Source organism: Brassica napus, chromosome C1 (assembly GCF_020379485.1).
Source record: "Brassica napus cultivar Da-Ae chromosome C1, Da-Ae, whole genome shotgun sequence".
NCBI lineage: Eukaryota > Viridiplantae > Streptophyta > Magnoliopsida > Brassicales > Brassicaceae > Brassica > Brassica napus.
The window spans coordinates 39,715,984-39,788,072 of NC_063444.1; the positions used below are offsets into that span (position 1 = coordinate 39,715,984).

The 72,089-nt window shown below is 35.3% G+C and overlaps 6 protein-coding genes and 1 pseudogene across 7 annotated transcripts in view; 2 read left to right on the plus strand and 5 right to left on the minus strand.

Annotated features, from left to right (window-relative positions):
* Positions 1-14,901: 14,901 nt before the first annotated feature.
* LOC106398827 lies at positions 14,902-18,617 on the minus strand. Its single transcript, XM_013839330.2, has 8 exons — positions 18,586-18,617; positions 16,834-18,496; positions 16,607-16,739; positions 16,327-16,453; positions 16,114-16,224; positions 15,845-16,041; positions 15,612-15,676; positions 14,902-15,501 (listed from the first exon to the last, which is right to left on the minus strand). Exons 1-8 carry the CDS (start codon positions 18,615-18,617, stop codon positions 14,902-14,904), a joined length of 2,928 nt encoding a protein of 975 aa, XP_013694784.2.
* A 3,258-nt stretch (positions 18,618-21,875) lies between these two features.
* On the minus strand, positions 21,876-22,746 carry LOC106399350 (protein NDR1-like). Its single transcript, XM_013839827.3, has one exon. It carries the CDS (start codon positions 22,642-22,644, stop codon positions 22,006-22,008), a length of 639 nt encoding a protein of 212 aa, XP_013695281.2. The 5' UTR covers positions 22,645-22,746; the 3' UTR covers positions 21,876-22,005.
* A 1,040-nt stretch (positions 22,747-23,786) lies between these two features.
* Positions 23,787-26,894, plus strand: LOC106400310 (COBRA-like protein 10). Its single transcript, XM_013840682.3, has 3 exons — positions 23,787-24,613; positions 24,834-25,312; positions 25,768-26,894. The coding sequence occupies exons 1-3, from the start codon at positions 24,016-24,018 to the stop codon at positions 26,704-26,706; spliced, it is 2,016 nt and encodes a 671-aa protein (XP_013696136.2). The 5' UTR covers positions 23,787-24,015; the 3' UTR covers positions 26,707-26,894.
* Positions 26,895-26,961: 67 nt separating this feature from the next.
* LOC106399611 lies at positions 26,962-27,995 on the plus strand (annotated as a pseudogene).
* A 138-nt stretch (positions 27,996-28,133) lies between these two features.
* Positions 28,134-31,058, minus strand: LOC106400575 (vascular-related unknown protein 3-like). The gene is made up of 3 exons (XM_013840920.3): positions 28,966-31,058; positions 28,766-28,828; positions 28,134-28,677 (listed from the first exon to the last, which is right to left on the minus strand). Exons 1-3 carry the CDS (start codon positions 29,182-29,184, stop codon positions 28,567-28,569), a joined length of 393 nt encoding a protein of 130 aa, XP_013696374.2. The 5' UTR covers positions 29,185-31,058; the 3' UTR covers positions 28,134-28,566.
* Positions 31,059-42,143: 11,085 nt separating this feature from the next.
* Positions 42,144-44,092, minus strand: LOC106400241 (probable serine/threonine-protein kinase PBL23). The gene is made up of 5 exons (XM_013840618.3): positions 43,582-44,092; positions 43,336-43,517; positions 43,072-43,261; positions 42,599-42,993; positions 42,144-42,518 (listed from the first exon to the last, which is right to left on the minus strand). The coding sequence occupies exons 1-5, from the start codon at positions 43,715-43,717 to the stop codon at positions 42,264-42,266; spliced, it is 1,158 nt and encodes a 385-aa protein (XP_013696072.1). The 5' UTR covers positions 43,718-44,092; the 3' UTR covers positions 42,144-42,263.
* Positions 44,093-70,184: 26,092 nt separating this feature from the next.
* LOC106399893 (nardilysin-like) overlaps positions 70,185-72,089 on the minus strand; it is a 4,235-nt gene continuing 2,330 nt past the window's right edge. For both annotated transcript variants that reach the window (XM_013840337.3, XM_048744485.1), the window contains 7 exons: positions 71,963-72,089; positions 71,669-71,845; positions 71,362-71,565; positions 71,153-71,262; positions 70,751-71,072; positions 70,532-70,673; positions 70,185-70,453 (listed from right to left, as the gene is read on the minus strand). The exon at positions 71,963-72,089 is cut by the window's right edge and continues 23 nt beyond it. In XM_013840337.3, coding sequence (XP_013695791.2) covers positions 70,790-71,072; positions 71,153-71,262; positions 71,362-71,565; positions 71,669-71,845; positions 71,963-72,089 — 901 coding nt within the window. In that variant the 3' untranslated portion in view covers positions 70,185-70,453; positions 70,532-70,673; positions 70,751-70,789. The remainder of the gene's footprint in view (positions 70,454-70,531; positions 70,674-70,750; positions 71,073-71,152; positions 71,263-71,361; positions 71,566-71,668; positions 71,846-71,962) is intronic.

Here is a 72,089-nt window from a genome sequence, read left to right on the forward strand (position 1 = left end):
AATGTAATAAGAATAAAGAAATGGGAATCTTAAAGTCAACGAGGAATGAGTCACCAAGTAATTACTAATTTTCGGAGGGTTGGTATGTGGTTGGCTTGTTCAAGTATTGTATTTAGTATTTGGACTTAGAATTTGATAAAGCAAGTATTTACAATATCAAGTACTCAGACATAAAAGTTAATACTTACAAACTATTTGACCCGACTTGTTATTTGTCAAAATCAAGTACTTGTTTTTAAATTACTTATTACTTGCAAATAACTAAAATAAAAATACAGCTTCTTACAAGAATAATAATATGAATTTGTTATCTTTTTATTAATGAACTTTATTTTATCAAATCTAATACTCTTATCAGTTTTTAGTTACAATATCGAGTAAAAGATAAATATTTTAAACAGATAATAATTTTTTAACGGATAAAAATAATTTTTTAGAACAAACATCGATCAATATATAACAAGTAAGTAACGAGAAAGTGAATGATATAAAAATACTTGATGCTTAACTTACAATTGCAAATAATAATATTTATCAGCTTATTACCCAATTTGATAATGTCGAATACTTGATTTTTCAAGGAGTAACGAGGGAAATAACTAGGCATGAGCACTTTACCCGATACCCAAAGCCGCATTCGAAGCCGACCCGAAAAACCCGAATCGAAATCCGAACCGAAGTAGCAAAATACTCGAATGGGTATTGAGTTAGGAGAGATTGGATATCTGAATCCTAACGGGTAATACCTGAACCCGAATGGATATCCGAACATATGTATACTTTTTTTTTTGTCGACGCTCATCTTCTAAGATCAAGTGGTAGTCGGGTTTGAGTCGTTCCGAAGAGACGCTCTGTCCAGCTGAGTCTGGTCTATATGGAAAAAAGAGAACACCGCTACATCTTGCCTCATTGGCGAGAGAATCTGCACGAGAATTTCTTGCCCTCGGTATACGGCCGATACTGAACTCCAAGAAGCAGGCTCGTAGAAGTCAGAATGAAACTAACTCGGAGGCAAAGGCCGGGCAGTCCGTAGGGTTAGCAATCATGTCCACCGGGTCGGAACAGTTTGTTTCGATATGAATCACACTGTACTGTTACTCTCGTAAACATGACATCACCCATATGAGTCATTCCATTTCTGCAATGGAGGGATGATAGGCTTTTCCTGCAACCTTGTAGTCCAAATCTTTCGACTCCCATTTGATCCTTGTAGAACCACCCTAAGCCACTAACCGTGCTATTATCGATCCATGATGCATCGATTTGGCAGGTCGGACATTGGGGGTCCACAGGAAGAGTCGAAACCAACGACAGAGTAGGATGTTGCTCCTCTTCTTCTCCCTCCTCAAGTAAATTCGCTTTCCTCCAACATTCAGCTTCAAGGGAAGCTAGCTGGAGGGTATCCAATGGGGAGATATCCTTACCTTTGAAAAATTTATCATTGTGAACCTTCCAAATGTACCATAAGATCCATGGAAAAGTCTCAATAAGTGGTTTTATAGAGGCCACGTTTCTCTTCTTCCAAAAAAGGAAGTTCATGTTTTGATAAACAGAGGTACTCGGGAAGTAACCCGGAAGGGACATATAGTCCAATAAAGCCTACACCTGGAGAGCCATGGGGAATTCAAAGAGGAGGTGATTAATGGTTTTCTCAGGGTCACCACATCTAGGACAGCTCCTATCTGTGCCCAAGTGTCTATAGGCAAGTCTTTCGGCTGTAGCAATACATCCTGTCAAAGCTTGTCACATAAAGTGTTTCATATTCCCAGGAGTGGGGATACTCCACACATGGCTCTGTAAACCAGTGATACTCGGTTGTACAATCTGGACTTTGTCATCACACAATTTAGTCTTCTATAAACGTTGATATCCTGATTTTACTGAGTAAACGCCCGACTTTGTAAAGTTCCACGCGTACCCATCCATAGACCACATATTACATGATCGTAGTTTGAGTATTAATGGGATATCCTCAGGATGAAAGTAGTCTAGTAACAGGTTAGTATCCTAATACCTTGTATCACGCTTAGTGAAGGAGTGGACAAGGAGTTTTGGGTGTCTATGAGTAATTCGATCAGACGGTCTCGGCGGGCGAGCCTCAATGTCTGGGATCCAAGGCTTGGACCAAGCACATGTGTTTTGTCCTGCTCCAATAGTCTTTCGTAGGCCCGATTTGAGGAGTGGTTTTGCTGCCATAATACTATGCCAGCCATATGAGGGTGAGTATACCTTCCGATCTTCCAAGGGGCTTGATCGATTATAGTACCGTCCTCTGAAGACTCGGGCAAGCAGAGAGTTTGAAAACTGGAGCAATCTCCAAAGTTGTTTTGCTAATAGGGCAATATTAAAGTCATGTAAGTCCAAGAAGCCAAGTCCACCTTGATCATGTGGAATGCATATCTTGTCCCATGCAATCCAGTGTAACCCTCAGTTGTTTTGGCTCGAGCTCCACCAAAAGTTTGAGATATCACTCTTTAGTTTCTCCACAATGCCTTGTGGAAGCAAGTATCACGACATAGTGTATGTCGGCACAGCTTGCGCCACATATTTTATTTGAACCTCTTTATCCCCTTTCGAGAGTAATCTAGCCGACCACAAGGTGACACATCCATTGAGACGGTCTTGTACGTAAGAGAAAACTTTCATCTTAGAGCCACAAATTTGCTCCGCGAGTCTGAGGTATTTACCTATCCCACCTTCAGTAGTAATCCCAAGAACACCCTTAATATTCTGCTTTATGTTTTGGTCGACCTTATTTCCAAAAATGATGGAGGATTTAGTCGCATTTAGTTGCTGTCCCGAAGCTTTTCCATATGAGTCCAAGATGTCTTAAATTTCCTTGCACTGTCTCACTTCTGCTTTACAGAAAACAGGCTGTCGTCCGCAAAGAGAAAGTGAGATATCCAGGGGCTGCCCCGAGCGACACATAGTCCTAAGATGCGCTTCTCATCCTCTGCTCCTTTAAGGAGGGAGATCAGAGCTTCAGTGCACAAAATGAAAAGGAACGGGGATAATGGGTCTCCATGCCTCAAACCTCTCGTGGGTATAATTTGACCCCTTGGTTCTCCATTAATGATCACTTGATAGGAGACTGATGTAACACAGAACATAAGAAGATCAACCAAATTTTCTGCAAAACCCAAACGTAGCATCAAGGTCCGGATAAAACTCCATTCCACCCTGTCGTACGCTTTGCTCATGTCCGTCTTGATGGCCTCCATTCCGGAGGGCGTGGAAGTTCTCTTGCGCAAGTAAAATATTATTTGTGATCAACCGTCGTGCCACAAAGGCATATTGAGTCTCTGAAATCAGTTCAGGGAGAACTCTCTTGAGTCTTTTAGATAGCAGTTTCGATATGATCTTGTAACTAATGTTACAGAGGCTAATAGGTCTGAACTCCGGCATTTCTCTCGGTCTTTCCTTACAGAGGCTAATAGGTCTGAACTCCGTTACTTCGAACATATGTATACTTAACCTTATATTTATAGTCTACTTCTCTCATTTTATTCAAAATATTTATAACGATGCTACACATAGTTTAAGATCAGATAATATACATATAACTACGGCACTACAAGAAATATGTACATTGTTAGCGCTGGTAATATGCTATATTAGATGTTTGATAGCGAAATCATAAATGCTATGTATACGGCAGCCATCATAAGTATCCCAACTACGATAGCGTTTTTCTGTGATGCTACAATATGTGCGTATAGATAGCATTAAATAGGTCCTATTATTACCTTAACTACAGCACGGACTTATTTATGTTACAAAATATCTACGATACATACTTCATGCCATGCTAGGGCCTTCTACAATAGCAAACGAATATTTTAATAAGTGCTACTGATAAGTGCTATACGAGAACTTGTTATTGCTTTGAAATATGTTATGATACTTTAGTTCGGAAGAAATTTTAAATGCTATGATTTGAGATTATAACTGTTTTTTTTTTGCCATTATAGCTTTATTTGAGAGCTATGATTTGGTTAGTTTTGACATTTTCTTTTCAAAATGGAACCGTTGTGGGAACCGTTGTGGGAACCGAAATTTGCACTGTCGATTTCCGTTTAAATTAGGAAAGTAGGAGAACCCTAGTTTCCCAGAGGTCCCGAATATCTGCTAAGACCACACACTAAGCAATCTGAACACGAGATAACAACGATAAATTATATGAAATCGTAAAAAGAGAGCAAAGAGAAGTCTTATTCCGAATTTGCGTATGAGCGTTTACAACAAGGTATAAGACTGGGCTCGAGAGCTGTCGGTGAGATTCCTAGTTATAACAACCCTAAGACGGCTAAACCTAATTGAGTCGCAGCTCGAATAACAAAAACGGAAAGTTGCCTAATTGCCCTAAGTGCTAAGTTTTCTCTGAGAAAGTCCCTTTCATGCCTCTCCCCTAGGACTCCTTATATACTGGCTCCTAGGTCGGTTTACGCTTTTCCTCTTCTGCCCTTAAGCCGTCATAGCATAAAAATGGAGATATTCTATTTTTTCTATCTTCGTAATTATCTTCAAAATTTCGTATTTATCCGCGGAAACTTGACATTTATCTTTCCTTGCGAACCAAGCGTAAACCGTCACACAGTTTACGGGATGTTGGTTAAGAAATCGTAAGTTGGGCCTCGAGTCATGTCTTAGGTCCCTTTGGGCCGTCTTCTGACTCGAATCGTTTATTACGGCTTCTTTCGATAAAAAACGAACTTTCCGCAGTTTTTACCGTAAAGTTTGATCGATGACTTAGAATGGCGTGAAACATGAAATGGGTTCGCTACGGTCTTCGGGAGATAGCATCGAAGGATAGACGAGAATGCATGGACTAATGTCGTATCGACGTTTTGGAAGAGCTCGGTCGCTATGTAGCGACTGAGCTTGGCTCGAGTTCGGTCGCTACGTAGCGACCGAGCGGAACACGCGTTCGGTCGTTGCGTAGCGACTTTTTTCGAGCTCTTGTTTGATGTCTCGTGTTTCCTTCGCAAAGCTTTTCGTTAAGAAAGAATCTATTTCGAAAAAGTATTTGTCAAAGAAAGTTCTCATTTTCTTCTTCGGACGTTTTGAATGTTAACTTCGTCGTAACCATTTTTGACCCTAACAGTTAGCCCCCCAGCTCGTTAGAGTCGAGACTCTAGCGCGCGGTTTGATGATTTTGGCAAAGTTAGGCGTATTGGACGAAGTTTACTTTAAACTCCGCGGAAGAAAATTCTTGAGAAAGTATATATTAAAAAAATATAAAACTCCGAGCCCATACTTCTATAAGTAGTGAGCTCTTGTCATTCATTTGCTTCACACCTTCCCTTCTTCAAACCTCCAAAACCTCTCTAGCTCCAAATATTTTGCCTTCAACATGTCTTCTTCCCGCGGTGACAAGAGAAGTTTCGATGTTGAGATGGGCGAGGCCACCTCTCCGGCTCCGATTCCGACTTCTCCGGTCAAAGCGCCGGCTTGAATGTTAACTTCGTCGGACGTTCTCATTTTCTTCTTCTTCGGACGTTTTGTCAAAGAAAGTTCTCATTTTCTTCTTCGGACGTTTTGAATGTTAACTTCGTCGTAACCATTTTTGACCCCAACAGTTAGCCCCCCAGCTCGTTAGAGTCGAGACTCTAGCGCGCGGTTTGATGATTTTGGCAAAGTTAGGCGTATTGGACGAAGTTTACTTTAAACTCCGCGGAAGAAAATTCTTGAGAAAGTATATATTAAAAATATATAAAACTCCGAGCCCATACTTCTATAAGTAGTGAGCTCTTGTCATTCATTTGCTTCACACCTTCCCTTCTTCAAACCTCCAAAACCTCTCTAGCTCCAAATCTTTTGCCTTCAACATGTCTTCTTCCCGCGGTGACAAGAGAAGTTTCGATGTTGAGATGGGCGAGGCCACCTCTCCGGCTCCGATTCCGACGTCTCCGGTCAAAGCGCCGGCTTGCGTTGCTGACCATCTCTCCTTTCAAGAGAGACTAGTTCGTCGCCACGCCGAGAAGGAACAGGTTCGAGCTGGCGCCGAGTTCCCATCCTCTTCTGCACTGGCCATTGCTCCGGGTCACGGGACCGAGGTCGTAACTCTGCGAGGCGCGGGAACTCTCGCAGGCTCGGGCGTTCCGGATGCTTCGGCTCTACCTGCCGGATCGTCCACGACTCCGATTCTCGTCGAGGATAAGGAGAGGGCTGCTGACTCTATGCCTCCTCCTCCGGCCAAGAAAGAGATCGTTCTAGCGCTGCGCGCTCCTAGTGTTGTTCCGGTTGCTCAGCCTAAGGGCCGGAAGAGGAAGTTTACGAAGGGCGGTGACGGGGAATCTTCGCAGCAGGGAGGCTCGAGCATAGCGTCGGGGCTTCGCGGAAAGGTTTGTTGCTCACTTAATCTCTTGATTGTTATATATTTTTCTAAAAGACAAGAAATCCCTAAATTTCTTCTCGTTTTGCAGTTCGTGTCGTTGATCGATGGAATGATCAGCGAGTGCGGTTCTGAAACCAGTCGTCTTGACGGAGAGTTGTTGGAGCTGCAGGGTAGATGGTCTGAAACCGAGGCCATGTTGACGGCTGTCAAGGATTCTCACTCCGTGAAAGTGTCGAAACTCGAGGTCGCGATAAGGGAACTCGAGAGGGACCTCGGGAAGACGGCGAGTTCACTGCTTAAGGAGAAGAAAGCCAGGAAGGCAAAATCTTTGGAGGTGCGTCAGCTTCAGCGTCAGATCGAGGGTGATGCAGGATTGGCGAGCCGCGGGATCCGAGAGGCCACAGATGCTCTTCGTTCTGAGTTTCAGGCTCGCTTGGCGAAGATCTCTGCCTTTCTGGGGTCCCTCGAGTGCATCCGGAACAGGGATTTAGCCTTGGCGACAATTGAGGGAGGGGTGGCCGTGGTTCAGTCGTTCCAGAGTGAGACTCCTCCGACCTTAGAGGACGAAGAGGCCCGACTGTCCGGCTGCAAGGGAGATTTGGCAGTCGTGGATGGAGATTTCAATCTCATCCTAGCTGACCTGAAATCCACGTGTTTTCTTCCGACGTGTTCAGAAGGCCCAGAGGGGAAAGATCCGGTGCTCGGAGAAAGCGGAGGTGATGCGGTTCCGGGCTTGGACGAAGCGACGGGTGAAGAGGGGGCGTGAGTTCTGAGGATGACTTTGGTTAGATCTCTTGCGAGATAATTTTTTTATGTTTGATGTTTCGGCCTTAAATGGCCTTATTTCATATTTCGGGACTAGCCGTATGTTGCTTTGAATCCCTGCCGCTCTGTGACTTTCTTTTTATGACAAGATGACCGAGTTGCATTTTTCATAAGTTTACGTATGGCGTGGAAGGAGGGTGATGAGTTGTCGTCTCATATCCTTCTTCGATGTGAAATGTTTTGTTCGAGATCCGTTTCGAGAGTTTTTCCGCGAGATATAGACTTCGCGGGATATCTTAAGATGTCGAATATAAACATAGAGGCATGGTTTTGGGATCTCGTATCTTTTGGATATCATGCCTTGAGATGTTAGAGACCAGTGCGCTGGGTTTAGGGCAAGACCTAGGTTTACTTTCGATTTTAAGATTTTATGCGGTGACTAGCCGGCTATCGATTTATCTGTCGCGATTTTAACCTGATTCGTACCGATTTAAAGTCCACGATAGGTTCTCGGCTTACATGACTTGTTAGATATGAATCGAGCATCTCTCCGGAGACAATTTTTAAGCCAACCGGAAGTGCTGGACCAAAACTTCGGGTTTCTTTTATAGCGCTATTATCCTTGTGTCGGATGTACGAGAGTCATCTTCGTGAGATGGCTATGTCTATTTAGGACATTCGAGAGTTCGATGTGATCAGCACCGGACTTGGCGGCAGATGCCGTCGTTTGGAGTTTTTGCGCAAAATATGTGTTAAAATGTTCATTTTCGTCATTTGGAAGAAGTAACTCTCGAGGCATCTCTTGCGACATCTCGCGATGCCAAAGGCTGCTTCTCCCTAACGGCTGATTTATTTCCGAATATCGAAAATGTTTTGCGGATAAAGAATAATTTGCTTGGTTAAGATATGTCGGAGACATCGAAGGCATGGTCGGATGTTTTTGAATTTGAGAGTATACGAGTATACGTATCCACTCCCCCCCCCCCTTTTTAATGAGGGGTGACAGCTGAATTTGTCTTTCGACAAACTGCCTACGTATTCCTTATGGAGATCAAGCCGTCTCGTAGTTCGGTCATTGCGAGCTGGTTTGTTTAGTGATAGTATTTTTTGAGATTCATCGCGTTCCAGGTCCTTGGAATTTTTATGCCTTGCGTGTTGGCTATTTCGTAGGAGCCCAGTCGGATGACTTTTTCGATTTTATAGGGCCCTTCCTAGTTTGCTCCAAGTTTTCCCGCGTTTCGTTCAGCGGTGTTTTGGAAGACTTTGCGAAAGACCAGATCTCCTTGATTAAATCTGTGATTCCGTACGTTGGAATTATAGTACTTTGCGGCTGCGTGTTGGTAATTTTGTATTCGGATGAGCGCTCGATCTCGGCGCTCGTTAAAGAGATCGAGATCATCCAGGAGCATGGTGTTATTGAGCTCTTCTCGTTCGGGAAGTAATCTTCTTCGAACACCGGAGAACTTTACTTCTGCGGGAATCATGCATTCCGTTCCGTACACCAGAGCGAAAGGGGTTTCTCCCGTTGCTCGCCTCGGGGTGGTACGTTGGGACCAGAGGACTCCCTCGAGTTCGTCGGCCCACCTGCCTTTTTTGGCCTCTAAGCGTTTCTTCAGTCCGTCGAGAATGATTTTATTAATTGGTTCAGCTATTGGAAAGCGTTTTCGCATTCTTCCAACCATTCGAATTTTTTATTTCCCCGTAAGACATCGTAGAAGGGCAGGCACTTGTCCATTGATCGTGAAATAAATCGGTTAAGTGCCGCGACCCTACCAGTTAGCCTTTGGACTTCCCGCTTATTCTTCGGTGAAGCCATCTCGATCAGTGCGTTGATCTGTTTTGGATTAGCTTTGATGCCGCGGAATGTGACTAGGTAGCCAAGGAATTCCCCTGATGCCACGGCAAACCTGCATTTTGTCGGGTTGAGCTTCATGTTATGGGAATTTAACTGCGCGAAACATTCCTCGAGATGTGATACGTGATCCTTTGCTTGGAGGGATTTGACGAGCATGTCGTCGATATAAACCTCCATCGTTTTACCGAGTTTTTTGGAGAACATACGGTTCAGGAGTCGTTGGTAAGTTGCGCCAGCGTTTTTGAGGCCGAAGGGCATTACCCTGTAGCAATAGGTTCCGCGATCGGTAATGAACGCAGTCTTCTCGCGATCGTCTGGGTTCATCATAAATTGATTGTAACCTGAGAAGGTGTCCATGAAAGACAGAAGTTCGTTGCCCGCCGTTGCTTCTACTAATCGATCGATGTGTGGCAGAGGGAAACTATCTTTTGGACAGGCCTTGTTTAGGTCGGTAAAATCCACGAAAACTCGCCATTTCACGTTTTATTTTTTGACTACCACAGGGTTAGCGAGCCAGTCTGGATACCTCACTTCCGTTATTGACTCGACTTTAAGCAATTTTTCGACCTCGTCGTTTACCGTGGAAGCCCGTTCGGGTCCTATCTTCCATCTTTTTTGTTTGACGAGTTTGAAGGTCGGATTGATATTTAATTCGTGACACATTATGTTAATGTCGATCCCTGGCATATCTTCCGCGGCCCATGCAAAAGTATTGAGGTTATTTTTTAGACATGCTATGAGCTCTGTCCTCAAAGGCTCGCGGAGATTGCCTCCGATCTCGACGCATCATTCCGGAAATGCTTCGTCGAGACAGACTGTGACCACATGTTCGCAAGTTGGTTCGCGTTTTTCCTCTAGGGCCGTGATGTTACGAGACTGCCAGAAGAGTTCCGCTGATCTTGACTTCGCGAATCCTTGTTGGAGATCTTTTTCTCCGCTTTTCTAGGAGTGGTCTCGAGGTCTGGTCTTTTTCGTTTTTGTTCTGCGGCGTAACACACCTGTGATACTCTTGAGTTTCCCCATATTACTTCGACTCCGTTAGGGGTTGGGAATTTGAGGCAAAGATGGTATGTTGATGGGATGGCACGCATGGTGTTCAACCATGGCGTTCCCATGATAACGTTGCAAGAAGCGGGACGGTCAACGACTAGAAACTCTGTGACTCTTGTGACGGTGTCGGCTTTGACTGCGAGATTAATCGACCCGTAAGCCATGGTTGTTTCTCCCGAAAGTCCCAGTAGTGGGCTAGGGTATTTCACGATTTTGGATTGATCTATCTCCATTTTCTCGAGAGTATCCTTGAAGATGATATTGGCCAAACTTCCGGTGTCATTTAGCACCCTAGCGACGTCGATATCTCGGATCGCCAGCTCGATAACAAGGAAATCGTTTCGAGGTTTGGCTGGATCGACCGTTGCTCCCCCCTTGAACGAGATGACGTTCGCGCACGTCGAGTCTTGCATATCGTTCCTGATCGTTGAGTGGCTTTTGCAGGTTAGATTGATCCGTAGAGCCCCCTCATTCTAGCGCCAAACTGTGGGAACCGAAATTCGCACTGTCGATTTCCGTTTAAATTAGGAAAGTAGGAGAACCCTAGTTTTCCAGAGGTCCCGGATATCTGCAAATACCACACGCTAAGCAATCAGAACACGAGATAACAACGATAAATTATATGAAATTGGAAAAAGAGAGCAAAGAGAAGTCTTATTCTGAATTTGCATATGAGCGTTTACAACAAGGTATAAGCCTGGGCTCGAGAGCTGTCGGTGAGATTCCTAGTTCTAACAACCCTAAGACGGCTAAACCTAATTGAGTCGCAGCTCGAATAACAAAAACGGAAAGTTGCCTAATTGCCCTAAGTGCTAAGTTTGCTCTGAGAAAGTCCCTTTCATGCCTCTTGCCTAGGACTCCTTATATACTGGCTCCTAGGTCTGTTTACGCTTTTCCTCTTCTGCCCTTAAGCCGTCATAGCATAAAAATGGAGATATTCTATTTTTTTCTAATTTTCGTAATTATCTTCAAAATTTCGTATTTATCCGTGGAAACTTGACATTTATCTTTTCTTGCGAACCAAGCGTAAACCGTCATGCGGCTTACGGGCTGTTGGTTAAGAAATCGTAAGTTGGGCCTCAAGTCATGTCTTAGGTCCCTTTGGGCCGTCTTCTGACTCGAAGCGTTTATTACGGCTTCTTTCGATAAAGAATGAACTTTCCGCGGTTTTTACCGTAAAGTTTGATCGATGACTTACAATGGCGGGAAACATGAAATGGGTTCGCTACAGTCTTCGGGAGATGGCATCGAAGGATAGACGAGAATGCATTGACTAATGTCGTATCGACGTTTTGGAAGAGCTCGGTTGCTACGTAGCGACCGAGCGGAACGGACGCTCGGTCGCTATGTAGCGACCGAGCTTGGCTCGAGTTCGGTCGCTACGTAGCGACCAAGCGGAACACGCGTTCGGTCGTTGCGTAGCGACTTTTTTCGAGCTCTTGTCCGATGTCTCGTGTTTCCTTTGCAAAGTTTTTCGTAAGAAAGAATCTATTTCGAAAGAGTATTTGTCGAAGAAAGTTCTCATTTTCTTCTTCGGACGTTTTGAATGTTAACTTCGTCGTAACCGTTTTTGACCCCAACAACCGTCATAACACAAACATAACCATTCATATATTAAGTAGCAAATACATAAGTCATTAGACATAAAGGATAACAGATTCAGTTTGCAAACACACCGCAAATTCATAAGAAAAAAGACAGTACATAAGTTAATTACCTAGCTTAAAACTAGCTAGCTAAGTCTGGACCAAAGTTCTTTATTCCCCTGCAGGCTGCAACAAATAAAACTCTCATCAGTTAAGCAATTAAATATGCAAGTTCAAAACACAAAGCACAACACTTACAGCAGTTTAAAATATGACCAACTTATAAACTGGCCATGCGATGGATGAACCATATGCATCTTTCAAACACTCAATTTCATCTGATTTCCTCCAAACTTCTGCATCATCTACGATCACTGCATCTACCCATACTCTAGCTGCATTCGGACCCATGCGTACAAAGTGGACCATTTGATCTGGGTCTGTTGAATGCACTCTTCCTTCAGTAACAACTTGTTTCCTCCCACCAATATCCATTAGTTTGCACTTCTGATTCAGTTTTGTAGCTTGATATTAACATAACCAGATGATTGAAAAAAATAAACCAACAAATATTACCTGATTAGTTGTTGGAGATTTCTTAGTAGGAGTTGAAGTTTTAGCTCGTGTTGCAACTTTTTTAACACTTGTTGCAGTATAAGACTTCGAACCCACAGATGCAACTTTTTTGTCTGTTTCTCTTACGGTTCCTACTGAAGATGCTATGTTAGCAGTACTAGATTTGTTGTCTTTTTGCTTACGGTGGGTTGTCAAAGACAACTTTCCGAGCAGGCCATGATATAAAAGAGTGTAAGCAATCCTCAAGGTATGCCAGATCCATAGTAGGCCTCCATAAATATGTCCCTTCTTCATGTACGACATCGAGAAAGACTTTAACTGCTTTAGGTCCGAGAGAAAGTCCATTAACCAATGCCTTTGCTTCTTGTGTCTGCCAACGGCCTTCACCAACAACAACATCATCATCAGACAAATCCAGTAGTTTGCATTTGTTGAGCGAATTGGTTCTCGACCCCTGACAAACACATTCAGAAAACAATCTCATAAAAGGCCAACAAATCATTACATGAATAAGTATGAGAATGCAAAAGAAACCCCTTTACCATTGGTGTAATCTCTTCTGGTTCAAGCCCCAGACCTATTTCAACACATTTATTCTTAGGCCATGCAATAATATGACCAACAGCTTCCTGAATTGTGCACATGTTACTAGCAGGTCTCCAGAGGAATGCTTCAGGTTCAGTAGCAGCATCAACCAAGACTTTAACATCCTTAGGGCCTAACCGATTGTCATTGACTATATCATCTGGGTCAAAAGGAAGTATACGTCCCTCACCAACGTTTCCATCTTCGTCAGCCCAATCAATAAGAAGACACTTTTTTGTGATCTCTTTTTCACACTTTGTTAAATGGTTAAGATGTAAAACAGTTAGAGTATAAAATAGTAAATAAACATTGATCTAATATATATGACTTACTCTTGCAGCAGAGTTTTCACCCACTTCATTGTCTTCTCTCTGTAAGAAAAACCCAACACATCTTATTCTTATTATGTTATTACCTCTTATCTCAATGTATTAACGGATAAGTGTCTTACCATGTTTTTCACTTTGGCAAGTTCAGTCTGTAACTCAATAACCTTTTCCTGGAGATGAATTTGTTTCTCTTGCATTTCAGAAATAGACTTGTGTTTCATATTGAAGCAAGCTATTTTCGTCTTCATTATATTTCGGCCCATTGCTCTCATGCGACCAGGATTATCAGGTCCTAACAGTTGGATTAGTGTATCTTTATCTTCATTTTTACCAGATGAATGTTTACGATCATTAACAATCTCAGCTGCCTTTTGCTGTACATAAACAAAAAATTAAACATTAGAAGTTTGTTTCTTAGGAGTACCATACCATATGATTGTTTAAACTCACAATCTTCTCAGCTGCATTGGTGTTAATAGGAGTTCCATCTTTTCTGGTACGTGACTTCACCCAGACTTTAAGCCTCGACACTTCAGATGGGTCTTCAGAACTATTTTTCTATGGAAAAAATATATGTCAATATCCTTGTCTACACAATAAATATGAAACAACAAGTAGATAGTATATATGCTTACCATCTCTTCTGCTAGTCTAACCATTCCTTTTCGACTACAAGTGTGAGGAATCTGTTTGCGTCTTCTCTCCTTGTAGCTATCACTCAGAACCTAGCATATGGTTGTTAATACGTAATCTATTTTGTAACTCATGATCTTAGTTAATTCGAAAAGCATACCTTGAATTCTTGGCTAGTTTTCTCCTTAACAAATTTGCGCCACTCAGTTGGAGAAACATTCTTAGGTCTCAGATTCATCCTTTGTTGGTTATTATCAGCTTCATTAATTTGGGTAACTAGGCATAACTTGGATGATCTCCATAAACCTCCCATCTGCCTTAGAACTGCAACCCTTTGGTACTCCTCATCAACTTCAAACCTTGCATGCACTCACATATTAAGCATATCAGTAATCGGTATCTTGATTAAATTCATAAAAAGACTTGTAACATTGTATAGAAACTGTCACCTGGACTAATTTCCACAGCACTGTCTTCACTTCCTCAGTGAGTTTTCTCCAATTCTCAAGTGTGACAGACACATGCTCCCTGACCAATGAACCTAAATATGAGGACAACTTGACTGAACCAGGACCATAAGCTTCTCCCATGAAGGTGAAATCCATATGAACTCTTGTATTTGGATCTTTAGCTAGGTCTCGCATCATTGTTGGTCCACGCTTTCTCTTACGCGACCTGGAAACTTCATGCTCCTGAGTTGTTAGTTCGACCTCACCTTCAGGCTCTTCAACATTATGTTGCTCTTGTTCCCGCTCTTGTACTTCCTCTTCTTCCTCCTCTTGTTCCATCTCTTCTTCTTCCTCTTCTTCTTGCTCTTGTTCATGTTCAACATGTTCCTGCTCTTGTTCTTGGTCAACATGTTCCTGAAGTTGCTCTTGTTCCTGCTCTGTTTCACCTGCTTGTAGAGTACAGACGAACTCAACTTTGTCATCTATTTTTTTTTCTAGGTTTCCTCCCGCGTCTATTGTTCTTTGGACGTTCCATCTCAATTTACATGAAACAAAATATGGAAGAAAGAGTTAACACCATACACAACATTACAAACACAAACAAAGAGACAAGGATCAAGCTAACATCACAGACACACACAAAGAGACAAAGACCAAGCTAAGAACACAAACATTTCACACATCACAGACACACACAAAGGCAACAACCAAATATAATAGTTAATAAGGATACGCTTCACCCATATATGCCTTCACAATCAGTTCTGGCATTCTCAGCTTCATCAATGTCAGCATCCATGTCAATATTTGATGGCAATAGCCCAATGTCTGCAGTTCCCTCTTGAATATCCTCCTTACTATATCTTCTAGACGGACCTTTCATAACAATATACCAATTTGACGACTCATCTTCCCTAGAGTAAAAGATTTGCTTCGCTTGAGATGCTAGTATGTACGGGTCACTTGCAAAGGAGGCTTGACTATGATTCTTGTTAACAAGTGTAAAACCATCTTCAATCTTCACTCCATTACCTTTAACGGCCCATTGACACCGGAAAAGAGGAACGTAAAAGATATTATAATCCACCAAAATGATGCCAGTTACTCTGCCGTAGTAAGATACCAAATCTACCACCTGTGATGTATCTGTGGCACTAGATCTACAAACAGCTGTAGCCTCATAATAAACCCCACTGTTCTGACTTTTCCTATCAACTAAAGTCGTATGAAATCTCAGCCCATTAACTATGAATCCCGTATATGACCTAGCTGAACATCGTAGACCATAAGCTATCCACTTAAGTGTTTCATCATGTTCTGTAGAATCAAGAGGCACCTGATAAAGTAAAAACAAGTCAAACACCAATAGAGTTTCATAAGAAGAGAGTTTGAATACAATCAGTACCTGTTCTTTTAGCCAACTTGCAAAATTCTTTGTATGCATACTCCATAAAGTTGAGGCATCTCGCAAGCATCTTCCATCTGTGTCTTGCAAATATTGGAGATGTTGACTATAAATTGAAAACAAACAAATCACTTAACTGAACACACCAATATGAACAAGTTAATGAAAGAGTAATAAGATTCTTACTCTACATAAAGTTCGACTAGAGCCATGTTTTGGATGATAGCAAGATGTGCAATTTTCATTTATGTTTCACTAAGAGTAACTGACGTGCCTGTGGATATTAGACGACCCTCTAAGATAGAATTGTTGTCATACTCCATGTTTCTATCTACTTTCTCTTGAACATTTGTTGTCTTCTTCAAAAATTCATTACAGAACCTGATACATTCCTCAGCTAGATAGGACTCAGCAATGCATCCCTCCGGTCTTGCAGGATTCCTTACAAAGTCTTTAAGGACTTTCATGTACCTGAAACAAATGTCACTGTATATCAGTGTTGCAAAAGAATAACTAAATGTAAATTAGTCATATCTATCGTACCTTTCAAATGGGTACATCCATCTAAAGTGGACTGGACCACCAAGTCGGGCTTCTCTTCCGAGATGGACAGTCAAATGGAGCATGATATCAAAGAAGCTTGGAGGAAAGAATCTTTCAAACAATCACAAAGTCTCAACAATGTCGGCTTCAATAATCAAAAGCTTCTCCCTGTCAATCACTCTCTGACACAACAAATTGAAGAATGCGCATAACCTAAAAACTGCAAGCCTCGGTCCTTTTGGTAACAACCCTTTAAGTGCAATGGGCAGAAGTTGCTGCATTAACACATGGTAGTCATGTGATTTCAACCCTGTGAGTTTACAGTCCTCTAATGAGACACCTGTTGATATGTTTGAATAATATCCATCTGGCCCTTTGAAGTCAAACAGACGCCTGCAAAAGATCTTCTTCTCTGTCTTGGACAAAGACCACGGTGCTGGAGGAAGATATGTGTGTTTACCCTAGATTTTAGGGTGCAACTCCGGCCTAATACCAAGCTCCTCAAGATCTTTACGAGCTGCAAGACCATCCTTTGATTTCTCACAGTGCAATAACGTTGACACTAAACTGGCAGCAACATTTCTCTCCACATGCATTACATCTAAGTTGTGCCTCACTGGAAGTTCCTACTCATAACAAGTGAAACAAAACAAAAAAAAAAATTTAAACAAAAGACAGTCGCAATAGAAACCATTTAAGCAAATGAGATAAGCATATTACCTCCCAATAAGGTAGCTTGAAGAAGATTGACCTCTTCTTCCATCTAGATAACTCATCTTCATCTACTTGTATTTCTTCATCTTCCTCTTCCTCCGATTCACTCGATAAACCCTCATTATCAGAGCCTAAATTAACAGAACATTGAATCCTTTTCCTCTTACTTGCAGATCCTTTGAAATTTCCAAAATCATTCTTGAAATTTCTTAGATGTAGAGAAATGTCACGTCCAGTTAGTATTCTTCCCCTTCTTCCTTGTTCAGCTTTGCCATCAAACCATTTCTTCTTTCCCCAGAAACTATGAGTTGGTGGCAGACCCTTTCTATGGCACATGTAGACATGTTTTTTGCTGAACTTTAGCCACATGCTATCAGTGTTTTTCCCACATAACGGACACCCCATTTTACCTTTTACTTTGCAGCCGGCAAGATTCCCATAAGCTGGAAAATCACTGATTGTCCAGAGCAGCATCGCCCTAAGAGTAAATGTTGATCGAGTCAGAGCGTCGTATGTTATCTCTCCAATGCTCCACAGACTGTTCAGATCGTCAATGAGGGGTTCTAAGTACACATCTATACTATTACCAGGCTGCTGTGGATCAGGAATCAACAATGAAAGCATGATGTTCTCCTTCTTCATGCATAAGTCTGGTGGCAAGTTGTAGTTTACCACCAAAACAGGCCAGCAACTGTATATCGAATTCTTCATGTTGAATGGATTGAATCCATCTGTTGAAAGTCCAAGCCTGAGGTTCCTTTCTTCAGCTGCAAATGTAGGGTATTTAGCATTCATCTGATCCCAGGTCACTGAATCAACAGGGTGACGAAGCTTTCCATCACTGCTTTTGTTGCTAAAGTGCCACCGTAAGTCCTTGGCGGTTTTCTCAGACCGGAACATCCTCTTCAGTCTTGGTATTATGGGAAAGTAACGTAAGACTTTCTGTGGGACGCCTTTCTTCTTCTCACCAGTATGAATGTTAGTCTTCCATCTTGAAGCCTTACATTTTGGACACTTCTCAAGCTTCTTGAACCTCTTTCTGAATAGGCAGCAGTCATTAACACATGCATGGATCTTCTCATAACCCATGTCAAAGGATTTCAAAAATTTCTTCACATCATACAGTGAAGAGTGGAGAACATTTTCCTCTGGTAACATCTCCGACAATGTCTCTAGCAGATCATTGAAGCTCTTTTCAGACCACCCATTATGAGTCTTCAATCTAAATAATGAGACAATTGCAGATAGCTTACTATGGTTGACACAGCTCGGATACAAGGGTGTTTCAGCATCAGCTAGCTTTGCCAAGAACTCGTCTTCTTTCTTGTCGTCTCCCTCTGCCTTCTCAGATAAATCCCCCGTGTCAGCTAACTCTTCATCAAAACACTCAGCAACTCTGTATAACCCAAATATCTCATCATTCCATTCACTTGCTCTGCTTTCACCTGCAACCCCTGAGTTGAGTTCACCGTGTAGATACCAATCAGCCCGCATCTTATAACCCTCCTCCATTCCCCTGGTAACTAGATGGTCTAGTACTACACTTCCCGAGTGACGATCAATATTTCGGCAGTCAATGCAAGGACATACAATCATATCAATCACTCCCAGAGCTGAAGCAACATCACGTACAAACTTTGAAGCCCCTGTCTCATATGAAGGATCAACCCTATGATACACAATCGAAAGCAAAATGTAAAAACAAGTTAAGTATCTAGACAGCAACTAAAACGTAACAAATATGATTAAATACATTACCTGCTTAGATGCACCCATGCTTTGTCAATCATTATGTGTTCGAACCTAAATTTAAACCTTTAGTAACATAAAGACTTTGTTAAGGTGTCCTCAGATTCAGAGCACATAACACGTAATTTGTATACAGATCCAAACAGGAATCAGTACAATTCATAGTACTCTACAAACAACACAACGAAGTCAATCACAATACAAAACAAAAACGAAGACTGGAGAGGAAATTTATTCTAACAAATCGAATCCCTAAACTGTTAATCCAAATCTACAACCGTAGGATAATGTTGTTATCAATCGAACTCGAAGCAAACAAGAAATCAAAGCAACCAAAAAATAGGAGCAAGAGAACAACTATTCGATACGATTTGAGCTCAATTCGACAGAGATGTCGAAATGTGAACCTCTGATACCTTCGAGATGGAGAGGCGGAGTTGAATCAAAGAGTTGTGGCGACTTGGAGAACGGCGGAGATGATTTCTTAGGCAAATGGAGATGACATTTTAGTGTTCAATAGAGAAAGGGGGGGAACTAAGAGAGAAGAGAGGGAAACCATGAATAGAGAGAGAGAGAGAGAGAGGGAAATGTGATTAGATTAGGGATTTTCACTAAGTGTGTCGCGAAAAAGCTAATTTTAGTTTTCCGCTTATATAATAGCGTTTATGCAATGCTATTTTATAATAATAAAATTTTGGAGTCATCTACTACGGCAGTTCGGTAAAACGAGCTATTACAATGTGCTATCAATAGCAACTTTTTTTGTAGTGCGGATTGCTACTCAATTGAAAAACATGTCAAGCTTCTTGTTTTGTGCATTAACAAAAGTTGTATCCAAAATTTCAAAACAATAACCAAATTAGTGTCTTTTTAGACTTAAATCTTATCTCCAAACATAGTAATCATTTGATCTATTAAGAATTTTTTAAAAATCAATTAAGTTAAAGGACAATTCTCTCAAATAGCTCTTTTTAAGTTTTTGTCACAAAAATAGACCTCAAAAACTAAAATGACCAAAATAACATTTTTTATTTTGAAAATTTTAATTTTATTTTTATTTTTTTAAATTTGAAATCCTATCCCTAAAATCTCACTCCTCAACTCTAAACCCTAAACCATAAATCCTAAACCTTAATCCCTAAACCCTAAATCCCACCCCTTAACTCTGAACCCTAATGTCTAGATTAATTAACCCTAGGGTATAAGTGTATATTTACTTCTTTTGATAAAACATTTAAGTTTATTTTGGTCGTTTTTATTTTTAATGTCTATATTTGTGACAAAAAAAATTTTAGGTCTATCCTAGAGAATTTTTCTATGTTAAATGTATATTTTTAAATACAAAAAAGTTTAAATTATGAAGATTTGATTTTTTTCTTTCAAAATCTAAAATCCGAACCCGATCCAAAATAACCGAACCCGAATTAAAAATACCTGAACCTGACCCGAAATATAGAAATACCCAAAACAGGTTCTATATCCCTATACCGAAATATCCGATCCAATCCGAACGGGTATCCGAACGTCTATCCTAGAAATAACATGTATAAGCCAAGCAAAAAAGAATCATGGGCAACTAATTTTAAATCTTAAGTGGACCAAGATTTTGAGACTTAAAAACTCATAGTAATGTTGTTTTTAAAAAATTTGAACGAATAAGAAGTCCAAACAAGCCGAGTAGTTTTTTTCTTTTTTTTAATGGTATTTGATTTGTACTTGTAAGTTTTCAGTTTAGTGCACTTGGTACCTGGCTTGATCGTTGCAAGTACACGATTTTACGAGATAAGTAGAAGACGAGTAGCGGTTTATCTTATCGAAAATCGGTGCCTACCATTAAAAACAACGAAAATGGAAAATCATCTATCAGAGTTAACAAATAGCAATGAAGACGAGGAAACTAATTAAAACACACAAAAATTAAAACATAAACTTCAAGATTCACAGTAGCCTCTTATCTGAACCTTCTTGTTTCTTCAAAACATAAACTTGTACTTCAACTGCGTCTTCAAAGGGCCGAACCATGAGGCAAAACCACCCGAAAACGCCTGGTTGACATACTTTAGAGCATCTTTATTCCTAAAGTTTCTTATTTTATTTTTTATTTTTTATTTTTATTTTTTTCTGATTAAAAAAAAATTAAAAAGCGAATTAATCGCGGACCGTCACGTGTCGGTGGGACCTGCAAACAGTGCAAAAAACACACAGCACACATGTCTTATTTTGCACACTTAACATACGTTTTTTTTTTCTGAAACGTGGTTCTCCTCTTTAGAAACACTCAAAATTGAGCGATAAAAGATGCTCTTAGCTGATATGTCAAGTTAAGTCGCTGACACCACTATGTTACGCCTACTAGTTGGAAAATAATTAAACCAAATCAATGTAAAAAGTGAAGGAAAATAGAAAAATCAATCAATTTTACTTTATTAAAAAGTCTATAGAGTTTTTCGAATTTAAGTATATAAAACTAGGGTTGACAAAAAAAATGTACATATGAAACTTGGAATATCTGATGATAACCGGCACCAAACCAGATAATGCAATTTTATATTGTAGTATTAAACCAAAACAAATTAAATACGACCAACTATCTTTTTTTATCCCCAAATTTTAGCAAAAAAAAACTATCTTTTTTTTTTTTGAGAAACAAAATACGACCAACTATCTAACCTACATAATACTACCACATGCTCATTGAAAGATTCGTCAGAAAAAAAAATTGTTTATTTTTAGCAACTTTTATAGTAATCAATGACAACTTTCACAACCATCGAAACAAAAAAGTTTAAAATATAAAAACACTAGTACAAAAGACGCCGTTAACAGACAAGTGGTAAAGCAACACATTACTAAAATATAAGCATGATTACAATACAATATGCGATTGGTTATATAATAATACAACTCAAAGTTAAGATATTGTCGTACTTGACATAAACAAGTAAGAAGACAGAGACAACTTGTTCTTCTGTGGCGGCGCCCCATTTCGACTTGGCATAATAAATTTTTTTCTTCTTTTTTTCGTTATTGATATAAAATAATACTTATAAAAGAATTTTATTTCAAACTGACAATTCATAAACTCACATTTTTTTTATGGATTTAAACAGTTTATTTTGATACTTATAATACTTTATTGGGTTTTTAATGGATTTAAACAGACACTACTATATCATTATGTACTTTTTGTCCTGTGTTCTCTGTTCCTTCGTTTGAATCCCAAGATATGATTGTCTTGTATAAGGATAATTGAATTTCAAAAAAGAATTTTGTTGATAGAGAAACTAATTAATACATCGTTGAAACAATAGGAATAAATAATTCAATGAGTACCTGGTCGAATTTATAAACAAACACACGACAAAACTCATAAGAATGAGTCAACAATATCGAAAAACTATTAAAAATCAAGAATCAAGAATCAAGAATCTAACGAATCACAAACAACACGAGCAGATTCATCAAAACACAAATCGGAAAATAGCTTCTTAATCTAGTAGAAGAATCAGATTTCTTCATCTTAAGCCCTTTCTTATGAGCTTTAACTCCATCTCCGTTGACTTCAACATCAGCACCAACTTCAATACCATACCTCTTGGTTTTCCAGAAAAGAATCTTGAACCTCACCCTCGTCTTCAGATCCATCCGGAAAACCGCCGATCCATTAGTCAAAACCGCTCGTGAAACCGTCTGGTTGTTCACAGGAAGAGTCTGACCCCACTTCTTGGCTTTCTTCTTGTGCCCTTGGTAGAATCTTGGCACTGTGTAGTTAGCAACAGAGGAGTTGGTGTTGGAGAAAGAAAGGTGGACATCGTCGTAGTAGATGCCTTGGTCTCTGTTTGGATTAGCGAGACGAACCATAAAGTTGAGAGTGGTGTTGAGACGTGAATGTGCATCTAAGGATTTGTTGAGGGCAGGAACGTAAAAGTATTCAATGGAGCATTTGGGTTTGTCGGGACGGAGGCTGAGCCATAAGAAGAGAGAAGTGAGACCAGCAGTGAAGATGAAGCTGAGGCAGCAGCTACAACAGCTTCTTCCACCATTGTCTGTGTCTTGGTCTAGATCCATTGAGTTTGAGAATTTTTATGTTTATTTTTGTTTGAATGATTTGAAATGGTTTTATAGATTAGATTACTCGGTCTGCTGGTTGGGGATTTCTTTAGCTGATATTTCAAGTTGACTCCAAGAGACGACTAAGTGACACCCACGCGGTTAGCACAAATAAAAACAAATTATTTGACGTAAGAAATTAAAAATAAAAATGCCAACGACTTTTAAATTATATAACTAAAAACAACTAGGTATGTTAAATAACAGAAACCCGATTCTTATTACATTTTTAATATTTTCGTAGGAAAAAACACTAATGAATTAAGCTTTAACACAACAAATATAAGAGCAAAATCATTTGGAGGTTGTGAACGTAGATATTAAACAAAAGATACTTTATTGAGTAGGTATACTAAATGGCCACTCAAAAATATCTCAAAATTTTAAATGGGATATTCAAGACTTATCTAAATAGTGTTTTATCTATTTATGAGATATATAAGTTAACAATCTATGAGATATATAAGTTAATATTTTTCAATGGGTGTATTTTAGAAAACCCTTTACAAATTAAGGCTTTGAATAGTAAGCAAATGGTGAACAAAAAAAAGAATAGTAAGCAAATGAATGAAATTAAATTTTGTATCATTCTTAAAAAAATTACACCATTTATGAAAATCAAAATTTCTATCCATTCTCCCATTCTTTTTTTTACAGTTTTAAGTATTACAGAACAAATCTGTTATTCGCTAAATTTGAAAACAAAAAAAAATCATTCATTTTCGTTTTATTAGTTTATTCTTATTCATTATTTTTATTCGTTTTAGTGTTCCTATTATAGTTTCCGGTTAGACCTTAAAGTCTAAAAAATGATGAAATTGTATAAAGATAATAAATGTCATATTTCTTAAAGCATAGGGTACAAACATCAGAGGTCATCACAACACATTTCCTTGTCCTGTTCGAGTCGACAAATAATTAGAGGTTTTCATTTCGTAAGTAAAATAACAAAAACAGAAAACAAAGTTTGTTTCATTTCGAAAACAATCGAAGCGGTTTTTAGTTAACAAACAAATAAGAAGCTATGTTCCAAAATTAGCAATTGTCCTAAACACACATTCTTACATGACCACCAAATAAAACCAGAGGCTCATATCAAAGTTACCTATTAAGAACCTCTTCTTCTCCAACCTTCTTCCCTTCTTTGAGTTAAATCTTTTGGATTTTCAATCTTTTTTACAGGTTTTTTCAAACTGAAACCTTCATCGTTTGATTTTATCATCACCCTTGTCAAAAGTCTTGGTTAATTCCTTGTTTCTTTTTCTCTCGCTGCCTTGCGGTTTAAGTTTAATCACAAGGCGGTGAGGAAGAAAGAGTAAAATTCAAACGATGAAGGTTATTGAAGTTAAAACGGGAATGAAGATACCTTGGAAGGCACGCTATTCATTAACTCTGTTGATTTTGTTACCATCAGTTCTTCTTCTTTGCAACGGCCAAGATTATGGAACACCGACCGAAGATGGAGCAGGAGGAGGTGAGCCACCACCTGAGATGACGCGTTGCAACGGTATTTTCATGAGCTACAGCTTCGGCAGCCGCGAAACAGAGTACCCTCACGTTAAGAACGTGACGGCGCAATCATGGGCGTTTAAATCGTCTGCGATGATTGTAAACGTGGGGAAAGAAGAGCTCACGGGATGGCAAATGTTTATAGGGTTTCGTCACAAGGAACTGATCGTTTCTGCGACTGGTGCGTCTCCAGTGGACGGAGATTATCCTCTGGATGCTAGCAATGGAACCACGTTCGTTGGTTCACCAAACACGGATTTGAAAACCTCGATTGAAACCGCAGGTGATTTCACTCAGATATCCACCAATATCGAAATCACTGGGACTCTTTTCGGGGTTGCAAAGGGGGTCACACCCATGCCAAGAACACTTAAGCTCATCAACGACGGTTGGGAATGTCCTGCCGCTAAAAGAAAAGGTTAAGATCATGCTAAACTAGATTTCTTGATACACAAGTAACTAATTAGGTTAAGTGTTTAAAGCCACAACGTTTACCTTTTTTTTATTTATTTGATCAATTATAATTTGGAAGTTTTTAATGCAATGCAAACGCAATCTTCCGTTCACATTTGTAATTTATAAAGATGTTTTGATAAAACTTAATGTGATTTTCAAAACGTTTGGTTTTTCTTCAACAGGAAGCAGTATGAACGTGTGTTGCAAGAGAAACCCTAAGTTCAAGGTCAAAACTGGACCAAAGACAAAGTTTGCACCGAGAAGACACGGTGATCTGAACATAGTATACGATGTGTTGCAATCATTTGGCAGTAACTACTTAGCCCAAGTGACCATCGACAACGAGAATCCGCTGGGGCGTTTAGACCGTTGGAACCTAACATGGGAATGGACGCGAGGAGAGATTATAAACACGATGCGAGGAGCTTACACTTACAAAAGAGATCCATCTGAATGTCTTTACAGCAGAGCTGGACAATATTACAAAGACTTAGATTTCTCTCAGGTCATGAATTGTCAGAAGAAGCCAGCCATTTCTGATTTGCCTCCTGAGAGGAAGGATGATAACGTGACGGGCAAGTTACCTTTCTGTTGCAAAAACGGAACTCTTTTGCCTCCTCTTATGGATCCGTCGAAATCCCGATCTATGTTTCAGTTGCAGGTAAATAATCTCTTTCGTTGAAAAGATATGTCCTGAATCGCATATAGTTAGGGTTGTGAAATTTTAGTTGTTGTTCAGTGCTTCAGTGGTTTTAAACCCGACCCGGAGGACTTCCTGAGTTACTTGAAATAAATTATCAATGGAAATAAACTAATAACTAATCAAGTCAACCAAATTTAGTTTTTCTATTTATCATTATTTTTCATCTTCTTCAAGGGGTTTAGTGAAATTTTTATTAAAATCTAAATTTACAAACAATTTTTTTTAAAAAAAAAAATTATTTTAAATAAGATCATTTACCGGTTCAACCATGGTTCTTGAGTTTTTTGGATTTTCTTATTAGTGTTTCTTTTTATTTAAATCTGAACCGCATAGTACTTACTCACTAGGTTTGGTTCAACCATGGTTCTTGGCCGGATCTGAAAAATTGTTTTTTTTTGGTTCTTATGTGCTAGGTTTTCAAGTTACCTCCGGATCTAAACAGAACAGCTCTATATCCACCTCAACACTGGAAAATAGATGGAGTTCTCAATCCGCAGTACAAATGCGGGCCACCGGTTCGGGTTGACCCATCGCAGTTCCCCGATTCTAGCGGTCTGCCGGCAGTAACCTATGCCATCGCCAGTTGGCAAATTGTCTGCAACATAACCAAACCTAAAGCTCAGGCTTCAAGATGTTGTGTCTCTTTCTCAGCATTTTACAACAGCTCTGCTATTCCTTGCAACACTTGCGCTTGTGGATGCAATGACATTGATACAACCACTTGCAATGCTGACCGTAACCCACTTCTCCTCCCTCCAGACGCGCTCCTTGTTCCATTCGATAACCGAACCCTAAAAGCCAAAGCTTGGGCCCAACAAAACCACATGCCAATACCAAAGAAACTCCCTTGTCCGGATAACTGCGGAGTCAGCATTAACTGGCACGTTAACACGGACTACAGAGACGGTTGGACGGCTAGGTTAACCGTTTTCAACTGGAGAGACTTCGCTTTTGAGGATTGGTTTGTAGCGGTTGAGATGGGAAAAGCAGGTCCAGGGTATGAAAACGTTTACTCCTTTAACGGAACACGTGTTCCACCAAACAACAGAACCGTTATGTTCCAAGGGTTACGTGATATGAACTACCTTGTAGGTCAAGTTAACGGAACCCGTCCGCTAAGAGACCCTCCCGTGCCGGGCAAGCAACAATCTGTTATCTCCTTTAAAAAGAAGAACATCAAAGGACTGAATATACCAGAAGGCGACGGTTTCCCAACCAAACTTTTCTTCAATGGAGAAGAATGTGCGCTACCAAAACATTTCCCAAAGAAGAGCTTGGGACATAGACACGGTATCAGTGTCTTGATGTCACTTGTTCTCGCTATAGCGGCTTTTGCACTAATGATGGATTAATTACTAAAGACATAACTAAAGTTAGCATTATTGGTCAGCTTGGTGTTTTGATGCTGTTGCTGAAGAATTAGAAGGAGCAGATGTGGAAAAGATCTTTGTAATATGATTGATCTATATTGAAAAAATGGATATGTTGTATTATACTTTTGTTTGATCTTAGTTTTTAAATTGGAATTTTTTTCTTGAAATATCTCTTTGTTCTTTATTACTATATCTGGAATTATTTAAATACAAAATCTAAGATGCTGAAGCAAGGAACAAAAGCTGTTGACAGAAGAAACAAGTCACATGAGATTCCAAATTAAAAACATTTCTTGAAAGCATGCATTTATGCTTTGCTTAGAATCTGAGAAAGACAAGGAAAAGCTTCTCTGCAACATTTCCTAAAAAGCCTCATCTTTATATAAACTCACTAACCTTTCATCATGTGTCATCAATAACTATACCACACTAAGTCCAAATACATCTTGATTACACATAACCTAAAGAAAATGATGCTTCGTGGGTTAAGTCTCGTGTGTTTTTTCATGATTGTTAACAAAGCCTACGCTAGAGAGTTTATGGTCGGTGGTGCAAAAGGTTGGACCCTTCCTTCCGGGTCTCAAGTTATGGGCAGAACAGAGCAGATTCCAAGTAGGCGACTCTCTGCGTAAGTTTCCACACTGTACTTACCAAACAATAACGATAGTTTTTTTTTCATATGTAACACAAACAACATGTATATAATCGCAGTGTTCGTCTACCAACCAAATCAAGATTCAGTGTTCCAAGTCACAAGAGACGCTTACGACAGCTGCAACACAGATGCACCGACCGCTAAATTCGCTGATGGCAAAACTCCCTTCGCACTAACCCACTCTGGACCATACTATTTTATCAGCGGAAACAAAGACAACTGCAACAAGAACGAGAAGCTCGTGGTCATTGTCATGGCTGACAGAAACGGCAAGACCACATCATCATCATCACCACCGTCTCAAGCCCCGGCTCCCTCAGGAGAAGCCGCTCCTTCTCCGCCTATCACAAGTAACCTTGAGCCCCCAGCAACAACGCCTACTCAAGAAACTCCAAACAACGCAGCTTCCTCATCTTCTTCCTTTGTCTCTGCTCTTTTGGGAGCTGCTCTTGCTTCCACTCTATTCCTACACTAAGAAGTTTCTCTTTTGTCTTCTATTCTCACTCTTTAACGAGTCTTTTCACGTGAGTTCGTGTCAATTGGTGTTTGTTGTTTTGATTGTTTTCCCCTTTTGTTTCTCATGTAAATGAATAAAAAGTTCTACTTGTGTGCATAGTACTGAGACGTCATCGCTATTGCATACAGAGAAATGGAAAGATCAAGAAACTAAGATAGTGTCATACAAAACTTTCTTTCTATTCTCTGAGGTTTTCTCTGTAGAAAAGCTGTTTCAAATCAACACAGTCTGAGGTTTTCTTTCTATTCTCTGAGGTTTAATTACGTATATTTTTTTTTTTCAAGATATATAAGAAATAGTTTCTTATCTTATTCAATTTGAAGAATTTTTTAAATTATGGAATGTATGATTGATTGTAAACTGGAATACATAATTAATTTTTATAATAGTTTTTTCAGAGTTGGTAAGTATAATGTCTAAAAACCATTTATATGTACGTACCTGATTGTTCCAAGCGACACACACGGAAACAAGTTAACTTTTTTGTTACACATGTTTGGAAATGTTTACAAATCTTACACTCTTGCTAGTGCATTTATACATAAAGTACATCATCCAGCATTGATTCGACTTTCACTACATTTACTAGTCCATTCTATAGATTTTACAGACAAAAATAATTCACAATAAAAATTAAAAGATTATGACTGAAAAAACAATCAAAGTATCAACCAATATAGTTGGACAACATGGACAAAGGAACTAAGCAAAGTCCTCGCTTCTTCAGTTCTGCGCAATAATCTTCATTTATTATCCCTTTCTTATTCAATCCCTTCTCCTATAAAACCCGTAAGAATATTTTTGTAGCTCGTCAGAAAAATTGTGTCAGAAATTATGACTGAAAAAACATCTTGAAAGTTTATTACCACGGTTTTAGTATTGTTCGTGTTTTTTCCTTCTGTGGTATTGTCTTCCATTTCACTGTAACCCTAAACGAACAGGCATAGCCAAGATTAATATACATATATATATATATAACGCATCACACAAAAGCACATATATATGTGCATTGCCGTTTAGGCCTATGTCTGGATCAATTTATGTATTGTCTTATCTTTGGACTTACCTTGGTTCTTTTAGAAGGAGATGAAGCCGTGTCTTCTTCGACATAGGCCATAGGGGACGCAGCGTCTGAGATCATGGAAGAATTATCATAATGGCATGTACGATTTTCGGTTTCAAAGTAAATCGTCCAACTACTCTCTTCTAGACCCTCTTGCATTGTTCTCTGTTGAGTAGAGAATATTGTACGCCTCACGCAGTTGCTCAGTGCTGAGTTTTCCATTTGAACTTTCTTAGAGAAAAGCTTGATGAAGAGTGGTTAGATCTTGCAGGAATGAAATATATGAGAAGCTAAAAATGGGATTTAGACTTTTGTTTGCCCAAATAATTCTTTCAAATGTGACAACTATATAGTAAGGGAGGTAGAGGTCATGAAACTTGTAGGTTTAGCACAATTTGGCCCTTTAGTCTAATTATTGTTTATTTTATTGCTTAACGATAAATATTATTTGTTGCTGGCAGTTGAGTAGTTTTATTTCTTTGTGTGCAAGAACAAAGAAAGATATATAGACAAAATTAAAAGTTTCATTAGTTAAAAGTTTCATTAGTTAAAAGTTAAGACAAAATTAACATTAAATATATAGATAAAGAAGGTATTTTTAATAGGTGAACGCGAATACAGTTTTTGGTTGTTGATTTTCCAATAAAAGTGAAGCAATTAAAATTTAAAAGAACTTTCCTAATGACAATCATCACACATTAATTTCGTATATTGTCAGTTAAGAAAGTAATTTCAATAACATGATAAATTAAATTAATTGAGCTTATATATACCGTTTAATAATACTTTTCTTACTCATATATGTGTAATCGAATATATTGTACTGTGCTTGGTATCAAATTTAGAAGCATATATGCAAAATGTACAACAATTTTTGATATAGAGTAAGTGTTCTTCAAATATGTATATATAATGCAGTCAACGATGAATACATGTAGTTCGTGGGGAACTGATACTAAATGTTTAGCTTTAATATGGTTTATAACGTGACAAGCAGATTTAATCTTCGTTTACTTGAAAAAAAAAACTCAAACAGAAAACAGAAAACGTGATGAAGGCAACACTACACCTTAGGCTAAAACTCAAAATAGCTAATTATAAACAAAACGATAAATGTATATAATATATGGTCCTACATAAAGTCGGTCCATGTTCTTGAACCTTTATAGTCCGGCAAGATAATTATTTTATTATCATATTGGTTTTTTGGTTATAAAGTATGTACAAACATATCTGAGAGGCATGAAGTGTGCGAGTTTGCAAGTGTTGAACCGAATCTTTGATGGGTGTTGTTAGTGTTACAATGATCGTGTCCCTTCTCCATCAGCCATGTATGACGTAAGAGGCTCCGTAAGCTTTAAATTTTTTGACGACTTTATCGTGGTAAATGTTTGACACGATGTATTACTATGATGGTGATATATTTATAAGTAAAGGCTATCCAAGATTTTGCAGATCCAAGTTTTGTTTCGCATGATGCACAGCGAAAACATAAACAAAGCAAACATTTTGTTTTGTTTTAGTTGTCATTTGTCAATGAAGTTTGTTGACAATTTAAATATCATCGTTTAATAGTTGGTCTTAGAACGTTTGTACATGTCAATTTTATATTTTGGAAAAAATCAGTCAAGAAACCTAGAGAAGTATGAAAGAGTTTATTGTATTCATAAGGTCAATGACCCAAGGTATATATACATACTGGTAAACCTAGTTCTAGAGTATCTTTACATAATCGTACAATAGGAATATTTACTTGATGCCGAAAGATTGAAGCAAGTTATGAAGCCCCATGAGCTCTTGAACGGTATATGACATTGCGCGATATTCAGCTTCACAACTCGAACGAGAAACAAAATCTTGTTTCTGTGTCTTCCATGAAATAGGTGAGCCTCCCAACGTAATGAACCAACCAGTAAGCGACCTTCTAGAAGTGGGGCAACCAGACCAATAAGAATCACACCAGGCTTCTACGGTAAGATCAGTATGTGCTCGAAGTAGAATGCCCTGTCCTGGATTTCCTTTTAAATAACGTACCACCCTTAGAGCTGCTTCCCAATGAGCGAGTTTGGGTTTCTGCATAAACTGAGCAAGAGTGTGTACAGAGTAAGAGAGATCAGGACGAGTAACGGACAAATAGACAAGTCGACCAACAAGTCGACGATAAGCCCCCACATTGGGAAAATCTGGTCCTTTGTCTAAAGACAAACGATGGTTCTGTTCGACTGGAAAGGCAACTGGTTTCGCAGCGAGGAGACCGGTTTCTTCAATAATGCCCAAAGCGTATTTCCGTTGACAAAGATAGATGCCAGTAGGATTACGGGCAAGTTCAATACCAAGAAAATACTTTGAAATGCCCAAGTCTTTCATATGGAAACACTGATTCATGTAAGCTTTAAAAGAGGCGAAGAGAGACGAATTGCTCGCTGAAACAACAAGATCATCGACGTAGACAAGAACTTGAATGTATTCAGTACCTCTATCCATGGTAAATAAGGAGTAATCTGAGCGAGACTGAGCAAAACCATAAGTGCGTAATGAGGAGGAAAGCTTCTCAAACCAGCAACGCGGAGCCTGCTTCAACCCATAGAGAGACTTGTGTAATTTACAGACTTTGTTTTTGTCTGAACCAGTAAAACCCGGAGGTGGACGCATATAAACTTCTTCTTTCAAATCTCCATGTAGAAAAGCATTATGAACATCCATCTGATGAACTTCCCAATTTCGAGAAACTACTATCTGTAAGAAAGTATGTACTGTTGTCATTCGTGCAACAGGAGCGAATGTTTCTTCATAGTCATCTCCCTCAACCTGGTTGTTTCCAAGAACCACAAGCCGCGACTTTCGACGTTCTAAGGTGCCGTCGGCTCGAAATTTGAGTTTAAAAACCCATTTGCAACCGAGAGCATGTTTTCCTGGAGGAAGATCTACAACGGTCCAAGTGCCATTATCTTCAAGAGCTACATACTCAACCATGATGGATTCACGCCAAAATTCATCTAAAATTGCTTGGCGATATGATTTTGGCTCTACCATTGATGAGATGGCAGCAAGAAAATGGCAATGACTATCCGAGAAATTAGTACAATCCACATAGAACTCAATAGCATAAGGAGCATCCGTAGGGCAAGTAACAACTGGTGAAATAGTCCGAAGAACATAATCATGAAGCTTAGCTGGTATATTCTTAGTACGCAGACCACGTCCAAGTTCCTTAGGAGGAGAGTCTTCAACCATATTTTCTGAAGAAGTGGTTAAGGGCTCTGTTTCTGTAAGAGGTTCTGTTTCAGGTAAGGGTAACACGACCTCGGTCTCGATGACTGGGGCCGAAGATGGAGTTACGTCTGGTAAATCCGTCGGTAAAATTGGTAAGTCCATTGCAGTTTGAATGTCTGAAGCCGAATCAATACTATCAAGAACATGAGTAAGTGGCGCCTGAGGAGACGAGTCTTGCGCAGGAAGCAAAGGCGAAACATATGTTGTAGGAACTGATATCTCCTCTGGTACTGGCAAAGTTTCTGTAATAACCATAGGAGGAGACAATGCAGGCGAAGTAACAGTGGCATATGGAAATTCAGACTCACAGAAAACCACATCACGAGTGGAGAAAATCTTTCCTGTAATCGGATTCAAGACACACCAACCCTTCTTGCCGTATGGATATCCAAGAAAAATTCCCTTAATGCTCCTGGTGTCGAATTTATCACCCTTGTGATGTTTATTATGGGCATAGCAAAAATACCCGAAGACGCGGAGATGCGTAAGAGGAGGAGGACGACCATAAAGTCTTTCAAAAGGTGTCTTGCCAGCGAGTAGAGGTGTTGGAGTGTGGTTGATCAAGTAAGCAGCAGTCATAATGCACTCTCCCCAAAATTCAATAGGAAGCGACGCCTGAAACCGTAAAGCTCGTGCCACATTTAGTATGTGTCGATGTTTGCGTTCGACACGACCATTTTGTTGAGGTGTTCCAACACATGATGTCTTATGTATAATTCCTTTTTCTCGAAAGTATGGTGTCATGCACATGAACTCAGTTCCATTATCACTGCGAATTTTCATAATCTGAGTATGAAACTGACAATGCACCATGGAGACAAAATTCCGTATGGTTTGAGCAACGACGGTTTTAGTAGGCAATAAGTAAAGCCAAACGCTGCGTGAGAAATCATCGATGATGGTAAGAAAATAACGAGCACCACAGCGAGAAGTTGTTCGATAGGGTCCCCAAAAGTCACAATGCACCATTTCAAATAAAGCCATAGTTTTATTAGAACTTGTTGGAAAAGAACAACGGGTTTGCTTGGCGCGTACACAAATCTCACACACCTTATTTCTGAGAACATCATTACTAGAAACTGAAATAGGTAAAAAATCCAAAACTTTCGAAGAGGGATATCCTAAACGATGGTGCCAGACATCAGCTGTTACGGACTTGGCTTGATGAATAGCTCCTGCAAATTCCATCCCTCGCAAAAAAATAGAGTCCATTCAACTACTCAGCCACTCCAATCAGCGTCCTGGTAATGCGGTCCTGAATAAGTCCAAGTTTATCAGTAACTTGAAAAATACACGCTTTCTGACGAGCTAACTGTGAAACAGAAATCAAATGACACTGAAGGCCATCAACAAACAGCACATTCTGAATCATAAACAGAGAACTCAAAACCACTGTTCCCTGTCGAGTGGCAAGGGTAATGCGTCCATCAGGTAATTTAACAGGTAACGAGACAATATCCCGTAGATCAGTAAGTGATGCAACTGAACCAGTCATATGATTCGTAGCACCCGAGTCAAGAATCCAAGAAAATTTAGAAGACGTACTGCTCAAGGTATTAGCCGGTGTCTTACGCTCATTCAACATAGTGACCAACGTCTTCCATTGATCATCGCTTAATCCGGTAAGTCCAATACGGTCCGAGTCTGATATCGCATTTGCAGAGTGTTGAGATGGTAATGTAACTGCGTTTGCTCGAGCAAGATCCGTTGATGAAGATCGAGGAGTCGACGCAGAAGCTCCTCTTCCATTGCTCTGTGTAAGAACCCCTCTTGGTCGATCTCCCCACCACTCTGGATAACCTAATGTCCGAAAACAGTTAGTTGCGAGATGCCCTTTCCGACCACAGCTCGCACAAGTCAGCTTCATTATTTCTTCTTTGGAGACAAAAGGACCACTCGAGGATGAGGAAGACCCAAAACTCTGTCCAGTACGAACAGCATGTGCCATTGTGTCTGCTCGTTCATCAAGAACCCGAGTAGTATGTTTTGAATCTTCATCTTGTAGTAAAGCGCTATACGCGATGTCAAGAGACAGGAGAGGATCACGCGACAAGAGATTTGATTTTACTGAGCCGTAGAGGGACTCATCCAAACCTTTAAGGAACTCATGTAATTTGTCCTCTTCCCTTTCTTTCTCAAGATTAGCTCCAATAGGACACCCACAACTTTTGTTGACCCGATGCTCTGCTAAAGCTGTCCAAAGTTGCATTAGTTTCCCGTAGTAAGTCTCAATTGACAACCCATGTTGTCTGCAAGTTGCAAGTCCAGCCTTGATCCGTTGAACTCTCTGTCCATTATTAACAGAGTATCTGCGACGAATATGCTCCCAATAATCACTAGCGATCTCGAGATGTGAAAGATTGGAACGCACAGATTTAGCTATAGTCAGTTTCATCCAAGAGAGTACCAAAGCGTTGTTGGTCCACCAGTCATCAAGGTCCTCCGAATCTTGTTGCGGTTGCGAGATTGAACCATCAACAAAACCAAACTTTTTCCTAGCCTTAAGGACGGTATTATAGGAATGCTTCACCCCTGGAACCGATCCGATCTTACTCCCCGTCATATGGCTGGAGGAGTATTACTTCTGCTAGATCTCTGGTTTGTAAATGACTAATTAAAAGGGTGGGAACAGGATCATCTATCTCTGTATGGAATGATCCTTGGATCCCAGCCACTCGCCCGAGACCAGCAAACAAAAATTCTCACAATTTTTATCCGGAACTTACAGTGGATTCCCTCATCAATCAGGAATCTCGCTCATGGAATGTACAGGCGATCAGGGCTCTAGTGGATCCGAAGGACGCAAGAATTATTGAAAGTATCCCTTTAAGTAGGAACCATGTTGAGGATAAGAATGGATGGCATTTTACTAATAATGGAAAATATTCGGTCCAATCAGGTTATCAGGTTGAACGTGTTTATCCTGACAGGGTAAAACCTCCTGATTTTTATGGCCCCACAGTGGATATTCTTAAAGCTTTCTGCTGGAAAGTGCGGTGTCCACCGAAGATAAGGCATTTCTTGTGGCAAATGGTATCAGGATGTATATCGGTAATGAAAAATTTAAAGGCACGAGGGATAAGAGGAGATATATGTTGTGCTCGTTGTGGAGATCCGGAAGAATCAATAAATCATGTATTTTTTGAATGTCCTCCTGCACGTCAAGTGTGGGCACTATCCAAGATCCCTTCAGCGCATAATATCTTTCCTATCAGCTCTTTATTTGTTAATATGGATCATCTTTTTTGGAGAGTGCAACCGAAAATGGATGACCATCAGTTTGCATGGATTTTATGGTATATTTGGAAAGCCCGAAATAACAAAGTTTATAGTAATTTGGATATTGATCCGCGGGACACTCTTAAATTAGCTGAAGTGGAATCATCACTCTGGACAGAAGCACAGGTGGGAAATGAGCCAAGGAGGGGGCTCTCGGTACAAACCATTCCTCCTTTAGAGACATCAGGTCGATGGTGTTTTATTGATGGCTCATGGAAGGATAAAGAATTAATGTCAGGGCAAGGCTGGTATAGTACTTTACCAGGATTTGATAGTCTACTGGGGGCAAGGAATGTATGGGCATGCCTCTCTCCCCTTCATTCGGAGATAGAGGCTTTGATTTGGGCAATGGAATGTATGAAGAATTTAAGACAGGTCCAGGTTACGTTTGCTACGGATTGTTTTCAATTGGTGAAGATGGTTTCGGAACCAGAAGAATGGCCAGCATTTGAAAGCTATTTGGAAGATATCAAACTTCTCAAAAGAAGCTTCCTCAACTCACACATCGTAAATGTACCTCGGACGGCGAACCTTCGGGCGGATAGCTTAGCACGTAGTGCACGCAAGCAATTGTCCTTTGTCGTTCACATGGATGCGGAGTTACCAATATGGTTTACAGAGTCAATATGATTTTGTAAATTTCTTGCTGAAAAAAAAAAAAAAGTGCCATACGCAGGTTAGTTGACCACTCGTTGTAGTTCGGCCCTTTAAGCAAAGGTTGAGAAATCACGGATCCCGAATTATCACTAGAAGAAAGGTCATAAGGTGATATGGTCCTCCGTCGTATCTCAACTCGTGATTGTGTAACAGCTGAGGTCTTCAACCCCGATTCCTCAGAAGACTGTTCTCCATCTTTACTTCCCATGTTTTCGTATTAGAGAAGAAAGACAGAAAAGAAAAATCAAAAAAGAAAAGAGAGCACACGAATTTGTATATGTTAATGCTCTAATACCATGTCAATAAACCTATAGAAGTATGAAAGAGTTTCTTGTATTCATAAGGTCAATGACCCAAGGTATATATACATACGGGTAAACCTAGTTCTAGAGTATCTTTACATAATCGTACAATAGGAATATTTACATAACCGTCATATACGGATATATTCTCCGTATATATCCGTAATAAAATCATTTATAAATCAACAAAACATTAAATTCTTTTTTTACGATTATTCAAAATCTCGAAAGGACGAAGTAAGAGATGTTATTAGCAAAGTTCAGAAAAAAAGAGATGTTATTAGCAAATTTATTACGATGATGAGTATGACTAAGAATCATGATGACCAACACTTATACGTCGATAATTGATGGTTTCTTAATTACAAAAAAAAACCGTTTTGTCAAACAAATTACTCTTCTTTAATGTGGTCAAGCAGATTTACTTAAACTAATACTTTCGGAGTGGATGTAAAAGTTACTTCTCCGTGTGCTCGATCGCCAAATATCTTGTCACGTTGAATGCATATGTCATTCTTCATTCACACACATATCTCATGACATGTAATTCATTCACACAGGGTTATAACATTATGTTTCTGTCAATTGTTTTGAAAACCAGACCGGATACCGATTTGGTATACCAACTAGTTGATTGAATTGACTGATTCAACCGGTTGAACCGGGTTTTTTGTTTTTCTTTTTAAAGAGCATTAACATATACAAATCATATATTTACACTGTATGTACAAATAGTTTTATATATGATACATTTTCTATTTTTTTCATTAACTAGAAAAATAAACAATAAACATAAATATATATATAGTTAACAAGTGAATACCATGTAAATTGAAACTGAGAAAAACACAAATGATTAATTGTTCAAATTATCACATATATAAATTTATTCTTATAACTCAAATTCTAAATTTTGTGAATATAACAAAATGAAAATAGAATATAAGAGCCAAAGAGAGTTTTTACATTCTTTTTTGAAATGTAAAATTCAATAGAAACTAATTAAATAATGATAATTAAACATTGATCATGAAATACTAAAGTTAAATAATAACTGAAAACATATTATTATGTGTTGATTATTAAAACCAGATTTCCAAGCTGATCTAGATCACCAATTTACTGATTTTTAGCCGGTTTTGTCAACTTTCTTCAAATTTAAGTTTTAAATTAAACTGAACTTAACTTTTTTGATATATCCCTGTTTAGCTAGTTTTACCGGTCAATGAGGTCCGGTTTTTTTAAATATTGATTACTGCACTAAAAATATCAGTATTTCACAGAAAAGTGTCGATTACTAATAAGTGACTTCAAAGTTTTTTAACATGTTGAAAGTTTATCAAATAATGTTTTTTTTTTAACAATTTTATAATATCTTTTTATTTTTTTCTAATTTTTATTTTATTTTTAAAATGTGTTTGGTATTAAAATATTCACCAATAACAATATTCTGAAAACATAAATAAACTTCTTTTTTTTTTGAAACATAAATAAACTATAAAGTATTTTTACTTGCTAAGTCAGCAGCACATGAAACGTGTTAGGATAACAAAGACCGCATGGAAATCTTAACTCCGTTAAGTACTTCAGTTGATACATTATCAACAATTTTATTATTGAACCCTCACTCTCCTTTTATTTCCAGTAAGCACCCTATTATCTTTTCTTATTATTGTTTTTGGCTCTTTTATCTTTGATTATTATTATTATTCATCCACGCTCTCCTTCCTCTCTGCTCTCCGCCAGTGCAGGCCAACCAGGTATATTAAACTTCACCTTCTTTCTCCGAAGTGTTAGATTCCCCAAGCCCTAAATTACACTGGTGGTCGAATCCTGTAGCTTACGTTTCTAGAGAAGACGCTCACGGTCAGGGGGAAAGGAAACTGAAGAAAGAAAAAGAGATGATGAGAGACAAGCTAGAGAAAGGCGTGAGAGGTCTACTTCACCGTTAGACAGGAGTCACAAGAGTAGGCCTTCACAAGACAGAGCTACTACTGCCTCAAGGAATGATGAGGTATCTGGTCTGTACTTTTGTCTGCTTGAAATGATTATGTGACTGAAAACTGTTTAGCTTTAGTGTATGCTAGTAAAGTTTGTCCTTTGCTGCTGCTGATGCTCTCATGTTTCACATAATATATATAGTTTGGATCCTGTAATTTAGCCTTTCTATCGCCTTGGTCTGTAACTAGAACCTAACGTTAGCCATTTGTTGCTGAGTGTGCTGTTAAATGACTTGAGAATTGAGATAGTTTCTTTTATGACCTTTTCAGTTCCAATGGTTTCTCTTCTGTTAATGAAAGTTCATTATTTAGACTATGTTCGCTTTTAAGTTTTCATTATTTTCCTGTTATATTTTTAGCGCATAGTGATCTTATTTTCTTCCTATCATGCTATCCATAACCAAAAACACTTCATAATTTTCTGTGAGCCATAAGTGTTTGTCACTTCTTCAGTCGTTTTGATCTCTTTCTTTTTTATCTTTTCAGGGGTCTAATGCAAGAGGGAGTGGCGAGGAACTGTGAGTCTTCTTGTTATTATATTAACCTTTTACATTTTTTTCAGTCATCTGTTAAACTATGCTAGGGATTTTTTTTAACAGCAATGATGAGGAAGATTCAATTGCTAGAATGAGAGCAGCTGAAGAAGCATTGGCGGCAAAGAAAAAGGTATCATTATATTAAGCATCTAGTGATTGGAAATTTCCATTTTCGTTTTACTCTCCTGGCTCATCCATTTGTTGACGCTTCAGATCTTAATTTTTTTTTTTTTTTTGGTAACTTCAGATCTTAATTTTCTTAGAAAAAAATTGTAGGAAGAACCATCTTTTTGCGGAAGAAACCAATAGATACAGAGGTGATGTTCACTGCAAGAAAAATACGTTTTAATAGTAGACCAGGATAGCGTTTTTTTGCTTTCTGATATGGTTTATATCCGTTAGTTTTAGATAGCGTTTGTATTTTTGGAAACGCTATGATTGAGCGGCATCAATCGAAACGCTATGATAGCATACATTTAATAGCATATAAAATAATAAACGCTATAATAGCGTACTTTTTGAATCCCTAAACCCTAAACAAACTTCTGAACCCTATACTCTAAAAAGCAAAAGTTAAACACTAATACACTAATAGTCTTTATAATATTTTAGAACTTAAACTCCAAATCTTAAATATAAAATTATCAACTTAAATATTTTAAAATTAAACACCAAACCTATATACATTAAATCCAATATCATGCATAATCTCTAAATCTAAAATCCTAAACTTCATATTTGATAGTTCTTAAATTTCAATACTGAAACATACACGTTAAAACCAAAAGAAATTTATTATATGTAACTTCCAAACATACAAACTTTAATTCTTCAATTAAACTTTATACCCTAATTCCAAATATCAAACATATATAAACCATACATCCACTAGATATAATTTTCAAATCTAAATTTTTAAAATTGTAAAAATTCTAAATTTTTTTTGTCAACATTAAAATTTTTAAATCTAATCTTTAAATTTAGGAATTTTGAAAAGAAATCTAAAATAAATGTAGAAATAGTTTTAATTGCCTTTTAAATGGTCTTTGATTGATTCTAATCTAAAGGCTAAAATTAATCTTTTATCTATCTTTAACTTTCTTTTTTATTGGTTAATTTTTTTGACAAGGATTACAGTTTTTAGCCATTGATCGTTTTTGATCTAAAATGCCTAAAATCATTTTCTCTCTCTCTTTACTCCCAATAGATCTGAAATCTATTATTCTTCTATCCTTTTTTTTTCTACGTTTTCATTCTCTTTTTTCTTCTTTTTCTTCTTCTACGATTTTTAATTTGTTTCTGTACATTCACTGAAACAACAAAGTAGATCTGATTTTTATTTGAGTTTGGGTCCAAGAAGTGAAGAAAAATATTGGAGAGGAGGATCGACGCCTCTATTCAATAGCCATGGAAACTCTGTACGCTTCCTCTCAAGCTCTGTGGAGAAGAAGACCAGGAAGATGGCGAGCAAGCTCCGTGGAGAAGAAGACCACGAAGACGGCGAGCGACTATGAAGGTGGCTGGATGCAACGACGAGTACGCCTCATCTCTGAAGCTTGACTCTCAAATCCCACAGTAAAGAAGAAGAATCAAGACGGATGTGAAGAGCATAGAAGAGACAACGACGAAGGTGGTGGTGGGGCTGTTGAGGACTGGAAGATGAAGAAGACCACGTAGGTGGTGCCATGGTGGTGTGCGGCGGCGTACAAGATGAAGAAGATGACATATGGTAGTTAATTAGGAATTAGGTTTAAGCTTGGTTTAGGGTTTTGGTTTATTTGGTTTGGTTTTAGTACTTTTTTATCTAATTAGATTTTTTTTAATATTTTTGTAAAACAATTAACTGTAAATAAATTTAAATAATAAAGAAATCTTAAATATATAAATTAATTTTAAATTTTAATTTTATTTTTATTTTAAAATAATTAAAATAAAAATAATCTTAAAATTACCAAATTTAATGTTAATAATAGCAAAAAAAAAAAAATTGTCGCCAAAAAAAAAAATAGCAAAAAAAATATGCTATTAAAGAATATTTAATTGCATATCAAAAAACGCTATAATATATAACAATAAGATAACACTTCAAAAAACCGCTATCTAATGTGTCTGACCTACTATTACGGACGATGATACAGTGCTTCATAAACCGCTATCGTATTGTTAGATAGCGTTTTTCGTCCGCTATTAAAACGCATTTTTCTTGCAGTGGTTATCTGGATCTTATGAGAAGAAGGGTTTTAGGTTAATATAATGACATCGTGAATGTTCTTGTCTCAGTGAAGTGGAAATGGAGAAACCAGATGGTATGATGGAGAAGCAAGTGAGGTAAAACTCTTGTTTGCTTTTTCATTTGGCTTATTTCCTCGCTTTAAGGTAAAATTAATTTCCATTTATGCCACCTTGCAGGCCTTACATTACATTATGGATCTTGGCAGCACCAACAAGACTTACATCAATGTTTCTGATATTCCATATCTACTGTGCTGGTGCAATCTCAACATTTTTAATACTAGCATGTAGAAAACACTTTCTTATTGATCGAATGTTTATAGAGATTTTAGTTTCTATTGTTGGGTTTCTAAGGTGCCCTTTGCTAAGAGAAAAAGGTTGGCTTTTTGGTAATGAGATCAATCTTCTTTACTTTAAAAGCTGCAGCATCTTTAGACATTGGACCAAATTTAAAAGTAACACATTGAGACAGAATTGAGATTTACCAAGTATGTACCAAAAACAGACATGACTTCTCTGTAAGAAGAGGCTATTGAAGATTTTGTCAAGCCTTTTGAGTGAGTGATCCAAGAATCACATCACGGATCTCCTCGCTGCTTGCTCTGTCAAGATCGGTTCTTCCTCAGCGTCTAGAACTGTGAAGTCAGCGCCGGCTCTAAGAAGCTCCTCGAGCTTAGGCTTGTCTTCTTAGGCTACTAACTTCAAAAGTACATCTACTGGATGAATGTTTTGGTCTCCATCTTATCGTAGGTACCTTCAACTGCAAGCATTACCATGTAGTTGGAATACTGCAAAGCACCAAAGTAGCAACAAAGATAGTTACTCTGTTTCGAAGTGTTAAGAAGCAGCAAACTCTTCAAGAAATGTCACAAGCCTAACATTTTCTTACGCAATATTGTTGATGATGTTTGTTGTACTGATTTGTTTATGATAATGCTTGTTGTAACTCTAAAACCTGATTCCATGATGATGTGTTACAGATTTGTGCAACGTATCAAGACATAAAAAAAAATGCTTAAAGCTTAAGATCTTTCATCTTCTCCTTCTTCTTTGTTGTTGTTGTTATCTGTTTCATTATTTTCTTCGACTTTGGTCACTCCTAAGTACTCAAGCGCAGTGACTACATCGCTCATCGTTGGCCTCGTTTCTGCTTCTTCTTGAAGACACATCGCTGCAACTGCAAGCGCTTGATACAATCCCTTTATCGGATACTTCCCTTCAAGCAACGGATCCGCCATTAACGTGAACTTTCTCTTATCTTTAAACAATGGACTCGCCTGCTCATTTTAGCAAACCATATGAGAAAAACCAAACAAGAGATCTTAAAGCTGATGAACAACTTTGCATTACTTATTACCCAAGTCACTAGATTCTGTTCTTGAGTTGGTTTCTTGGTGTCGATGACTCTTCGCCCTGTGATCATCTCCAAGAACACGACTCCGAAGCTGTAAACATCGGATTTCACTGTGAGCTGTCCTGTGAGAGCATACTCAGGCGCACAGTAGCCGTACGTTCCCATCACTCTCGTTGACACATGAGTCTCTCCACCTGTCGGACCAACTTTAGCTAAACCAAAGTCCGAAAGCTTTGGGTTGAATTCTTCGTCAAGTAATATGTTTGAGGCCTTGAAGTCTCTGTAGATCACAGGAGGATCAGCCGTCTCGTGTAGATACTCGAGCCCTCTCGCTGCACCTGCTGCAACTTTCATCCTTGTGTCCCAATCCAACGGTTTCTTCTTGTTCCGCACCAATTCTGAAATAATAAAGAGGTGATTTTCTTACAAAACTATATAATCTACGATGTTTTGTAATGTTTGAAATGTATATATACCGAGAAGATGATCTTCTAATGAGCCATTTTGCATACACTCATAGACAAGAATCCGTTGATCACCGTCTGCGCAATATCCAACCAAATTGACAAGGTTTTGATGATGTAAGAGACTCAGCATCATGACTTCAACAAGGAACTCTCTGTTCCCTTGGTATCCATTCCTGTCTAGCTGCTTAACCGCAACAACCTAAATAATGCAACAATCATAATCAAACCGCTTTAACAAGAATATGAAGGAGATGTTGCAAAAGTTATATATACCTTTTCAGGGGTTTCTATGTGTCCTTTGTAAACCCTTCCGAAACCGCCTTCACCGAGCTGATTCTCAGGGTTAAAGTTCTTGGTGGCGACGCAGAGCTCTCTGAATGTAAAAATATGAGCACTGATGTTCCCTTTCCCAAGTTTTGCTATCTCTTCGGATATGTATCTTCGCCTACTGCTATCTACAAGTATATATGTCAGCTTCTTCTAGATAGAAAAGTTTAAAAAATATGTAACAAATGAGACCTGTTTTAAAAGAAATGTTGTCAAATCTAGAAAGATTGTTATTTGCATGAATGCAGTCTTTGATGCTTGGTATCGATGATGAACGTCTGGTAAATCGTCTCTCAGACATACAACAAAACAAGCAATTCAGTTTCATTTATAATGTATATGTTTTTTGTATCTTTCTGATTGTTACTACAAGAAGATTATTGGTTACTCCAGTTTCATGGATGGTTTTTGAACTTGGAATCCAAGATGGCAAAAGGGTTTCCTGAAAAAAAAAAAAAAATGCTTGGCCTTTGAAGAAACCAAATTTGAATCTGGTCTCTTTTGGCCCCAAAAGAAGAAGAAACAACAAAAATTAGAATTAATTTTTCCTACTAAGAACCTTTATATGTTGGATTGTTTATTTTATGTTTACTTTTTATTTTTCTTGAGAAAGGCAAAATAAATTGATGGTGAAGAATCCATTGGAAGAGAATTAAGATAAAATAATCTAATTTTGATTTTATATATATGTTTATCCATTTCCTTTTTCCTATTAATACCCTCTTCTAAATTTGATATTTCAGATGTCTTATAGGAATTTTTAAAGAAGAATTAATCTTCATGGATATAGTACCCGATTTAAAGTCAGTTACAAACATTTACACCAAAATGGTGGGATATAAAGGTTCACAAGAACACCATGGTTCTAACCACTAAGGAAACTTATATTGCTTTTGCCATCACCTTTTTTGGAATAGAGACAGGAAGCTATCTGAGTCAAATTCATAACCACCACTGCCTAAATATTATCTCAGGTTGGCTCAAGAAATTTTAGAGTAGCAAAGAGAGAAGAGGATCCTTTTTTACTACAACACAAATTATAAGTTTACTAAATTTGATTACTCCTAAGTTTAATCAAGATAGCTAATATCCTATATCTAATGAGTGTTTTATCATGTGGCTACTCCTGATGAAGCTAGGGATATACCATTTATGCATGTTTTAATGAGGTGATGAATATCATTTCCCAGATCTTTAAAGCTCCCATAATCTAGAGTTTATGTTGTATTTGTGAAAATCATTGCGAAATAAACACTTGATATATGATTATTTTTTAAAAAGAAATACCATATAAACTTTAAATAAATATATTATAAGTATTATTGTATTAAATGTAATATTTAAAGTGAAAGTATGAACATGGTATAAAATTATCAAGAAACGTACTATTTATAGATTTATATTGGTTTAGTAAGACTATAAGAGTAAAATTATTATCTATTTTAGGTTAACTTTCATAAGATGATATTGAAAAATCTAATAGTTAATAGTGTAAATACTCATATTAAAGATGTTACTTGATTACATAGGAATGTAAATTATATATCAGAAACATTTCATTATAATATTGTGTGTACTATTGTGTTCTTCAAACTGATAGATTGACATTGACTTTTAAGAAAAAAATATTATCTATTTTACCAAAAAAACTATAGAAATTTCAAAAGATCTGAGTTTTAAAACTTCTTTATCAGAAACAAAAATAATTAATTAAAGAGAGAGTGTTTTATATAGAAGATTGCAATAGACATAAGAAAAAGTAAAATAGATAACTATGATACAAGTTGCTCGAGTTAATTCAACAATATTTCAAATTACATATGATATCTTCTATTTTGGCAATCAACACCTCAATAATTTTATACTATATTGGAGATTCTAGGAAGATATGAAAATTTATTGTTAAGAAATTAATTTTAATAAACCTTTAGTTATGTTTCGTAAAAAATATATCTAAATCAACATAGAAAGTACACTTAAGAAGTACAATAACCATAAATTAAGTTTGTAAGGGATAGATAGGTTAAGTTTGGCAAGGATATAGTTATGTTATGTGGTGTACAATGATTGTGCAATTGAGAGTGAAACATGTGCTGTATTTTTATTAGCTATTGTGATTCTTGATATTTTCATCCCAAAACAAACACATATGCATATTTTGTTAAATTTATCATATGAACTTCACATAAATCTTTTATAAGTTTTATTGTACTAAATGTAATAATTAAATGGAACGTATTATAATGATCTAATTATTAAGAAATGTGTATTGGTCATCTTTGGAATCTTGAACAACAAGAGTAGTTTGGCAATGTGCTCTGCTGCAAAAGAGTACACATCAAGGCATCCAGCTCAGCCAAAACAGAAGCCAACCTATATCCACATTCTTTCTCTATCCATCTCTCTGTTTTGGACAACTCCATCACTCGTGGACTTCCTTTGGCGATCAAACTTCTAAAGAATTGAAGTGTCACTCTCCTTCCGATCTTATGGTCAGATGATTCTTCCATTTGGGTGATAAACTTTCTATAATCCTTCCAAAATAAAGTTTTTTCTTCAGCTGCTACTTGGATGTTTTCAACAATCACATCTTTAATCGCCTTCCTCAAAGTCCCTTTCTCCTCAAGCACCTTGCAGTCATCCATGTTAAGCTCTTTCATCATGAATGTCATATGACTCACTGGAATTCTCCATTTGATTGAAAGCTCCAAAAGACTCATGAAACTCTTTTTCAGATCTTCTGATTCTCAACCCTCTAACTGCCGCTTATGAAAATACATGTCTTGGAAGATCTGTCTGCATTAAATACAAATCAAAAATAAGATTTAGACACTGACAAATCTGTTCTCTTATCTGGTTCAGTCACAAGACAAAACACACAACTCTGTTTCAATCTCAACACAAACACACAACTCAGTTTCAATTACAATCACAAACACACAGCTATGTTCTTGTCAAGGTTCTCTTCTCTGTTTCAATCACAACTTGAACATCTGAATAAATAATCCAGAAAGAATGTAGCCAGATCGTCTCTAGCTCATAGTCATAGGTCTTAAATTATTTCTATGTACAAACAATAATCAATAACCAAGAAGACTAAACCAATTCTATTATATTATATTATTACTTTTGTCGGTTCGTCGGTTCAATCTAAAATTTTCTTTTTTTTAGTTATATTATATCTATCAATAATAGCAATTCTAATTAATGTCAAAGATTGTGTTGTTCCATCTTAAAAATTGCATGTGCTAAAAAGAAATTGTTAAATTATATTTGTGTCTTTTTAACATCATCTCTTAAATCTATTAATTTTAAAAGTTGTATCTTTTAATTAGTTTTAAAAAGTAGTTACCAAATATTGCATCTTTCTATTTATACCTAACTGCTTAACTTCTTAAAAGTTGCATATTTTACTACTCAATACTCAATTTTCAATTAGATTGATTATAAATATCCTACAGTTGAAACTTTCGATTAATTATTAGTACATATTAATCATGTATAAATTATAGAGGATCAAGCGTGTACTTTAATTGTGTACTGCATTGCTTTACTTTCTGGATTGTTGACGGTTACTGCATTTTTATTGTTGTTAAAAGTCACCAACGAAAGATTGTGAACGCAAGCATTCACAATTTCACATATTAAAGTGTTCATGCATCATGCATGAATGAATGCATTAATAGCAGTATGAATGATCATAATTAGGGAGATGTCATAAATGACATTAAAATTATACTAATCAATTTTGTATTTTCTATACTTTGGAAGATCACCCAAAGATAGATCATTAAATATAAATTAAGAATTTTATAATATTATATATTTAAAAATTAGGTTTAGTTTTATATTGTATGGTTTATAATATCATCTTCTGGTGTGGATTTATATTTTATAGGTTTAGTTTTATATTTATGGTTTTTGAAAATTAGGTTTATAAGATCACCCAAAAATAGATCATTAAATATGAACTTGTGCATATACAAATTTATAAAAGAAAAGTCCTAAATGTAGCAATTAGTTCATATTTTATTTTCATTTATTAATATACTTTGAGTCATTTTGTAATTTATATGTATGAAATAATAATATCATATTACTATAAATAATAATAAGTTTTATTAACAAACAATTCTTTACCCCTCATATTACTAAAATGTCATTGTATTAACAGACAATTTTGTACCCCTCATTAATGGTAAAATGGTTATTTTGCCTCCTAGACATATATTCTACTAAATATGATACGTATATTTTCAATGTCGTAACTTTGGCACATTACTAAAATGCCACTGTATTAACAAATAATTATTTTCCCTCATTAATGGTAAAAATGGTCATTTCGCCTCCTAAACATACCTTCCACTATATATGATACGTATATTTTCAATGTGTGGGTCACATGCTGTTTGTGATCTTCAAAATCGTTTATGTGCTCGAAAAGTCACACTTGGCATCGAGGATTATACATCGGAGATGCGCTAGACGGTGGTTGTCCATATCGGACCATCAGATAGTTTTTTTTTTTTGAGTTTTGATTGTGGAAAATTGGATATCAGATGACATATTTATGAACATGAGGCACAACCGAACAAAAGTATGATATCTTGACAATTTTGTTGAATATGGTCGTTGTTAGTGATTACCATGAGCAAGTTACAGACGAGTGTGACTTAAATAAATTGGGGAAGACAAAGACTAATTTAAAGTTGCACCTTTCATTAAAAGATAAAAAATGAAAATAAAACAACGCTGCACGTAGGTCGAACTCAGGGGTTGTAGGAGACTGACAAGTTTTCCTAAAAATAATTTCTAATATATAAGTTATTTTAAAACTGAAAAATACTTCAAACTAATCCCCAAAACCGATTTTTAATCAATTCGCTAGATCTAGACCAACCGTCTAATTCACTCCTAGCACAATCCTGAACATGAGTGTGAATTTTTGGCCATTATTAAAAATATACATGTTATCACTTTGTTGACCTTCAATTGTAGAATTACACGTTATATAAATTTCATTTCATACATACTATGTTGACATTATATAAGGTAATTTATATATGTGTTTTAGTTATAGGTGTTTCAGCCACAAATCATAATTTATGTTCTTAACATGAATCCAATATTAAAAAAATCCCAATTTTTAAATATTATATATATGATTTAGTCGTTGGTGGCTTCACAGCGGCACCATAACTACATGTCCACAAGGTATGGGTTGTTTCCTTCCTGGAATGATTATATAGCTGAGATATCCAAGATGTTTAGTGCGTTGTCTGATGATCCTATGTCTGAGCTGGTAGCGCTGAAGCAAGATAATGATCTTGTTTGAAACTGCTGGAACTCGTTTTTGACAAAGTGGTGCAGACTATTTTTCAATTGGTTTTTCGACGGAGACGTCTGCCGAAAAGATCGAATTTGGGCACGATGTAATTGTCATTGTGAACACTATGCGTTAGTGTATTTGTTGGTCAAAATCAGAGTTGTGTTGAATGAGAAATAAATGTCCAAAATGATTGATATGCAAAGCTTATAAAGCTTTTTAATTTGGCTAAATATAAAATATTTAGCAAATGGTTCACTTTGGATATTTGTGTTAGAATTTGAATTTAAATTTGTTAATGAGACATTATGTCAATTAACTTATTTATTCTTATTCATAATAATTTTTACATGTTTATTTAAATATAAAAATTACAAACCCAAGCAAGTATATTAAAGTTTGTTGACTTGGTCAAAAACCATAATGTTACTTTGCAAAGTTAACGTGCGTGAGTCATGGAGATCAATTCCATTCATCACAATTGATTCATACGTTTGCTGACTCCATTAAATTCATTACGTGTACTAATCTCGTTATGCTATAAATAAGAGAGCACTTGTGTAGTGTAAGAGATACATAGAAAACGAATCAATCCTTCACATTTCTTTTATCTTTCTCTTTGATTTTCTTTTGAGTCTGAGAGTATACATAAAATTAGTTTCGTCAGGCTTCTGATAGAGTGACGCAAATCAGAAGATTTTTTGCAGTTGTATCTTGGGACTCATTACGTTATCGAACCGTCGCACTACGGAACGTATTTTGAGTTAAGGAAACATATAATATTTCGCCTCTGCAGTTGAATCATCATTTTCTTAATCTTTGGTATAATTTTATCAAATTTATTCTTTACAATATTCAGTTCTCCGTAGTTTATATAATACGGTACTATTAGAAACATATTTGGAGAAGTTTGAAGGACTCAAAACCAGAATAAGACTTTTTTTTTAAGATGATTGCTTTGTTTCTCACATAAAACAATTCTCGTTAGCAATAGACAGGTGAGGTGACTTCAAGCTCTTGGGATTCAGTTGCTCACTCATCCTGGAAATCCAGTGCTGCTCACTCATCCTGAACTCATTGATGCTGCAGTGATGAGTGATCCCGTAAGTGACAACAACAATAACACTATAAAGTCTTTTGTACCAGAAACAATCTTAAGTTGATAAAATTTTGGGAATTAACAGATTTGAGAAAGAGAATTAGGGCAGTTTCCAATGGCGTACATTGTAAGGAAAACAGAAGCTTGTTGTCAGAGAAGTCAGTGATGGAGTTTGTAGCATTTTGCCTGTCTCACCATACAAGAGAGTACGAAACAATTTTCAGGATGAGTGAGCAGCATCAAAAGTCATATAAAGATGCCACTTTCTTCCTTTCTGCTTGAAAGTTCTCGTCATTATTTTAACACTGTTATCATCCCTGGACTTTTACCGATTTTTATTTCTGATTAGAGAATGAGGTGCAGTTTCACGATGATTTTCACGGTCTTATTAGCCCATATATGGATCTTTAAATGTAATTTACCTTAATGTTCGTATTTATCAAATCGTTTGGCTTGGTAGTGATTTACGTCATAGACTCATCCAACAAGGTAATATATAGTTATTAAAAATTTATGTATAACGAACAAGCGACATATATATATATATATATATATATATATATATATTGAATTACATATACAAGTGATAAAACATAATGTATATGTCGAATTAGAACATAGTAATATTCTTCTCTAACACTATAACGTTATAAATAAATCGGTTATATACAATTAATGTCTATATAAAATATAAGTGATAAAATATAATGCATATTATCAATTTAGAAAATATCAAAACTATTTATTGATCTTTAATAATAAAGCCATATATGGATCTTTAAATGTAATTAGATTTTGACCCGCGTTTGGAAAGCGCAGATTTACTTTCGCAATTAAATAAACTATTTTAAATGAGTTTTTAAATGAGATATTGTATTGGTTTGGACAAATATCACGGACCTGTGAACTAAACCTTACCAAACTGAAAAAATGAAACTAAAATTAAATTGAATTTCATAAATAGCCGTGAACCAAATGGGTACCTAAATTTGTAAAATATAAATTATATACTTATTAATATTAATTATATTTAATTTCTAAATAACCAAATATCCTAAAAATATTATTTATAAAACGAATTACTCGAAAACGTGAATTACCCAAGAAAACTGAATTACTTGAATATTTTTTATTCAAACTATTAAAAATCATCCAAATTATCAAAAAAATTTATCCGAACAATCCGAATTACCCGATATTTAAACTGAAAACCTCAAATTATCTGATATTTTTATCTATAAGAGGCCAGAACTTCATAATTGTATAAAATGTATATTCTAATATTTTATAGTATAAAACACATGATCCACTTTATATATACGTAAATTATAAAGTCAACATGAGACTTTGAAAGAGAATTCTCATATTTTTCATGTACTATAGAGTTTTACTAAATAAAGTATAGATGTGGTATAAAGTATAATATTAGCGTGTACAAAATGAGGCGGGTTATTAAATAAAAGTTGACTAAATTATTGTTAGAGAAATATATGGTAATATATTGTTAGTCTAAATTTAAGATAAGACCAAAGTATTATAGTGTAATGAAAGAGTGCAACAACCTTGTATAAGTAGATTTTTCAAAATGTTTTTTTTTTAATAGTAAAAACTAGACTTTGACCCGCGCAACCGCGCATGTGTTTTTTTCAGTTATATGAAAATTTGAAAACTATTTTCATTTCCAAAAGTTATTTAAATTCGTGTAAACTTTCCAAGAAATACAACATAATATATCGTAAGTTGTTATGCCAAGTATATATTTTCAAATTGTTTATTCATTAACTATCCGGGTAATAGGGTTGAGAGTTGTTATGGCATATATAAATTCAATTAGTTTATTTGGATATTTATAAATTATAAATGTGGAAACAAAATGAGGATTTTATGGTACGTTAAGATAGAGATATTATTAAATAGTTGAATATTTGTAAGGTTTATTCACATAATATACCTCCAAATTCGTGTAAATTTATAATTAACTTTAGGTTAATATTTTGGAAGTTGTTCTGCCAAATATAAATTAAATTTTTATATTTATTAAATTTAGGAATTGTAGATTTGGGGTTTTATGGAAAATCTTCAGATATATATATATTTTTAAAGATGGAAATAAAATGAGGATTTGATTTGTATTTGAATTACTTATGTTTCATATATTTATATTGATTATTATAGTTTCAAAATTTTTGGTTATCCATTTGCGTTTGGTTAATAAAACTTTAGGTTCGGATATGTTTTGTAACATTCTACAAGATATATGGTATTTTTACATCGTGGATGATTAGTTTTTTGGTTCGGTTCGGTTCGGATTTTGTATTTTGGATTTTGTACCAAGACCTAGTCATTTGTATAATACAGATTATTAATATTAGATATAAGTACGTAGGGCGTATAAAATATTAGGTATATGTATTGTTATATATATATATATATATATATATGTATTGATTTATTGTTTTATATATGGTCATAACTGGATTTTATAATGTATGGTTATGTAAATATTAATAAAAATTAAATTAACCGGTACAATAAAGCGAACCAGGCACAGATAAAAGTCATTTTTTCTCTCTAAAATCTATTTTCTCTAACCTCTATCTACCTCCTAAAATTCGCTGCTTCTCTCCTCCGGCGGTGGTGTTGGCCTCTGTGCCGTCGCCTTCGCCGGCGGTCGCTTCTTATCCCTTCTTCCTCTGCTTTTTTGCCATTGTTTCCTTCCTCTGTCCACTCTCCGCCTTGCAGTTGACCTCGAGTCTTCTGTTGAGTTAGGGTTTCGGATCTGGGACGCCGGCGACGTACCTTGGCGAGGCTGTTCTTCTCTGGTGTAAAGGCGCGGACGGTGTGGCTTTTAAGGAACGGTGGTCGGTTTTTACGGTGGGGCTAGATGAGTTGAAAATTTTCAGATCTATTTCTTTTGATTTATCTAGTCCTGGATCTGGTGGCGCGTTTGAGAGCTTTGGCCTCTCTCATCTCGGATCTGCTCGTCAAGTCTAGGTGATGTGGTGTGGTGGATGTTGTTTTCTCTCCGTCTGCCTCCGCGTCTTGGTGTCGGAGTTGCTTCTATCTTCCTTCAAGGCGGACTTTGGTTTTTACTAAGGACGTGCGACAGCTGCAAAGCTTCTGGCGGTGTCAGAAGGTGGGTTCCGGCGGCGCGTGAAACTTGAAGTTGGTTTGCCGGCGCGTGGAGATGTCTAGTGCTCAGGCGTCGGCCCTTCTGATGGTTTCTTCGTTCTTTCGTCTTTGTCTCAAATGGTTCAAGCTGGTGGTGCCCTTTCAACTGGTTTCGAGCTCTCTGGTTGTAAGGTTTGGTACAGTTCGTCATTGTAATAGTCTCCGATTGGCACATGAAGTCTTGTGGGTTCTCGAAGAGAATCTGTCCCTAGTTCTTAGGGATAGAACGTGTGTGGAGTTCTTGAAGCTTCGGGAGTCATCGACGCTTCGGTTCTCTGTTGTGGCAGCGCGTCTGGTCCCTCTCATCCCAGTGTCGAGATGCTTTCTTCGACAGATTGGGACCTCTTCTTTTCCTTGCAGGTACCTTACACTCTCGGCGAAAACATCTGTCAGATTAAGCCGGCTCTTTGTGTATAGTTGAATAATCAGGGATAGCTCTTTTTGGGGATACAACAAGTCTGGTCCAAAAGATATCATGCGGGTTCTCCGTTGTGGGTGCGCGTGAGGAGGTTAGAAGTTGGTCTTGTCAACCACGACTCTCCTTCTTAGTGGCGGCGCGTATGGAACAGGTCCGCTTCAGAGGTTTGATCTGGGCTGCCTCATGTACACCTTCCATGGTGGTGCTGATCTCTTTGTCTTTTGGTACTATTTTTGCCGAGTGGCGATCCTCGTAGGTTGTTTCCTGTCAATAACACTCAGTCTGGTCGATGTGGGTGTGCTTGACCTCTGGTGAGTCTATCTGTTTGTGTTGGTGGATACTCATGACGTCTGCAGCGAGCTGCTCTTCGACGAGTCAGATCATAAAGAGCAGATCATCGGGGAGGCCAAAATTACCGGGTTCTGTCTCTCGTAATAACTGTGGCTCTTCCATTTGCGGCAAGTTGTAAGTGCGGATTGGTTGAGGCCTCCGAATTGCGGTTTTGCTTGTTGTGTCGGTCCCTTTTAGATTAGATCGAGTTATTGTTTAGAATTTTTTTCCTTTATTCTGCTTCTTGTTGCCAGTGTACTTCTGTCAAAAATCTTAAAATTGGTAATAGTATCTTTACATTTTTACCAAAAAAAAAAATAAAGCAAACCGGTATGTCAGATTTTAACTGGTTTATGATGATGACTCATTGAAATACAATCTGGTCGTTTAGGGGGAAGGAGTATTTATTTTGGTCTTTACATAATGTGTATTGTTAATGATAGGAAATAAATGATATGTCTTTAAATTAATGACTTTCTAATCTTAAAATATCACGCATGAAAAAAGTTATAACTTCTGTTTTAATATATAAGATTTTAATAAAATAGATTTACCTTAATGTTCATAATCAGTTAATTCGTTTATTAATAACTTCCCATATTTTGAATACGGTTTATATGATCAAATCAACGCTATTGATAGATAGAACGTCAATATCATATATCAGTGGAATCTATAGTTTCGAATGGGTAACGCATATCAAAAAATGCAGATCAAACACAAATGAAGATCAATCAGAACAAATGCAGATCATGCAAATCAAGCAGAACAAATGATATGCATATCAGACTATTTTAATAAATTATTATATTTAAATAAATGTTGATTTTTTTCAATAAAAATTAAATATCTAAACAGAATACAACTGATTATAAATACGTAATTATAAATAGCCATTTTTTTGTTAGCCTTATAAATAACCGTTAAATATATATAATTAATAATATGAAAGTATATGCATGAATTAATTAAACTAATTTATATAAAAATATTAATAACTCTTTAAAAATACTATACATGATTTTTACTAATATTATTTTTAAAGGATACAATTATATATATATAAATATATATATATATATATGTATATCACTTATTAGAAATTAATTGATCTAAAATAACAGTTACATAAAAATAAGAAATGAAAATATTAAATAATATTTTTTTAAATAAAAAAAAACTAATTAAACACAAGATACATACTACTGTATAAAAATATAAAAAATCATCTAAAACTATTACAAAAATGAAAAAGTACTAACTTTAGTTTCGAGAGATGTTTGAATTAATAAAGTCAGATGACATAAGAGTATTTATTGCAAATAAATTTTAAAAGAAAACAAAACACTGTCGAAAAAAAGAAAACAAAGCATTTGTTGGGCCTTTACTCCCTACTGCACCCTTTCTCTTGCATTTGCAGGACACATCATTTTGAAGACCAAAGATAATCTGCAAGCAGTTCAGTCATTATTTTTTTTCTATTTTTTAGTTCTGCATTAAAAATCATGAATAGACAATAAAAATGCAGTTTTATTTGCAAACTAAATATCTGCATTTTATCTGTGTTTGTTCTGCACCCCATTCATAGCCTATATATAGAATTTGACTTTATAGCTTATCATATAATTGGCATTATTAAAGCTGCATATCCCAATCAAAATCCTATTATTAACCGACAAATATTAAGTAAAACCGAGTTCTTTGATCAAGTCACATCCGGTATGATCATTGAATAAGAGCGTCAAGGGATGATCAGAACTTGAAAGCATTCGACTCAATTAATTATTATCCCCTGTATATTAATAGAAAAACATTTTAAGAGCTATAACATGTAGTTTGTACTAATTAAAAAGTGTCATGCTAAATTGTTACGTAATTGGAATGCTAATTTTGCTTACGTGGCAACTTGAGAATCAATTGAGAATTTTGTTAATCCAAAATTAAATTGTTAGGAATGTAATATTATATAGTATGTCAATTATGAACCATTAGTTTATCAAATTTAAATTATTATATATTCTTTCCTTAAGTAAATCTACGAAATTACTTAATGTGATTAAGATATATATATATATATAACAATTAATTATTTTAAATAATAAATATTTGCTAACAATCTGTATACTTTTGTATCATTTTTGTTTAATTATTTATTATTAAAAAAAATTACACAACTACATTAATCATATAATAAAAATTTAGATTTTTTTTGTATATGTTGTATTTTGAATTTTTCAAAATTTGTATAGATTACTAAAATTGTTAAAGGTCTCACATAAACTTTTGTTCAAGATTTAAATTTTTTTCTAAAATAAGATACAATGATTATAAAATCATATGAATAAATAATTTTATTTTAATAGGTGTTATGTTATATATATATATATATATATATATATATATATATATATATATATATATATATATATATATATTTCATATCGATTAAATTAAACTATACATCATATGAAAATATATAATTATATTTTGATATCTGCGTTGAACATATATTGAAAAGTTAATATTTTAATTTTGAAATCTTCATTGTTTTTTAAAAATGATTATAAATTATTGAAACCATTAAACATTCCACATTAAAAAAAATCGTTGGTGTAAAATTTTATCACACAAATATGAAAATAATCATAAAATCATATGAGTAGAAACCTCATTCAATAAATATTCATATTAAAAGTATACTATATATCTATGTTAATATTATTTAAATTTAATTATATATCATAAACGATAGATAAGATTGATTTTTTTATTTATTTACCCTAAAATAATTGCGAGTAAACAAGAGCGGTCGTTTGATTTATATGTGTACGCCAATTTATTACATACTAGTAACTGATTTCTTAGTTATTTAATATATAATTATTAAATTATTATTTCATAATATGCAGAAAAACATAATTAAGTAATAAATATAAGATATTTATTCTGCACAAGGTACATATCTTAACCTAAGTATGTATCTCTTTAATAATTTTAAATCTTAAACATTTTCTAAATTTCAGGCCAAAACAAATTAACGAAATGAGAATAAACTCAAAAATTAATATTTATATCGAGCAATAACCAAAATAAAAAAAAAGCAACACAAAAATCAGAAAAAATATTGAAGATAGATAAGATTGGTACGTGAACGTAAACTTTTCATAACCATAATTAACTTTTAAATTGCTAAATCATGATATAAAACCGAGCTGACATAGTTTCATTGTAACCAAATAGTATGTCTAAAGTTCATCGGTCTAAACGTTAGGTTCTTATACGATAAGTGATTTTTTGACTTAAAATGTTTTTAAAAATGGGATCAACTCATCAGTAAACAAATTATGTAATTAACAAAAAAAAATTTTTTAAAAATTGTTTAAGGGCCAAAAATATTAATTCGATCAAGAATATAAATTTTATTTTTCCATACGATATTTCTTAAATAATTTTCATATAAATTCACCATGCGCAAGGCGCAGCTCTTATCCGAATTTTTATTAACTAAGATGAGTTAGGACCCATGCACTAGATATTTTTTCTTGACTGGATTCAGCCTATAAAATACAACAAAATCAACTCATGCATATAAGTAATGAAGTAAATACCAACTCAATTTGTGTGGATTCAAACTGATCTTTTCTGATGTTTCTAGAGGAGTATTTGGGATTGGTTAGCTTTTTTCCCGTCTGGATGCTTTCACAGAAAATTTGATTTATAAGTGATCTTCCTAGAAGATAGAAAGGTGAACTCAAACAATCTTACGTAAATATATATGATACCAACTAGAAAAGAAAAGAAATTCAAAAATTTACAAAGCTATCGGATAATATCACCTTGAAATTGGTTTCTTATTATAAATATAGTAGTACTTATTGGATTAGTGTTTGATTATTACACGACTTTGAAAGATTAACTAATTTAAAACTTGTTTTGTAACTCATTTATCATTTAAGCATCATACAAAATTATAAGTAATGAAAATCTAATGAATTTAATAAAAAATGCATTTTTGACAATTTTATAATATTTAAATACACTAATTTGAAAAAATTAGTATTAGTTATTTATATTATTAAAACCTAATTTAAATTAACCATTTAAATTAGGTATGACCGAAAAAAACCCGCCAAACCGAAAATTTGGTGAGAAGTTTGGTTCGAGTTGTCAAGTAATTTAGAAAAAAAAAAATAAGTTTTTGGTCCAGTTCAGTTCGGCAATTGGTTAGTTCCAGAAAAAATATTTAAAATTACCCGAGTTTAACTAAATTTTAACCGAAATATAATTGAAATTAAAACAATTCGGTTAGTTTCGGTAAAAAAAAATTAAAAACCAAACTGGTCCAAAAAAATTTCCAGTTTAATTTGGCGAGATTTTTGTCAAATCTAACTACCCGAATTCCGAATTGCTCGACCTGAATACCCGAACTACATGCCAAATTTAAATCAAACATATTATCTTATTAAATTAGGCTTAACATATTCTATTAAAACAGGAACATGACTTATTAATTATAGGTATGGTCTAACTATTTTAATACAATTATTAAAATCTTTTATTAATCCTTTAAAATAAATATTATATATAAAACACAAATATAACTAAAAGCACACAAATATAAAGATTAAATTTTTTTAAAAATGTAAAACAAAAAATATACTCGTCTTTTTAAAGGCGGGTCAGAATCTAGTTATCATTTAAAACAATTTGGTTAATATCATTTAAATTTAAATATATATCATATACGATATATAAGATTGATTGTTTTGATTTATTTACCCTAAAATGATTGCGAATAAACAAGAGCGGTCGTTTGATTTATATGTGCACGCCAATTTATCACATAATAGTAAATGATTTCTTAGTTATTCAATATATAATTATTATTTTATTATTTCATAACATACATAAAAACATAAAATAAGTAATAAATATAAAATATTTATTCTGCACAAGACACATATAAACCTAACTATGTATCTATTTAATAATTTTAAATATTAAACATTTTCAAAATCTCTGGCCAAAACAAATTAACGAAATGAGAATAAACTCAAAAATTAATATTTATATCAAGCAATAACAAAAAAAAAGTGACACAAAAATCAAAAAAAAATATTAAAGATATATAGGATTGTGATATCTTGCATATTTCCATTATCTTATCCATTCATCCATGTGCATTTTGATCATATAGACTAGGATTTAGTCATGTTTAGGTTACATTTTGCATACATGAGTCTCTATTAGGTGTTGGAGTGCCACATGGAGTTCTTGGGGCTATTTGGATGCATTTGGAGCTCAAAGGAGGTGATATATGTGATCATTGGACGAGCAGAGCAGGGGAGCGAAGTTCCGCAGCGACGTCATGAGGTCGCTCCAAAGCACCTCTCAGAGCGACCTAGCTGGAGCGACCCCGTGAAGTCGCTCGCCATACTCACCCCGTGAAGCGACTTGCCCAGAGCGACGCGCCGAGGTCGCTCGCATCTCACACACCTCTCGGAGCGACCTCCTAAAGCGACGCCATGAAGTCGCTCGCGTTCTCGTCACTCCAAACAGTCTTAGATGACCCTGGAGCGACCTCTCAGAGCGACCTATCAAGGTCGCTCCCGATCCAGAGCGACCCGTTGGAGCGACACACCAAAGTCGCTCGGGACCTCTCGCCCGGAGACACCAGAAATCGGCCCTGGAGCGACCTTCCGGAGCGACACCTGCAAGTCGCTCCGCGTTATTTTGCTGCCGAAAATCATGACTTCTCAAGGACCTTTTTGCAATTTATTTTGGACGTTTTACATTTCTAAAACCTATGTTTTAAACATTTTTTGGTAGCCACCAGACAGAGGATCTTTTGGATCTATTGAGAAATACACAAAAACTCTCTTGAGAAGTTTATCTCTTGGATTTTGATTGTTATGTTCTTGTGTTCTTGTTGATTTCTTATCTATTTCTCTACATGATTAATCTGAAATCCAATATGGGTTTAAGAGGAATCATGGAGATTAGTGAGTAATCACCTTTTGAATTCATGGGTTAGGGAGATTAAGGGTGATTAGGTTAGTTCTAGGATGTTTTATTGTAGATCATTCTTGTTCCTTGCTAGTAGAGTATTCCTAATGCATCTTCTGAGTTGGCCACTCAAAAGTTGATCAATAGGCATTTCCCACCCGAAAGGTGTTTGATGAAATGTCTGAGACAATTCTCCTAGGTTTTTAGTATACTTTGCCAAAGACATTTGTTGTTAAAGGTGCTAAAATAGCTAATAGACTTATTTGTAATGATTGCTTTCATATTATTCAACCAAAGACATTTGATGTTTGAGATATGTTAGCAAATGAGCATTCATCTAGACATAGAGCTTGCTTAGAATTGTGTCTAGGCTTAAGGTAGATAGTTTGATTAATCATTTGTCATCCTTAGTTCAAAACTTGATCACCCAAGGTCTAATCCCTATGCCTATGAGTTCCTTTTTTCCCTTAGTCAAGAAAGTATCATTCTGTTATTGCTTATTAGTTTTAGTCATAGCTTAAAACTCATCTAAATCATTGGTTGCACTTAGATTAAGTGAGTACTTGCATTCTCGGTGCTTTGATATCTCTCAGAACTGGTTCGACAATCACTATACTACAACATTTGTCTTAGGAGCCTTGAAAACTCCTAACATCTGATTGGCACGTGAACGTAAACTTTTCATAACCATAATTAACTTTTAAATTGCTAAATCATGATATAAAACCGAGCTGACATAGTTTCTTTGTAACCAAATAGTAGGTCTGAAGTTCTTCGGCCTAAACGTTAGGTTTTTATGCGATAAGTAATTTTTTGACTTAAAATATTTTTGAAAATGAGATCAGTTAATCAGTAAACAAATTATGTAATTAACAAAAAAAAATTAAAATTTTTTTAAGAGCCAAAAATATTAATTCGATCAAGAATATAATTTTTATTTTTCCATACGATATTTTTTAAATAATTTTCATATAAATTCACCAGGTCTTATCCGAATTTTTATTAACTAAGAGGAGTTAGGACCCATGCACAAGATATTTTTTCTTGACTGGATTCAGCCTATAAAATACAACAAAATCAACTCATGCATATAAGTGATGAAGAAAATACCAACTCAATTTGTGTGGATTCAAAACTGATCACTACTGATCTTTCTAGAGGAGTATTTGGGATTGGTTAGCTTTTTTCCCGTCTGGATGATTTCACAGAAAATTTGTTTTATAGATGATCTTTCTAGAAGATAGAAAGGTGAACTCAAACAATCTTACGTAAATATAATTAACTATATGACACCAACTAGAAAAGAAAAGAAATTCAAAATTTTACAAAGCTATCGGGTAATATCACCTTAAAATTGGTTTCTTATTATAAATATAGTAGTACTTATTGGATTAGCATTTGATTATAACACGACTTTGAAAGATTAACTAATTTAAAAGTTGTTTTGTAACTCATTTATCATTTAAATATCATACAAAATTATAAGATTAACTAATTTAAAAGTTGTTTTGTAACTCATTTATCATTTAAATATCATACAAAATTATAAGTAATAAAAAACTAATGAATTTAATAAAAATTGCATTTTATAAAAAAATTATAATATTTAAATACGCTAATTTGAAAAAATTAGTATTAGTTATTTCTATTATCAAAACATAAGTTAAATTTACCATTTAAATTACGTGTAAGATGTTGAACTGAACAAAACCCGCCAAACCGGAAATTTGGTGAGAAGTTTGGTTCGATTTGTCAAGTAATTTTTTAAAAATAGGTTTTTGGTCCAGTTCAGTTCGGCAATTGGTTAGTTTCGGAAAAAAAAATATTTGAAATTACCTGAGTTTAACTAAATTCTAACCGAAATATAATTGAAATTAAAACAATTCGGTTAGTTTCGGCAAAAAAATAAAAAACCAAACTGGTCCAAACTTTTTCCGGTTTAATTTGGCAAGATTTTTGCCAAACCTAAATACCCGAATTCCGAATTGCCCGACCCGAAAACCCGAACTGCATGACTAATTTAAATCAAACATTTTTTTTTGTCAGCACATATTATCTTATTAAATTGGGCTTAACATAAATATACAAAACATTTTACATGTTAAAACATTATATAGAACATATAAAAGGGCCTATCTTATATATTAAAACATAAGTCACAACCTTGATTCATGTGTGATTTTTTTAAAAATTGACTTAATAGACCTATTATTAGAAAGTCATGTTACATTTAATATCTAATTTTATCATTTAAATTTTGGGCCTAACATAAATTTGTATTGGGCTATCAATAATTGGATTTAAACAATAGATGATCCATTGGATTTATAGATAGTATAAATTAAATAGATATAATTTAATATTGTAATACTATACCTCCATATGTTAATTATTTAAATATTTGTCGATGTTAACTTTTAAAATTATAAAGATTTTTTTAATAACAAAAATAATATTATCTAACAATGATTAATCTTTACTACCATAAACCAATGAAAACAAATTTTAAACTATATAGTTTATTTTAAAAATTAAACAAAAACTAAATATTTAATTATTTATTCGATAATATAAATCTATGAATATGACAACAAAAAAATATTTTACTAATCTTTATATATATAGCTACGATTTTAATAATGAAATAATAATCCGAAAATATATTTATAGAAGAAGATACAAATACATGTGAAAGTTTGAAACAATCTATTCAATGAAAAAATATACCGTAAACTTATTATGTTTTAAAAATTGATAGACACATATATATTATAATAAATACCAATTTAGAATTGAAAACAAAATATTTATATAAAACTAAATGAAAATAAAAACTCGTGCGGTTGCACGAATCGAGATCTAGTATATTTTAAAACTATAACTTTTTTTTAACAACAAATCTATAACTTATATGTATATGATATTGGGTATATGTATTGTGTCATATGTACCGATTATGGTTTTAGACATTGACCTATTTAAATTTTATAAGTGTGGTTTATGCATTAATAAAAATAAATATAGGATAATTTGTTCCCAAAGTTTGAGTATATTAATACATGTTTATAACGTTCAAAAATTTTCTTTATGTGAATATAATTGTTTAACACATAAGAAGATGATAATTGTCACCATTATTAATCGCAGAACCGAGTCAGAATTTAATTAAGGTTAATGAATTACTTAAATACAGTTAGCTAGTTAAGGTGAAAGAATATTATTTAGATTAATATGAGAAGATTCTTCATTAATAATGAGACACAAATAAAATAATTTTTGATTAATGACTTTCTAAAAATGGTCCATTTTTTAAAAAAAAATTACACATAAAAATAAATTGTGACTTCTATTTTAATAGAATACTAGATTTTGATCCGCCTTTAAAAAGACGAGTATATTTTTTGTTTTACATTTTTTAAAAAATTAATTTTTATATTTATGTGTTTTTAGTTATATTTGTGTTTTTATATAATATTTCTTTTAAAGGATTAATAAAAGGTTTTAATAATTGTATTAAAATAGTTAGACCATATCTATACTCAATAGGTCATGTTCCTCTTTTAATAGAATCTCCTATATATTAAATGAGAAACATTTAAAAAGTTATAACCTGTAATTTGTATTAATTAAAAAAGTGTCATGCTTATTTGTCACCTAATTAAAATGCTAATTTTTGCTTACGTGGCGGCTTGAGAATCAATTGAGAATTTTGTTAGTCCAAAATTAAATTGCTAGGGAATGTTATATTATATAGTATGTCCATTATGGACCATTCATTTATCAAATTGAATTTTTTCCTTAAATAAAACCTACGAAATTACCTAATGTGAGTAAGATATATGACAATTAATGATTTTAAATAATAAATATATGCTAACAATATGTATGCTTTCTATATTTTTTGTTTAATTATTTATTATTAAAATAAATTACATAATTACATTAATCATATAATAAAAATTTAAATTTGTTTGTATATGTTGTATTTTGAATTTTTCAAAACGAGTATAAATTACTAAAACTGTTAAAAGTCTCACATAAACTTTGATGATCAAGATTTATTTTTTTCTATAATAAAATACAATGATTATAAAATCATATGAATTAATAATTTTATTTTAATAGGTGTTTATGTTAATATATATATATATATATATATATATATATTAACATAAACACCTATTAAATCAAACTATATACATCATATGAAAATACATACTTATATTTTGATATCTACGTTGAACATATATTGAAAAGTTAATATTTTAATTTTGAAATCTTCATTGTTTTTTAAATAATTATAAGTTATTGAAACCACTAAACATTCCACATTAAAAAAATTATCTGTGTATAATTAAATATTGAAGTTTTTTTTCAAAGGCAAAACTAACCTACGACGACTTACATGTAAGTCGTCGGGTTTTAATAAAATATTGATATTTCAATTTTCCACCAGACGACTGAAAAATAAGTCGTCCAGGAAAGTCAAAATTCTGACAAAATACAGTCAAATGCAAAACTAACCTATGACGACTTACATGTAAGTCATCTAGGTTCTTTGAAGATTTTTTTGTAACCAAACAAAAGCAGACGACTTATATTTCAGTCGTCTCAGAAAACAGATTTCAAAGTCAATTGCAAAAATAACATATGCATTGACCAGACGACTTCCAAGTAAGTCGATTTCATACCTTAAATTGGTGAGATAACTTCCTTAGCACACATAAGGCTTCTCCAAGCACACAAAATCTCAAACGAAAGTGACCCACCCAGAATCGTTAGCTTCTATGATTCTATGAACCATAAAAAATGTAGAATAAAAATTTGGGTTTTTTAAGCTGAATGTGGAGAGAAAGTGAGAGAGATGTTGTGTTTTGTTCATAAGAATGGAGAAAGAAGAAGGGTAAATCGATTTTGGGAGCAGTAAGAGCTTCAAATTGGTTGTTCATGGTGGTTGGGGTATTGATGACAATGGGAATCTTGTAATTATTTGAAGATGATGAGGGTGAGAGAGTAAAAATGTCATTTTCGGAAAAAAAAATTGATGGCATTTTCGTGAATTATATGAACTTGTAGGGTGAATAGGGCAAAACTAATTTCCAAAAAAAAAGGAGGATGATTTTGTGTTTGACTTTGAGTTTTAGGTCAATTTTGCAAAAAGTTCAATTTAAAGTATATATGAACTTTAATTTAAATACGTTATCCGAATTCAAACTCAAACCAAACCCTCAAAGATCCGAATCGAACCAAATGGTACTCGAATGTACACCTCTAATCAAATGTAAAAAAGTTTATTGATAACAAAATGTATATTGTTTATAGTATTTACCTACAATATATTTTAAAAAAAAATTCAATCCTGCGCGGATTATCATCTGGTTCCCAAGATTTCCAAAGAGCATGAAGGTGACCGTATCAACGTTATTATAGACAGATAAAATATCAAGAATATACATATATATATATATCCCTTTACTATTATTTGAGGAGCATTGTAAATAATAAACCTTTGCCTCATGTGTTATTATCAAGATTGCCATTACTTATGTGTCATCATGAGAGCTCTTCTCATAGCATTTAGTGAATAACCCTTGCTTGCCTAGTCTAATTACATATAGTGCCATTGGACATTTAAGTTTCATTTTTATGCATAATATAATTGGTTTTGATGGATTATACATATATCTCTTATTTTCATGCGAGTTTTAAAAATGTATTTATTGCTTTCATGCTTATATCTTCTCATTCTTTCTTGGCTATATTTTTTTTTGCAACCTAACAATAGTAGTCAACTGTATTGTAATCATTATCGCATTGTAAACAAGTTTTTATTTCATATATTTCTTATTGGATGATTTTCATTCTACAAAATATAATATTGGTGTATGAGTTTTATATGGAGTGATAACACATTTAGTAGTTTGAAAAAAATAGGACCATATATTGATCAACGTTGTAGAAAGTTGCTATATTTCTAATAAACTATAGTTTACTACATAAATATAATGCATAATCTAACTTCTTTTTTAATGGTATATGTACTATGTAAGCATATATTTTAAATATTATATATAATATAATGCATAATCTAATCCTTTTTAATCTTGTATGTACTAGGTGGTACCCAAACAAATTTAGTGACTATATATATGGCAATTTTTCAATGCAATTTAATAATATTTGCCCAATATTTCAAATCATTGAATGTATAAATTAATTGCCATATATATTGGGCATTCGAAAAATTATTTCTTGATTCACACTAGAACACGGAAGATCGACATTGAATGCCATATATATTGGGCAAATATTATTAAATTTATTTACTTTCCATTATATATTCAAAAATTAGCATTCGAAAAATTATTATAGGAAAGTTTTGACTCAGACAAGTATTCGTATGGAAATTAGAACAATTTGTGCTACAATTATTTATTAATTTAAAGTCCTATACAAATTCTATTCAATTCCTTAGATTAAGCACCAAGATTCTGAAATTAAGGACTCAACCCATCACAACACGTCAATCTGGTTATATTCGATCAAGTTAATTTACAAAGTTAATTTTGTTTCCTATACGTTGATTTCTTAATTATATTACTTTCCATAATTTTAAAATTGGCAGCAAAAAGTTAGGGATTAATTCGATTTGATTTAGGCGAGATAATACTTTTTTCTCTCTACTCTTTCATAAGCAAAACCCTATAAGTGATCCCTGTATATAACATTAGACTGAAATTCATCCACATCAAAACCTACTATTTTTCTACATACAAAAAAAAATTCATGAATTTCGTCTTTGATTATGCTTACATTGTTTTTTTTATCATGATAAGGTCGATTAAAGAATGTGATTAACAATGATGGGTTTCAAAAATTATTTTTGAAAGTAACGATGTTCTAGAAATCGATGTTTTCAGAAAGAGGTATAACATTTCGTTTACTGAATTTGGTAAATATATGTGTTTAGTTTGGTAAGTTGATACTTTGTTATGGCTTTCTATAGAATTGCAAACCACGAGTTCTGAAGACACTTCTAACAGTAGTTGTGGTTTTATCAATTTTTTATTTGTTTCTTTATAAATTTGTTTCTTTCATATTTTATTATTCTGTTGCATATGTTTCATTTTATTTTATATTCATAATTTATATTATGAAAACAATAATGCTCTTGCTTTTTTTTTCATCTTAAATTCATAATAAATTTATGTAAGTCTTTACTTACTCTTTTAGATGTATTTCCATAAAATATAATTAAAATACCCCAATAAATTAGTCTATATAGTTTTAAAGTTATAATCTCTTTTAATCCATCACTCCGCGCAAGGCGCGGGTTACCACCTAGTATATATTATATATCAATAAAACGTATATACAACCAGTGTTTGAATGTTCAAAATATGATTTTAATATATAGCTTATGCAAATCATTTGTATTAATAAATTTGATATTTGAGTGATAGACTTCAAAATCAACGATTTAATGTCTTGCTAATTCAATATCGATCGTGAAGGCATGCCAGAAACGTTTCAAACAATTGATGATTGAATGTCTTACTAGTTCAAAATACAACATTTTCATAATTGTGGTATATGTTGAAAACACAAGTTCGAAACCTTTTTCAGCCATTTGTTTCGTTTGTTTGTACATATATTGATGGCAAGATTGAATATTTTCGTCTGATAAGGAAAAAAATTACAAACTAAAACCGAACGTTTATTGAGAACACATAAAGTATATGATTTAATTTGATTCCAAAAGCTTACTTATGCTTGTACATTATACATACCAGTTGCATCAAGTAACTTTTTCTTCTTCTTACTCATCAGCAAGTTCTTTTTCAACACTTTTACAACAACCTAGTTAAAGCCATTTTTGTATTAGTCCATTCTAAAACAACACCTCTCCATGTTGCTAAGTAAAAAATGTTCATTGAGATGTTTCAGCTTCTATTGACGGTCGTGCCAGTGGAAGCCACCCTGATTTTAACACGGGTTCCGGGACTTCAGTGAGAAGGTGGTGGTGAAATTGCTAGACATATTGAAGCAAGGTCTGGGATCACTGGTTGCAAAGACGGTTGTAGCCACTATGCTTGTGTTGTTTGGCTCTGTACGGTTTAGATCAACACAAAAGGGGTCTCTGGGTCTGGTGGTGTAGCTAGCTCGACTGATCAACAATGTGTGTGAATCGCCTCCCAGAAGCTTTTATCATGGGTAATAATAATAGTATAGCCTTTTCATTTATACACCACTTTTGTGTTTGTATATTTCTGATATATTTCTTCTTTTTAATCTTTTATATTTGTGAAAAATGGACTTTGTTGTTCTTTGCACTGGCGAGTGGTGAATGTACTACTACACAAGAGAGCTTCAAATCGCAAAAAAAGAAACTTGGAGATTGCAGTAAAGAAGAGCAAAACTGTTGACTCAAAAGTGTAAAAGGAATACAACCCTGAGTGTATAATAAGCAAATCTTGGGTGTAGAGAAATAGAACAGCTCTCTGGCATCTGGGCCGGCTCAATACTGTTAGGGGCCCTAAGATAAAAAAAAAATTTTACTCTCTAAAATTTATATGTAGATAATGTTTAAAATATTTTTAAAATTTAATCAATAATATTTTATATATTTTCTAATGAAAATAAAATTATATACATATCAAATAATTTTGGACCCTGTCCGATTTTATTTATTATATTTATAATTTTTTTTATATATAAAAATATAAATTTTAAAAAAATTGGATCCCTTATTTATTATTATACGGGGAGACACAGCCTTGGGTCTGGGAAGGTCGCACGATTGTCCCCCCGCCGGCCCTGCTGGCATGACACAACCAATTTGATACCCCTATTTTTTCTGAAATTTTTAACAACTATGAGTAACGGTTTCAAACCGGTCTGGTCTGTACTTGTGGTTTTGTCGTAGTTTTTGTTTCTTCCAAGTCACGTCACCCATAAATGTTAATTCAATCACTGTCTTTACTCTTTATCATAGTGGCAGAAAGATTTTGCAGTTTTTAAGTAAAATGGGCGAAAAACTGAAAACAGTATGAGAGTTAAAAGCAATTATCTTCAAGCGTGTAGCAAAATCTAGCCTAAACAAATGCATCGATGATAACACTTTTTTTTTTTTTTTTTTTTTTTTTTTGCTCAACATCAACTTATATTTATCCAAAGATTGGGTACAACCAGTTCAATACACAACAGATTTTCACCGCATATGCAAATGGGGATCTAGTATCACCCTGAATCACTATAGAGGATCCAACGCTACCCGACTTAATCCCATTGCATTTTAAACCCCAAACGAACGTAAATCATCCCACAACACGGAATGAAATCGTCCCATTAAACCACCTAATTCGACCTAATGATACGAAGACATCTACTCACACGAAAGATACAAGCCTAATCCGAACACAATTATAACCAGATTATTGGTTCCAGAAGATAGGAGTGTAGCTCAGGTACCAACAACAAACTTCGCCAGAGGCGCATCTTTGAAACTCAGCTCACATCTCCGGATTTCGATGACTCGATCCTCAGCCACAAAACGGACAGACGTGTCCGTACTGAAAAAAAACGGACTTTAACAACGAACGCTAGCAGGCACTGCAGCAAATCCAAAGCTTCCAACGGTGCAGAACTCTCGCCGCCGGTTATGAACAGAACGTCCTCTCCGGCGCTGAGATGCAGAGCCTCTGCCACGTGCCGTCGTAAGGTTAACTTCGCCGGTTGACAACTCCGACGTTGTGAGCCTTGACACATGTTGCTCCCGAGAACCAGACGTCAAACCGCCTTTCACTCGCCGTTGTTTTTCTCCTCCAATCGTCTCACCGCCGCATAGGGAAGGAGATCCGTGGTGGAGGAGACACCTCGCCTCGCCACGCGCCGCCGTCTTGAAGGATTTGCCGCAGATCTAAAAAAAGAAAAAGTAGATCTGTCTCTTCCTTCAGTCCTAAAAGCCGACTCTCGCTTCTACCGTTGTCTACAAGTCTTACAGTCGCCCCAGAGTAGTTGTAACCTGTCACCGTTGAAGCACTACGAATCTCCGGTTGTTTCACAGTTTCCAGAAACGCCAAGCAAGGAGACAAATAGAAGAAACGATGGAAAGGAGAGCACAAGAAAAAGAGGAAGGGGGGAGAGGGAGCCTCCGGCTACGGCAGTCGCCGCGCCGGAGTTAGGGTTCCGGTGCTTTTGTAGTGAGAGGTTAGAGCGACTTTTGAAGAGAGAGAGAAATGCTTCTTTATATTTTGATAAATTTTACATCGATGATAACACCTTGACTTCTTATCTATGTTGGAGATTATTGAATGTATATTAGATTACGTCTAATATTGTGAACGTATGTTCAAGTCTCAAGTGACAGTTTGTGAGCTCAAGTCACAAGTTTGTATGTTAAGTCTGTGAACCTATGTTCAAGTACTATGAGCGTAAAGACGAAGGGATGCATCGATTGAGAAACACACCTCTACGATGTATATATGTGTCAGACTAGAAAAGACACATATGTTTGGTTGTGCTTACAAAACCAAGATTGTAAGTTAACATTGTTTAAGTGAGCAGCAATGTCATATAAAGTATTTGCCCACAATTTGGAATTCAACGGAAATTAAAAGATAGAAAACGCCCAAAGAGTGTGTGATAAGCGGGAGGCTTTGGGTCTTCATCTGTTTTAAAAGGCTTTGTGCTTGCTCTTCTTCTTTTCATGTGCCTGCGAGTGAAAATGTACATATGAACTGTTCTAAAACAAACATCATCCATTATCACATCCAGACACTACTAAAAATACCTTAGACGATTCTTCTCCCTCCTCTTGGTGTTGCCCTCGCCAAATACCGACAGAAAACTTCCGGCAACTAGGAGATGATTCTTTGAAGTACTTATCGTACCAAAATCTGAGCTCATAGTCCTCGTGGCAATCGAATTTGTACCTGGAAATTTAGAGTAGTTAGTCACTTCACGCTGCAAAAGTATCAGTCGATCAGTTACTGACTAGGGCCTTCATTACCTTTTGCAGACAATCTCTTTCCATTTAGAATTTATGTCGTCAAACAATCCAGATTCGACACTTTTTTTGTAGCTCTTGAATGCTTCTTCTGGCATGTTTTCCTGTAAGTTTAACAACACAAAACAAACACACAGAAAAAGAGATAAATTTATTCCGGATACAACTCACCAGCAGCGACCCAATGCCATTTACGAATTCATCAATTTCATTCAAAAGATGATCCGGGTCGTATTGTGAAGAAACAATATATATATAGAACCCATAAACTCCACTCGTTACATCCTTATAGCAACTAACATCATAACCAAGCTGCTTTTTTGTCCTAGAGAATATATTTGAAGATGTTAATGATCGAGATTAACTTAAAACTAGGAAGGGAGTCATTTGTTTTTTGGCACTAACCTTAACTGATCATACAGTTCTTCTTTTATGATAGCGCTGAAGAGACTTAGTCGTGCACCATCCTCCTCCTCATTAAGTTTATACTTTGGATTGCTAGTTTGGAAGTAAACCTGCAAACAGAAAATCCATTCAGAAGCAAGGAACCATATTTTAATCTATTTTTTTCATTGACTCTTAACTCAGGGCAAAAGTAGTCTAATCTTCTTTACCTTAGCCATAGAGTTAGTCTCAGACTTTTTAAACACGTATGCATTTTTTCTACTAACAGGATGATTCATTTTAACACGATCTGAAGCACTTTCGTTTCTCACTTTTGGAGTCCTTGGCTCTTCAAACCTTCTTTCAAAAATCTCTGATATCTCAGTAGCTTCTTTTTCCAGCATATCACCATAACAAAGACCTTCAATGAATATCTGCACAGAGCAATTAAGAAAATACCTTTTTAAGTCAATTTCTCAATAATATATAACAACAAAGCAAAGAATGACTCATGCAAAACTGTCTCTAATTAATTACCTGGGAATAAAAAACTGTAACGAATTTTTGCAGATCAGCAAAAGAAATATCTTTCAAGTTTTCCAACTTCTCTTTCACATCATAGGACCCTTCATATAGCATTGTGAACATCATATGTTCAGATTGTTCTTTAATATCAATGCTACTGAGATCTATTGACATCTCCTCTTTGAAACTCTGCAATAGAAGTTCATTAAATTTCCATTAGTTCTCACAGAAGATACAAAAATCAATTCTCAGATCAAATTAAATATATATGATATTGCAAAGAAAATTAGCATGTCATGAGCATACCTCAAAGCTTTCAAGTTTTGGAGAGAAAGACTTGAAATTCTGCCAGAATTTGGATATGAAGAGGGTAAACTTTTCTCTACAGCCTCGAAATTTCAAAACCAATTTATCTTCGCTGACTGAAAATGAG

Bases quoted from the DNA above. Each gene is read 5' to 3' on its own strand.
- LOC106399350 (XM_013839827.3), bottom strand. From the start codon at position 22,644: ATGGATCTAGACCAAGACACAGACAATGGTGGAAGAAGCTGTTGTAGC.
- LOC106400310 (XM_013840682.3), top strand. From the start codon at position 24,016: ATGAAGGTTATTGAAGTTAAAACGGGAATGAAGATACCTTGGAAGGCA. The intron at 24,614-24,833 runs GTTAAGATCATG...TTTCTTCAACAG, and splicing joins TCCTGCCGCTAAAAGAAAAG to GAAGCAGTATGAACGTGTGT. The intron at 25,313-25,767 runs GTAAATAATCTC...CTTATGTGCTAG, and splicing joins GATCTATGTTTCAGTTGCAG to GTTTTCAAGTTACCTCCGGA.
- LOC106400241 (XM_013840618.3), bottom strand. From the start codon at position 43,717: ATGAAACTGAATTGCTTGTTTTGTTGTATGTCTGAGAGACGATTTACC. The intron at 43,518-43,581 runs GTCTCATTTGTT...ATATACTTGTAG, and splicing joins CAACATTTCTTTTAAAACAG to ATAGCAGTAGGCGAAGATAC. The intron at 42,519-42,598 runs GTAATAAGTAAT...TAAAATGAGCAG, and splicing joins AACAGAATCTAGTGACTTGG to GCGAGTCCATTGTTTAAAGA.
- LOC106398827 (XM_013839330.2), bottom strand. From the start codon at position 18,617: ATGATTGACAAAGCATGGGTGCATCTAAGCAG. The intron at 18,497-18,585 runs GTAATGTATTTA...TGTGTATCATAG, and splicing joins GCATGGGTGCATCTAAGCAG to GGTTGATCCTTCATATGAGA. The intron at 16,454-16,606 runs GTATTAGGCCGG...ACATATCAACAG, and splicing joins TAAAGATCTTGAGGAGCTTG to GTGTCTCATTAGAGGACTGT.
- LOC106400575 (XM_013840920.3), bottom strand. From the start codon at position 29,184: ATGGAAAACTCAGCACTGAGCAACTGCGTGAGGCGTACAATATTCTCT. The intron at 28,829-28,965 runs GTAAGTCCAAAG...CTGTTCGTTTAG, and splicing joins CTCCTTCTAAAAGAACCAAG to GGTTACAGTGAAATGGAAGA. The intron at 28,678-28,765 runs GTAATAAACTTT...CGGGTTTTATAG, and splicing joins CGAACAATACTAAAACCGTG to GAGAAGGGATTGAATAAGAA.